This window comes from Lactuca virosa, chromosome 7 (genome assembly GCF_052849685.1).
Source record: "Lactuca virosa cultivar CGN04683 chromosome 7, Lactuca_virosa_CGN04683_v6, whole genome shotgun sequence".
Lineage (NCBI taxonomy): Eukaryota > Viridiplantae > Streptophyta > Magnoliopsida > Asterales > Asteraceae > Lactuca > Lactuca virosa.
The window spans coordinates 123469008-123541096 of NC_136432.1; positions in this window are offsets into that span (position 1 = coordinate 123469008).

Consider the following 72089-nt stretch of genomic DNA (forward strand, 5'->3'; position numbering starts at 1 on the left):
GATAGTCCCATTACCAAAGGGTCCATATGTTTATTTTTCCAAAGGAAGGGGCGTTGATTGCAAAGCTGCCAAATTTACCTAAGGATGTTAAAGTCAATAAGTTTGACTCTACATCAGGTAGAGCCCATTATCTAACTCTGTTAAGTTCTATTCTGAGATCCTCATTACATGATGTGACTGGGTCACATGTTGATGTTTTAAGAATAAAAGAATAGAGAGAAATCTTAAAGGAAGTATATGCTGATTCTGATCGCGAAGGTGGATTTCGATCGCATCAGAATTTTGAGCAGTTGCTTAAGAAGTTATGATATATTGCTAAGGAATAGATAACAACAATTTTCCATGTGGATTGTAAGGATAAGTTTTTCCGCAAAGTTTTAAAATAAAAGAAAATTGTTTAATTTTATTTATTTGAAGTATCCTTACAATGGTATTTGTGGAAAATTGTTGCTTTATGAATCCACTGACAGCAATATTGGAAAATGGATTTGATTCTTTCATTTGTGGTAGTGTCTAAATTTACCAAATCAGGAAAGTTCCTCATCACCCAAGTTTCAATTGGACCGAAACTTGGAATCATGCAAGTTGAATAGTATGACGAATGAGAACTTTCAAGCATTGGAAAATCAAGACTAATTACTTGTTCACATGGATGTGTGAGTCAAGTGAAGGACTAAAGGGATCGAGTACACATTCTTGTGCACTGGTCATGTCCACCACAAAGCTCGTTAAGACTATTTGATTTACTAAAGTTTAGTAAATATGGTTATACTTACAAGTTTAAGTATAATTCTGAAACATTGGAAAAGTCTCAATGTATGGCAGAACGAATGGGAAGAATCAAATTAGGCGGAAAGATAAAAGTTTCTCAAATCTGAAAAGATGGGAGAGTACTTTAGTATCAAGTTTGTGATCATCTTAATGATTTAGAAATCATATCACAATTAGTCCTCTAAAGGTCATCTTAGTGCATTATTATGACTAAGAAGAGGAGTCATGAATTGTTGAAATGGTTAGATCAGGAAGATGAGTCATACTTCGTTCCAAAACAATTCTTAGAGTCATACTCCAAGATTGTAACTTGAGTGACATATCTTAAAGAAAGGTTTAAAACACTTGTCAAATGTAAGAGTAAAAGTGTCCTACTCTTGTACATTTGAAATTGGTAAGTTGTGATGTTTTGGATAAAACAAAGACCAACTAAGGCCAATTGTGTGAAGTGTTTGTCTTGATAAAGAATCCTCACTATCTCTTGAATATTTGGCAAGATAGTCTTATATGTCAAGAGGATAGTGGGACTCTTAAAGATCCTAAAAAGAATTTCAAGAACTAATCAAGAATAAAACCTGAGGTTCTTCACTAGCACACGACTTGAGGTTTATAACCTATCGTGTTGACATATTCTATGCCCATTCCAGTTAAAGTTGGCTTTGCATAGGAGTTCTGAAAGTTCTCAATTGGTTGCATAACAACTTGGAAGCAATGGCAGGCCCTGTACTGCCAGGTGGCAAGAAGTTAAGATTGCATAAATTCAGTCCATATGAGTTTGGATTTGTCATTATCCTTGTCTTGTGACTATGGTTTTGACGATTCACATGGATAAGAACACATACACCATAAAATCTAAGGGTCATAAGGTTTCTCTCCGATTCATGAAAATGATGGTGAGGAAACACTTCCACCAAGTAGATTTGAAGCATATGGCAAAAGGTCTAAAAAATTGAGACTATGATTACGGCATCCCTTTTCATAGTTCTGAAATTGTTTAGACACACATGCATGCTATCTAAGGAAAGGTGTATGATTTTGATAAAGTTTTATCAAAGCATCTCATATCAGAAATCTGAACTTTGGTAAGAAAGTCAATAAAGGATTGATTTCTAGAAGTCCAGCTGATTTCTGAGTACATGTCAAAGCTAGTGGGAGCATAAGTGTTATGCTAATAATCATCATGTTAGTGGGAGCACGATAATTATTGTTGGTGTTGCAAGTTAGCAATGTTAATTATAGAAAACAAAAGTTTCAATTCGTGAGGCTGCAGGGATTGAAAAAGGTTTTGCTATAATTAAGGGAGAGGATATACTTCATTTCAGTTCTAAAGGCTTAGATTGAGACCTTAATCATCCTTAGTCAAGAATATATATATGAATTTCATGTTGGATTGGTTCAACTTAAGGAAATTCTATATATTGCGTTCTCAAAATTCGATTATGATTACGACATCCCTCTTCATAGTCAAATTTTGAAAACATGGCAAATAAAAATATTTTAGCAAAAGACTGGTCTAGAATCATGTCTTTATGTGAGACATCATGAATCGTGTACCATTTGCTTTGGGTACAGGATCGATTGCATGTGCTATAATATTTGTCATTTCTAAATTTTTCCAAATGCCCAGAGGCATTAAGAAGGGAAAAGGTCTAGAATTGGATATGACTAAAATGATTAAGCAATTGTCGAGGACAATCTGAGGTTTACCAAAGATTGGTTGCTCAGGGATAGTTGGAAGTATAGTGATAATTTTGGAAGGACCATATTGACATATTCTGAAAAGTGGCATCTCTTATTCAGAAGTGATAGTCAAAATGAGAATATGTAGTTGTCTCCATAGGTGGAAGTTATCTGTGTAAGATTAGAAAACTTAATGCAAGAAGCATGTCTAAAGCAATGTACTTTGAATGTGAGACTTAGTTTCCATGTAGTTGATCTCCATTGGAATACCTTATAATGACTGTTGACAAGTGTTTGTGACTTTGTACATATTCATTACAGGAGGGTCAGTGCATATAAGTTTAAAATCTAAACAGATTTCGATAAATGATAGGAATTTGAAATTCTCACATTTTTCGATAAGGATTGGGGTGTGTGAAATTAGAATCATTGAAATTATGTTCAATTGGTTTATTTCACAAAGTAAGGATCATAGACAAACATAGAGTGCATACTTGGTGTATGGCAAAGCTATTGTTTAAGAAAAACATAGTGTACATGCTTGGAGCATGGGACAACTAGTGTTTTTAATTCAAGTATAAAGTTGATAAAACCGAAACAATGAATAATGAGTAATCAGTATGGTGATAAATAAAAGTGTTTATTTATATTCATAGGGTTTGATACCATATTTGATTCATTTATTCTTGTGTTTCACTTTGCATGTTTTGACTTCCATAATAACTAAGTCACTCTTCCTGAATGATTAAGTTATTCAAACCATCCACAGTCGGTCATATGTTGGAAGTAGATATGAATCAAAACTGTCATGGGTTGGTTTGTAGAGGTCCAAGTTGGTGGACAAATTGGTGCTACAACACTCATGAGTGCTCATAAGTTCTGAGTATTGGATTCAACCCGCGCTCATTTGAATCACTTCATGGATTTTATCACGAGTGATCATGAGACGATAATATCTTATATTCTTCAAACCTAGAGATATGAGTTGTTACTATGAGTTGGTTATACATTGATTGCACGAAAACGCATTGGTAACTCGATGTTATAAAACGTGCCTTTGTGTATGGTTCAACAAGTAGTAGAACAAGCCATATGAGTCGAAGTTTATCCATTCCTTTTACCTACGGGATAAAAGCGATATCTGTGGGCCCCTCGATGATTTAGCGATGATACATGTGAGTGCTTGGCCAAGCCAGGACTGATTTGATTTGTTCAATCAGTCAGTCATCATAAATCGAAAGTCGGGAAACAACAAATGGATAGAGAGAATGATTATAATCCATGTCTCAGTCCATATGATATCTAGAATGGAGGAATATATGATCCCTTATCTAATGGACAAGTCATTGACAAAGGTCAGAGTTCATTGACAAGATCAGAGTTCGACAGCGGCTTTAAGAGATACGATTGCCAGTTGGTTTTTGAAGTCATACTCAATAATAGTTTTAGACTTATCCAAGTGGGAGACTGTTGGATTAATGTCTAAGTCCATAACTATATTTGGTATGTACTTGACCCGACCCGGCATGGTCCATTTGGGTTGCACTTCACCGACACAATTTATATGGATAGTCTTTTGAGAATAGTATATTTATGATTTATATTAATATATTATAAGTTGTAATATATTAATATATAATCATATTATTTAATTAGTATTGATCAAGAATTAGTTTATAATTAATTAAGTGACCAAAAGGAACTAATTAAATATGGACTCTTAGATATATATATATATGTGTAGTGGGCCAAGTTCATTTAGGTTGGGCTAAGTCTTCATGGATAGTCTATGGAGCTTTAACCCATGGATCCTAGGAAATGAAAGGTCATGGGTATTAGGGTTTAACCCTAATCCTCCACACTATATAAAGGGTCTTATGGTGCATGAAATTAGGTTAGTGGCTAGTGTGGATACACTAAAGAGGGCAATAACCGATTTCATAGTGTGAGCCAAGTATGCATATTCTCTAAAGGTTTTCCAAGGTGTTTTGGTGATTTGTGATTCCACTTGAGGCTTCCACACTATTGGGGCTAAGCTCTTAAAGCTTGAAGACATCAAGCTACATCAAAAGGTATGTCATCTAACTAGAACTTTGTAGTATAGGTGCTTCATAATATGCTAGTTAGGATGAAACCTTGGAATATTTAATATTTGCATGTATAATAGAGAAAACATAGATCCAAGGTTTATAGGGTTGCATGTACACCATAGGAGTGTTAGAATGCTTAAAACCCAACATAAGTTCCACGAGGAATTATTGCCTATCGAGTTAAATGGTTTCGACATAGTTTTAGGAATGGATTGGCTTAGCGCCAATGATGCCGAAATAATGTGTAGGAAAAAGATAGTAAAAGTAAACCCGCCAGGGAAAGAGTCATTTATGGTGTACGGAGACAAACGCAGAGTAAACTCTGGAATCATTTCCCTAATGAAAGCCAGAAAGTGTTTGGCCAAGGGGTGTACATCATATCTAGCGTTCGTGATCGATGCTCAGAAGGAAAAGAAGGAGGTGCAGAATATTCCAGTGGTGTGTGATTATCTGGAAGTCTTTCCCGAAGATCTTCCCAGATTGCCCCCTGATGGACAAGTAGAATTCCGTATCGACTTGTTACCAGGAATGACGCCGATAGCAAAAGCACCATATCGATTAGCACCAACCGAAATGAAAGAACTTATGACACAACTTCAGGAGTTATTGGACAAAGGTTTCATTCGACCTAGTTCATCACGCTGGGGAGCCCCTGTGTTATTTGTAAAGAAGAAAGACGGGAGCATGAGAATGTGCATCGATTACAGAGAGCTGAATAAAGCGACGATAAAGAACAAGTACCCGTTGCCGAGGATCGATGACTTGTTCGATCAGTTGCAAGGATCGAGCTATTTTTCGAAGATCGATCTTAGGTCGGGGTACCATCAACTAAAGGTGAGGGAGCAAGATATCGAGAAGACTGCGTTCAGAACAAGATATGGACACTATGAATTTTTGGTTATGTCGTTCGGATTAACCAATGCCCCAGCAGCTTTCATGGATTTGATGAATAAGGTTTGTAAACCATACCTTGATAAATCCGTGATAGTATTCATAGACGATATCTTGATCTATTCGAAAAGCAAGAAGGAGCATGAAAAGCATCTGCGTGAAGTGCTAGAAGTTCTGAAAGAGGAGAAGCTGTATGCAAAGTTCTCCAAATGTGAATTTTGGATTCAAGAAGTCCAATTTTTGGGTCATGTGGTTAACCAAGAAGGGATAATGGTTGACCCAGCAAAGATTGAAGCTGTGATGAAGTGGGAACAACCAAAAAGTCCCACGGAGATTCGAAGCTTTTTAGGATTAGCCGGATATTATCGCCGATTTATGCAAGGCTTTTCTTCGATCGCTACTCCATTAACAACTTTGACCCACAAAGGAGCTACTTATGCTTGGAATGAGAAGCATAAGGAAGCCTTTGAGAAGTTAAAGAAGAGATTGTGTGAAGCACCGATTCTTTCGTTACCTGAAGGAGTTGATGACTTCGCAGTCTATAGTGATGCCTCTGGAGTTGGGTTAGGATGTGTGTTGACCCAAAGGGATAAAGTGATAGCGTATGCATCGAGGCAGTTGAAAGAACATGAAAAGAACTACCCTACTCATGATCTGGAGTTGGCAGCGGTAGTATTCGCCTTAAAGATATGGAGGCATTATCTTTATGGTACTATGTGTAAACTTTTCACTGATCATAAGAGTCTTCAATATCTCTTTAATCAGAAGGAATTGAACATGAGGCAGCGGCGCTGGCTGGAACTACTCAAGGACTACGACTGTGAGATACTTTACCACCCTGGTAAAGCAAATGTTGTTGCTGATGCTCTCAGTCGGAAGGTAAATCTTGAAAAGAGAAGGCCAAGAGCGCTGAAGATTGAAGTTGTCTCTACAATTGTGGAAAGTATAAAGAAAGCTCAGGAGGAAGCTTTGGAGAAAAATGACCGGAAGGAGGAACGTTTGGGAAAAACGTTGGTGTTTGATACAATCGATCATGGATTGAAGGTATTCAAAGATAGGATTTGGGTACCTAAGACGGGAGGAGTAAGAGGTCTTCTGATGGAAGAAGCTCACAAAACCATGTACTCGATTCATCCCGACAGTACGAAAATGTATAGGGACCTAAAACCCTATTACTGGTGACCGACGATGAAGCTCGATGTTGCTAAGTATGTGGCTGAGTGTGTAACTTATGCTAGGGTTAAGGCACAACATCAGAAACCGTATGGGAGTTTAGAACCTTTACCACTACCCATGGGTAAATGGGAGGACATTACCATGGATTTTGTGACTAAACTGCCCAGAACAAGGAACGGTCACGACATGATTTGGGTGGTCGTTGATCGCTTCACTAAGAGTGCGCATTTCATAGCCGCTAACGAGAAATGGTCTATGGATAAACTTGCGAATTCTTATGTGAAGGAAATTGTGAGGCTACACGGTGTTCCGTTAACGATTGTATCCGATCGTGACAGCCGTTTTACCTCAAGGTTTTGGAGGAGTCTACAAGAGGAATTGGGTACCAAGTTGTGTTTGAGTACAGCTTACCATCCACAAACCGATGGTCAAAGCGAGCGAATGATTCAAACATTGGAGGATATGCTAAGAGCATGTACCCTAGAATTCCAAGGCAACTGGGATGAACACTTACCTCTAGTAGAATTTTCCTATAATAATAGTTTCCACTCAAGCATTAAGATGGCACCTTATCACGCTTTGTATGGGGAAAAGTGTCGAACGCCATCATGTTGGCTGGAAGCTGGGGAAAAGCAGTTTATGGGACCTGAAATAGTCCATCAGACTGCTGAAAAGTTGAAGGTGATAAGGGAGAGGATGTTAGCTGCTCAAGATTGACAAAAGAGCTATGCTGACAAGAAAAGACAACCGATATCCTTCGATGTTGGAGATTTGGTTTTACTTAAAGTCTCGCCGTGGAAGGGACTTGTAAGATTTGGTAAAAGAGGAAAGTTGAGTCTAAGGTTTATTGGACCATTTAAAGTTCTTCAGAAGATCGGGAATCAAGCTTACAAGCTAGAATTACCGGAAGAACTGGAGGGTATTCATAACACATTTCATGTGTGTTATTTGAGGAAGTTCACGGGAGATGTGCCCGACATAATTCCGATTTCTGAGTTAAAGGTGGATGAAAACAAAAGGTTGATTGAAGAACCTGAGGCAATAGTTGACCGTAAGACTATGAAGTTGCGACGCCAGATGGTTGATTTAGTGCTTCTGGAAACATACGAATGGACCAAATCTCACCTGGGAAACGGAGAGTGACATGATGAGTCGCTACCCGCAGTTCTTTGGTGATATGTGATTCCGGGGACGGAATCATCCTAAGGGGGAGAGAATTGTAACACTCGTGTTTCTAGCCTAGGCATTAATATTAATATGATAGTCTAGGTTAACCTTTGTAACTCATTTTGAAGAAATTAAAAAGGAATTATGTGAATTCTATGTGTTTTATGTGTTTTATGCTTAATTACTAGGAGTTAATTAATTAAGAATAAAAATGAGCGTCAAAATTAAATTTTAGATAAAGCCGATATCTATTAAGAAAGTTGTAGTGGTCGTGACAAGGATTACAGATATATAAAGAATGCCGAAATCCGAGTTATAACGAAGAAGTTATGATCTGTCGAAGTTTCACGACAAAACCGGCTCGGTGCTGAATGTCGTAAAAAGTGAGTTTTCGATAAACTACTTTTTAGCCTTAGTGATCTAAATGAAACTCGTAGTATTCAGTAAACCGAGAAGTTCGATAAAAAGAACGCCCAAATCTGACTTCGTATGAGGAAGTTATGATTTTTCGAAGTTTCAGCTTAGCAGTAGACAGCTAAAAACTCGAATTTTAGATCGAGTGATTTTTACCCGACACAACCTAAACGAGAATCGAAGGTCTCATAAATAGTAGCACAACGGAAAAAAGTCTGACGAAAACGGACGTGGGATGAAGAAGTTATAAATTTTTAATGGATTTCCTGTCCCGGTCTGTTAAAAATAATAATATAAAAATTAAAATCAAAATTAGCCGACGAAATCTAAACGGAAGTTGTAGAGCGTAATTTTACCTACGCGTGCATATAAAGAACGTCAAAAACGGAGCTCGTATGCGAAAGTTATGGATTTTAGAAGTTTTTGCACAAAAACCGAGAAAATTTGCATAGTCACGATTTGCCACGCCACCCTTGCTTAGAACGTGCCACGTGTCCGAAATGGTGAGTCAGGCGAGCCACGTGTCCGAGCTGCTGAGTCATCCGAGCACCTGACCTTATCCGAAGTGGTCCAGTAGCGATGCGACACGTACCTTCTTGCACGAGACCGAACCCTCGCATGAGTGCCACGATGCCTCTACTTCGGACCAGTAGACCTCGGTCCAATCAGGAGAGGACTGCAAGCCTTCGCACGCGCAGACCTCGTGCGAGCCATCCCCCTGCGAGCTTCGGATCTGCGACGCGTGGTTCCTTCTTAGCCGTCAGATCAGGACTTCGGACCCCTATAAATAGAAGGGTCCCGCGAGCCTTCTCGGGTACTTTTGGGATTTCACCATTTTTCACCCCTTTCTTCATATTTTCTTCATCTTAACATTCCCCGAAGCCCCGGTATCAATTATAAGCCCCGAAATACGCCACGAAGTGCCCGTGAAGCCCATAAAATTTATCTTTTCAGTTTCGAAGCCCGACTTTTGAAGAGCCCGGTTTCTCAATAAAACTCCCGGTTTTATTAGAAACGATCGTTTTAGGAAACGAATTGCTGCCCGATTTTCATTAAATCAAGTGAGTGTGTAGTTACTTTCAATTTACACATAGATATGAAGTATTTACCTTAAAATACGTGTTATGTGTAAATATGTTAATTGTTTATTTGAGGTGACTGTTGAATTGATGTTTTATACAAGTTTTAAACTGTATATGTATTTTATCTACAAATATGTTGGGTAGAACATGGGTAGACAAAATAGTCGGTGGGTGTTAAAATGATGAGAGGCCTCGGTGTCGGTGTTGTTGTTGGTGTTGTTATAGCCGTCTAGCGGAGTATAGATGACGATCACGGACCTTTCTAGACAGTCCAGTGGTACACTAGCAAGTTCGCAACTTGTAGGTGTTGATGAACTAAATGTTCATTGGTGTACTCCAATCCCCCTCATGGTTGCCTTTAGGACATGTATGGCTAAGGAGTCCCCTTAGCAGTAGTGTCCAACCTGATGATATTCCTTAGGCTAAGTCCCTTGTGTTAGGTGTTTAGGGACGTAAAGTGAGGACAATGGGAATGGGTAATCAGGGTTATTGTTGATCGGTGAACTTAATAAATTATTATTATTGTGGGTTGAAAACCCTATATGCTCACCAGGCTCCCAAGCCTGGCCCACTCAGCTTTTTATGATTACAGGTAGTGGACCCCGAGCATAGTCGGAGGACGATGAGAGATTTTTGATTATGGGCCAGTAGTTGTAAATAACCGTAGTAAGGCTTATAATGTCTTGTTTATGCTTTTGATCTGTATCGGAACATGACATCCCGAGGTTTTGATATATATATGGAAAATATATACCTTCTTAAAGAAGGGTTTTGATAAACTTTTATCATGTTTTATTTTGGGGACCTATTCTTCAACATCTTTTGAAAAGATTTTGTTGAATCATAAAAGTGACCCTCTTGAACTCAGCTACCGCAACCATCTCTGCTACCGCAACCATCTCAGCTACCGCAACCATCTTTCTACCGCAACCGCTTCAGCACCCGGAGTCAATCTTCTTCATCAGCAACCGCATCAGCAACCTGAGTCAGCTACCGCAGTCAACTTAGCTAGATTACGTTATTTGTCTTTTATGTAATACACTCTATTATCCAGTATGCCTTGCACGGCTGCTTATAGAGTTGTAATCTAGTGTAGTTTCTAAGTCTCTATAAATAGAGACTTACTCTCTTTGTGTTCATAGAGATAAGAAAAGGAACCGATAACTTATGAATTCTATCTGAATACACATTCTGAAGTTATCTCTCTTATCTTTCTTCACTCATATCTTCTTACTTAAATCTTATCATAATCAGGCTGATCATAATCCCTCTTCGGAGCAAGTCTTTAAGACTTAATCACTAAGCTTGATCTTCCTTATTAACTTGGAGTGAATGCATTCCTTGTTATGAATCAGCTTAAGTGTCTTCTTGATATAACAATTGCTGTCATTTCCATTCCTTTACATTTCCGCAACTAACTCTCTAACTATCTAACTATATTATTGTTGAGCTTTTGGATCCTTTGAGATTAACTATTCCGCATTATACTTGTTCTAACTTTTGTTCAAGTGTGTCTCCAAGTTTTTCTCTCAACAATTGGTATTAGAGCCAAAGTGGTTGCTTTTTGAAAACGGAAATCTGATTTTTCAAAGAGCCTTCTATACCACTAAAGCTCATTTCTTCAAAACAAAAAAAAACAATTTCAAATGGCACAATCATTATCTCTAAATGTTTCCAACAGTGTCGGTGGTTCTAACCGAGTCCCAATACTAGTCGCAAATGAATATCATCACTGGTCACAAAGAATGGAAAGGTACTTGAGAAGACTGGGTAGAGATGTATGGCGATCCGTAGAAGAAGGACCACATGTTCCAGTCCTTACACCAGTCCAAACTGACGGCGCTGCAACCAGGCTAGGAGGAGGTCAACCAGCCATGAGCCGTCCCACCAAGGATGATCTCGATAAAATGGAAAATGATGCTGTTGCTTTTTATGAAATCTCCTGCGGAGTTGCTCCTGACAACTTCGATATTATCATAAATTGCAAATCAGCGAAAGAGATCTGGGATGTTCTCAAAAACCTGTACGAAGGCTCAGAACAAGCACAAGATAAGAAGCTTACTACCGCACTCAACGAGTTCAACAACTTCAAAGCTCATACTGGAGAAAGTTTGGAAGACTCCTTCAAAAGGTTCAACCTGATAGTCACCAAGTTATCCAATGCGGGCACCATCCGCAGTAACCATGAAATCAATCTTCAGTTTCTTAATGGTTTGGGCAGACATTGGACTACGGCCAAGATGATAGTCCAAGGCGATAGAAAGATTCACTCCCTGTCACTTTACAAGCTCTATGGAGAGCTGCAAGCTCAAGAATCCACCGTACTCAAAGACTGTGCTGACTTCGGAGGACCACTTGCTCTCATAGCACAAGCTCCACTGCAGCCACCTTATCCTTCCTCGTATGACACTTTACCGCAGTCATACGAAGCGGATTCTGAATATGATGATGACGAAGATTTTCAGAAGGCTATTGCTCTGGATAGCCAACAGTTCAATCGTCTACCACCTCCTTCCTTCCGCAAGAATCAGCAGTTCAACAAACCTCCATTCAACCGTAACTTCGGTTCTCAGAATAACTACTCTCGATTTCCCAAAAGTTCTCATCCACCACCGCAATCTCAGAATATTCAACCAAAGGAGGTACCGCAGTCTCCTCAAATCACTGACTCTGGTACTCCTTCAGAAGACAAGACTGATGTTGTAATTTGTCACAAATGTAACAAAGAGAATCACTTTGCACGAGATTGTAAGGCCAATGTAGTAAAAGACAGAGCATTCTACCTTAGAATGGCTCAAGAGTTGGAAGACAAAGAAAAAGCTGAAAAGGCAAGGGCATACGTGGCCCATGTCAAAAGAGACCATCAAGTCTGGTCATCCGGAGACGAAGATGAGGCCATCAGCAGTGTCAAAGGAAACGGGAAAATCTGCATGCTGGCCACTGCGGATGATGATGAGTCTACAATGTTGAACAAGAACTACTGCTACATGGCAAAGGATGGAACACTAAGCATCGTCGAACAGGTAAAACTCATGATCCAAACTCTAAACTATAGCATGCATGACTGTCAGCCTTACATAGATGATCTTAATGACACTTGTGCTGCCGTCCTTACAGATTATAATAAAGCCTTAGATGAGAAGAACATTGCGTCCCAAGAGATGTTCCACGTGAGAGGACGACTGGATAACAAAAGACTTAAGATGGCTATGTTAGAGATGGACCAAGAGTTAGAAAAGGATGCAAGAATGTTAAGTGAAACCCAATTAGAGATAGCTTTGAACCAGAGAGATTTAGCTCAGAGAGAAATTGTACGCTTAAATCTCTTAATTGAAATGTTGTTTAATGAAAGTGAAGCTATTGAAAATTTGGTAAACAATGTAACCGTGGACAATACATACAATTGGGGTTGGTCAAATGGATATCCTACCTCAATGGAGTCCTCACCCCGGTTCAACAAAGACAGACTGTATGTCCCTCCAGACCGAGAATTTCATTTCCCTGTCAATGACAAGACTTTTCCCGAAGATATTAAAACTCACTTCGGTAGACTGCACTACTTAAGCAATAATTGTGTCATTGAGGAAATTGTGCCGGAGGTTTCGGGTCACACATGTGATCAAATTCCTATCTGCGGCACCATCTATCCAAATTCTCAAACTTCATCCGTAGTTGACGAAGAGATTGTTGTTGAGGGCCCCGAAGTATCAAAAGACTTTCCATCTCTGTCCTCAGACCGCAGTGTCTCTCACTGTAGTCAAATGTCCCACAAATGTCCCACCGAAGTCCCATCTAAGACTTACTCAGCGGTAGTCAAGTCATCCCTACCGCAATCATCAGTTCAAGGAACTGTAACTCTTCAGCCAATATTTCATGAACTACCTATAGAAAATTTTGAAGTAGGTCAATGTTCCCAAATTCCTGAATCCTCAAGCTCTGATGACTCAACTCCGCGTTTTCAAAATCATTTCAAGAATTCCAGGAAACCGCAGTTGAACAACAATGACTGCGGTTCACCAAAATCTTTGGCAAAAAAGGCTTTTAAAGAAGAAATCAGATCTCGCGGTATTAATAGACAAATTTTTTCAAAAAACAAGAAGCAAGTCAGATTTCCTAAATCCAAAAGTCCTAAAAAATTTGTTTTCTCTCACTACATTTCAAAAAACTCTTCTTTCAAGAAAACAAACAAAAAGGAAAGTTCAGTTTCAAAAGTCATTCCTACTCCTTCTGACACAACCCAAAAGGGTGTTCAATCTTTTCGAAACTATGTTTTTCAGGTCTATTCTTCAAATGATCCTAAATGGAAAGGTATTTTACCCACCCCAACACTTTTAAAGTCACGTCAAAATTTCAAATGGAAGGGTATCTTACCAAATCCATAAAAAAGAATTCAGAAATCTACACGTGCTAAAACCTTTCATAAACAGACTTTTTCAAAACCCAAAAACACTCGTGCCAGGAATAACCCATCTTGGACCGGTAACAGATCCAAAACATCCTTAAAACCGCTGACCAATCACAGTGTTAGATCAAAAGACAAAATCTCCTTTTGTAAATGTCAGTGTAGTTGTCAAAAGGTTTTATCTCATGTCAAATCGAGGCAGAGTCAGAAACCTCATATTTTTCCAAAAAATCACAACACTCCAAATCTACTCAAACACCCAGGACTAGGCTCAAAAGTTGACAAGAGACCTGTACCTGCAACCTCGGACCATGCATCACTCAGAAACACATCAATTGTCCTAGGCTCCAAACTTGCTTGGATGCCTAAACTAATCGTCTAATTCTCAGGCTTTGTGCAAGGAGGAACAAGAAGAAGAGTGGTTAATTGACAGTGCCTGCTCCTTGCACATGACCGGAAGGTTAGAGTACCTTCAGGATTTCAGGCCTATATGCAATGGTGGAAATGTCACGTTTGGTAACAATGCAAACGGTGTCATCCGAGGTTACGGTGTTCTCACTACGGGGAACTTTTCCATTCAGAAAGTTGCTTATGTAGAAAGCCTTAAACACAATCTCATCAGTGTTGGCCAACTATGTAAAGCAGGACATCGTGTTGAATTTGATGATCAGTTTTGCTACGTAATGACGAGTGATAGAAACAATTGCCTGATCAAATCTCGATCCGAAGGTACCATGTACCCTTTGGATGTTTCTCTAATCATTGGTAAACCGCAATTGTGTTTCTTGTCCAAAGTTGTATCCGAAGTCAGCTGGTTATGGCACTGTAAGCTAGCTCATCTCAACTTCCGGTACATCAACAACTTAGTCACTGAAGAACTAGTCCGCGGTCTCCCTATTCTCAAATTTAGCAACGATACTCTCTGTCCGGCTTGTGAATGTGGTAAGCAGTCTAAGGCAAGTCACCCTCTGATAATGGACTCTTCTATTTCTGAACCACTGGAGCTATTGCACATTGATCTCTACGGTCCATCAACCGTAGCCAGTCTCCACCACAAGAAGTATATACTGATTATTGTTGATGACTATACACGCTTCACATGGGCCTTCTTCCTCAGACTCAAATCAGAGACACCGCAGATCTTCATCAACTTCATCAAAGAAATCGAACTTCAGATCAAGCTTCTAGTTAGATGCATCCGCAGTGATAATGGAACCGAGTTCACTAATCATCTTCTTAACAGTTTCTTGGTGTCCAAAGGCATTTCTCACAACTTCTCAGCACCCTACACACCGCAACAAAATGGTGTAGTAGAAAGAAGGAACCGCACACTAGTAGAAGTAGCTAGATCCATGCTTAACTTCGCCCAACTTCCTCTCTACTTCTGGGCTGAAGCAGTAGCAACCGCATGCTTTGTCCAAAACCGAAGTATCGTGTGCAAACGCCTCAATAAAACACCATATGAGGGCCTTAACAACCGCAAGCCCAATGTTCGCTTCTTTCATATTTTTGGGTGTAGATGCTTCGTGATCAACAACAGAGATCAGCTCAACAAGTTTGCACCAAAGTCCGACGAAGGCATATTCCTTGGTTACTCCACTAACAAGGTTGCTTATCGAGTGCTCATCAGGCGTACAAGGCTGATCATTGAAAGCTTCGATGTGAAATTTGATGATTCTCACATCCGCGACGCCCCTCCATCTACTGAAACCACCGTAATCATGGAAAGTGACATTCCTGCCTCTTCAGGTCCCTTGAATCTAGTTGAAGTCAACTATGAGGATCTTTTCGATCCTATTGAAACGGCGAAACTATCCGAAGTTCTTGTGTCACCCGCAGCTCAACAACAACATGCTGATGTTTCTGGACCATCTCTATCTGAAGTAGCCTCTCTCAATACTTCCATCTCTCCGGTTGAGGGGGAAAGATCTACTCAGGATCTAGCCGCAACCGTCGAGGTTCCAGTACTTGATGTTGTTCAAATTCCTGTCCGCAGAGAAGCATTACCATCAAACGTATCTTCGGATTCGGATGATGAACTCATAGAAAATATCGACACTAGAACTGATCCAAGGATTGTCACTCTCCCATCCGCAGTCCAGGGGGAACCTTCTCAGGTTCCAAAGGAACTCCTATCTGCAACCCAGGGGGAACCTCTCCCAACTGCTCAAGAGAATTCCGTTCCAATAGATCAAGATGACTCAACAGGATGTTCTCAAGTCCAGGGGGAACTGTCATCTCCAACCGCAGATTCCTATGACATTCAAGATATTCCCTTTACCGCAACTGCTGATCATCTGCTGCCACGTCTTCATGTATGGATGAAAGACCACCCACCAGGTCAAATCATTGGGAACCCATCCGCAGGCATCCAGACTAGATCTTCCAAGGACCTATCTAATTACTGCCACTATGCAGCATTTATGTCCTCGGTAGAACCCAAAACGATCAAAGAAGCATTGCTTGAACCTGACTGGATAGCCGCAATGCAAGAAGAGCTTGAAGAATTTCAAAGAAATAAAGTTTGGCAGCTCGTTCCGAAGCCATGTGGTCACTCCATTGTTGGCACTAGATGGGTGTTCAAAAGTAAGTTGGATGAATCTGGTGCGGTAGTCAGAAACAACGCAAGGCTAGTTGCAAAGGGGTATAGTCAACTTGAAGGCGTTGACTACGATGAAACGTATGCTCCGGTAGCACGCATGGAAGCTATCCGGATCTTTCTAGCATACGCAGCCCACAAAAACGTCAAGGTACACCAAATGGACGTTAAAAGTGCCTTTCTCAATGGGGAACTAAAAGAAGAGGTTTATCTTCAGCAACCTCCAGGCTTTGAAAATGTTAAATTCCCAGACCACTGCTACAAGCTTGAAAAGGCAGTCTACGGTCAGAAGCAAGCCCCAAGAGCATGGTATGAGACTCTTTCTAAATTCCTTGTCTCATCCGGGTATAAGAGAGGAGTGATTGATCCCACACTATTCAGAAAAGCAAATGACGTGGTGGTCAGCTGTAGGTTGACTTTGACCGTTGACATTGGCCCAAGTTTGACTTAGGGGCGTTTTGGGTATTTTGATTAGTAGTTGAGCTTAAGTAATTGTATTTGTATATGTGGCTAGTAGAGTCAACATTTGGAGCAGTGATCTGTTTAGCTATTTCTTCAGACTGAGAGTTGAGTTTCCCTCGTACTCGTGGGCCGAAGGCACCAATGTTGGCCCACTAGGTTACGTATCCTTGTTATAGGATGGTGTTATGCTAGTATATGATTGATTAGTAGATCTGTATGATTATCTGTATTTTCTGGTTATGTGTTTATGTTTATCTGTTACATATGTCAACATATTGTGGTTGGGTTGAGGTGGTCCTGCTTTGAGTTGAAGGCCAACATACTTGGGGCGGTCCGTATAGGCCGTAGGCCCTACAAGGCGGTCCAGTCTTGCCGAAGGCCTGTAGTGTGGTCGAGATAGGCTGTAGGCCCTACGAGGCGATCCAGTCAGGCTGAAGGCTCATATTTCTATGCTATTGTTTGTTATGTTGTGTGATGGTACTTTAGGGGAACTTGCTAAGCTTTGGCTTATGGTTTTAGTTTATTTATTCAGGTACTTTAGAGGATCGTGGGAAAGGGAATGCTTGATCGTGCACATCTTCCTTTTTTATGACATTGGATCTTGGGATACTATGATTTTGATTAATACTTTTGAAATAATGGGTCTTCTTGTTGACACTTTATGGCTAATGGGTTGTTTTTGTAACGTTAAAATTTATTGTGATTTTTGGGGTGTTACAACTATGAGTATGATATAGGACTCTCTGTTACCGTGAGGGTAACACGTGCCAACAAATAGGCATGTGTTTTTTGGGTCCAGACTTGTCAATCAAGGTTCTTCTTAAACATTCCAAAGCAATTAGCTATGAAATTGTTTTATCCTCGCTCACACAACGTTTCAGTATATAATTCTTTTTATTTTTTATAGTTGACATCTTGGTTCACGGTGTTTTATGATCCCTAGTTACGAGAACTATTACTGAACTTACCACTATCGATCCAGTCGCTTCGGACTTTCATTTTCCATCTTTATAGACCTATCGAATGCAAAGAATGTCATTATCCCATGTAATCTTTTCTATATATTTTTTGATTTTCTTTTTGTATGCAGATTATAAACAAAAATTAAATATCTTTTTACGGTTTTTTTCATACATAATGCAGAAAAATAGAAAATAAAATGAAAATATTTTTGGACTTTTCTCAATTTTTTTATGCAAATGCTATGTAGAAAATAAAATGTAGAAAAGAAAAACAAAAAAATTAACTGAAATACTAAAATTCTTTTGAACTTTTTTAACAAAAAATTCAAAATTTTACACTAACCCCTCCACAAGCTAAAATGAAGCCTTGTCCTCAATCAGAGAAGGAATGAACAGCTCAATAAAACATATGAAAACAAAAGGTTGTAGCTAGGAAAGAATGTACCTGATATGTTGTAGAAAATTATGATTTTGACGAAGATGTTGGTGAAAAATCTGAATTTTAGCAACTTAGAAGATCCTATGGTTTCCCTAAGCTTGCTTCTTGTTGCGAATGACTCTTATTGAAAGCATAAAAATAAACTACACATCGGGTTGCCTCCTGGAAAGCCGCCATTTTTAAAGTCGTTGCCTCGATTATGCCCAACTAGATTTGTTAATTAGTATGGTTGGGAATCCTCTTTAGCTCAACTCCTTGTTTTTTTTACTTTAGATCCCTTCAGATATGGCAAAATTTGTGGATCTAGTAGGTACACACAACACTGGAAAATTTTTAGATATTTATCAGATATATTTTTCTTCAGTCTCTTGATTCTTTTTCTTTTTTTACCCCTCTTTCCAGAAATCTCTTCTTCCACCTTGCTTCTTTTTAGCTTCTTTTATGACTCTTCCTAAGTAGAAATCATCTTTTCCTCCTCCCCAAGCTTGTATTTTTCTATCAACTTCTTTTCAGCCCCTTCAGCAGAAACCATATCCTCCTTCACCTTCCCAAGCTTGCTTCTTTCTAGCTCCTTTGACGAATCATCACATAAGTTTCTATCTAAAAATAAATTTTGCAGCAGATGATTAGAAAACTCACAACAGTCCTTAGGTAAAGGACTGTTAGTACCCAAAAAGTTAACAGAAAGATTATCAGTTGGAGTTTCAATAGTATTTATTTTAAACTTGACCACACACCATCAAACTCCATAGAAATTGTACCAACAAAAACATCAATTTTTATTTTAGCTGTTTTCATAAAAGGTCTTCCTAAAATGATTGAGTTTTTGCTTGATATTGTAACGTCCCAAAAATTATGACCAAAAATTTCATTTTAATAATAGTAAAACCATCATCCAAAACATATTTGTATAACTATAAAAAAAATCAGAGTATGTCAATAATCATCCAAGTACATCGAATCACAAAATGCGGGACAACGTGGTGTGTACGATGCGATCACCCTGAGCCCTTCCCCTTCGATACGGAAGTACTTGAAACATAAATTGAAAACTATAAGAACGAAGCTTAGTGAGTTCCCCAAAATACCTCATGCCATACATATCAAACATACAATGATCCATGCCCGAAAACCATCGGGCCCCGCTCGACATGAATACCCGCTCGGAATAGATTTGTCAATAATATGAGATGGGCCCCACCTCATCACATTCATAAAGCCCTGCCCGATATACATATAGACATATAAAACACATGCAAGAATCACTAAGACAAATAACACACAATACATTCATCAGGCCCGACCCCGCCCGATATACATATCACATACTACACATGCAGGAGTCACACAGACAACTAACATCCTAATCATAATAAATCGTGGGCCGGCATTGGTGCCTTCGAACCACTAAACGCTTAAAGGAGACTCACCTCAACTGCTGAAAATCAGATAACTGCACAGACTGCTCATCCGAAAAGTGCCTGTACTTAATGATCAATAAAACCCCAATTAATAATTGGGCCATAAACCATAACTTATGAATCTCATTCATTTTTCCATCTCCCAAGGTAAAAGACCATTTTAACCTTTCCTCACTCGGCCTATTAACCAAGGCCAACCCAATGGCTCCAAAAGCCCAATATGGCCCAAATTCATAAATGAGGCCCAAAGCACATTATGGGACTAGATCCAAGAAGGCTCAATGCCTAATAATACCCCAAAATCAGAAAGACTATTGGCACAACAAGGCCAAAAACCATAATAGTCCAAATATGGCCCAAATTGCAAAGGTCAACGAAAGTCAAGGCTGTTGAGTACGCCTATCGTACACCACCTTTGGCTAGTACTCGCGGCGTACGAGCTAGGTGCGCCCACCGCACTTCGTAGTAAGACCAACTTGCCATTAAGCACTTACTTAGTTAAGCCACTATGTCCTATTCTCTGATCTGACCTTAAATGATGTCTTAACACGTAAAGTTGGCAACGTTACTCCTTTGCATGTCTTAATGGGACCCCAATAATCAATAAAATCCATAACAAGAACCCTAACTCAGGTATGGTCCACTATAACTCATCAAGATTGCATTTTTATGAACAAGGGACCTCAAAAATGCCAAGATCTATCATTATTATCTTGTAGAGTAGCTTATACTCTTGAGCATGGCTTAAAGGACCATAAAAAGCATAAAAACAAGCCCTAACTAGATCTAACCAAATGATTCATCAAGTTAAGAGTTGTATACCTCAAATAGCTTGCAAAGTTGATGAAGATTCTGGATCTTCAAGCTCTAAGTCCGCCAAAGCTTCACCACCAAGCTTCACCTCCTTCAAAGGATCCAAAAACACCACAAGATCACAACAATGGCTCAGAAACACTCAAATAAAGTCTAGGGTTTTATTCGTAGGGCTTTGAGAGATAGAGGCTGGTCATAAGAAACTTCCAAGGCAACTTAAGGTGTTTAAATAGGGAATAAACCCAGAAAATTAGGGTTTGCCCATGATGAGCATACGCCCAGCATACTACCATGTATGCACAACATACGTGGGTGCCTCAACATCCAAGCCATCGAGCTAGTATGCCCAACATACTCATAGAGTACGCCTAACGTACTCGGCTAGGGACCAAAATGTATGAATTTTACAATGAAGGGTTAAAAGGAACATACCTAAAATTGCAAAGGTTACAATTCTCCCCCACTTGAATAAGACTTCGTCCTCGAAGTTTACTTTTGCAAATAACTCTGGGTAATGCACCCTCATCTCATCCTCAACCTTCCACGTCCATTCAAACCCCATTCATTGTTGCTACTTCACCTTCACCAACTCCACAACCTTGTTCGTCAAGGTTTTCATCTTCTTGTCGAGGATGGAAATCGATCACTCAATATAATTCAGGCGATCATCCACCTAAATATCCTCAAATGGAAACATCGTGGAATCATCAAACAAACATTTTCGCAGTTGAGAGATGTGAAACGTGCTATGGATCTGACTAAGATCCTCAGGAAGATCCAAGCGATAAGTAACCCGGCCTACCCGGGCCGAAATCCTGAAATGATCGATGTATCTGGGGCCCAAATTACCCCTCTTCATGAATCGGATTACACCTTTCCAAGGTGACACATTTAGGAGAACCATATCCCTAACCTGGAACTCTAGATCTGATCAGCGCTTGTCGGCATAGCTCTTAATGTCGACTTTGTGCTGTCTGAAGCCTACCTCGAACCTGCTGAATCAACTCAGTAGTCTTGAGTAGCACTTAAGTACTCCCCATGACTCTCTAACCGTCCTCACCCCAACATATTGGGGTCCTGAACTTCCTCCCATAGAGCATCTCAAATGGAGGTCGATAAATGTTGGCGTGATAACTGTTGTTATACGAAAACTCCGCCAAAGGGAGATACGTATCCCAACACCCACCAAAATCCAATACATATGCCCGAAGCATATCCTTTAGGGTCTGGATAATCCGCTCACTCTGGCCATTAGTCTTCTGGTGGAAAATCGTGCTGAAAGGGAGTCGAGTACCCAACTCCTTGTGAAACCTCTTCCAAAACCTGAAAGTAAACTCGACATCCATGTCTGAACCACTAACACCGGAACCCCATTCCGTCCCACAACCTCCCTGATATAGATGTCGGCCAACCTCTCCACAGAGATACTCTCCTAGATCGGAATGAAATACGTGCCCTTGATCAATCGATCCACGATGACCCATATCGAATCCACTTCATGTGCTATCCAAGGAAACTTCGTGATGAAATCCATAATAATCTCTTCCCATTTCCAAATAGGAATGTCTAACAGCTGCATCTTGCCATGAGGTCGCTGATGTTTGGCCTTGACTTTCCTTCAAGTCAAGCACCTCTCCACATACCATGCCACATCACGCTTCATATATGAACACCGATAATCGGGATGAAGATCTCTATACATCTTTGTCGCTCTGGGATGAATAGAGAATCTCGACTTGTGCGCCTCTTCCATTAAAACCTTCTGCGCACCACCCAAGTATGGAACCCACTCTCTTCGATGAAGGGTCAGTAACCCCCGACTATTATAATCGAAGGAGGCCATCTGACCCACAACGCGCTCACTCTTTCGGTGTTCTTCCTTCATAGCCTCAATCTGTGCCTCTCGGATCTGCTACAAGAGTGGAGTAATTACTGTCATCCTCAAACACATATCTCTGATCGGATATGATGGGTTTTGAGCATTCTAACACTTCCTAAGTGTACATGCAACCCTAATAACCTTGGATCTATGTTTGTCTAATAATCATGCAAAGTTGAATTCCAAGGTTATATTCCTATCTAGCATACATGGGGAACATTTTTAACTTGAATGAAAGATAGAATAACTTACCTTGTTGTTGATTATGATCCTTGAAACCTTGTGAGCCTAGCACCCCAAGTGTGATGCCTCAAATGCTTCACACAACACCAAATGCAAAGGAGTAAACTTTGAGAGAATCTTACACTTGCAAAATCGGCTCTAGCCCTCTTGTTTCTTAGTGTCGCCGATTTTGGGGAGAACACCTTTGTTTATATAGTGTGTTGCATTAGGTAAACCCTAATGCAACATTACTCTTCATTTCATGATCCATGGGTTAACTCCATGGAGCATCCATGGAGCATCCTATGGGTGGAACCCAACTTGATAATCCATGGAGCCTCTTAGCCCACTATATAAGATATGGAAGATTTACATAATCTACCCATATATTTAATTAGTTATCTTTTGATCACCTAATTAATTCTTGATCAAACTAATTAAATAATATTATTAATATATTAGAACTTATAATATATTAATAAACCATAAGTGTTATTTCTCTCATTTTAGTTTATCCAATTGCATGGTGCCATGCAACCCAAATGGACCATGCCGGGTCAGGTCAAGTACATACCAGAAATAGTTATGGACTTAGACACCTTATCCAACAGTCTCCCACTTGGATAAGTCAAATAACTATAACTGCAAGTATGACTTCAGGAACCGATCAACAATCGTAGCTCTTTCAAGGTCTCTCGGAACTGAGAAGATGATGATACGCCATTTAAGATAAGTGATCATATAATCCTCTGTTCTAGATATCAGCCGGACAAATACATGGAACAATGTCTTACTTATTGTCCAGCAGTTTGTTTCCCGATTTCCGATTTGTTTGACAAAGAACTTAATTGAACACATCAACTTAGTTCTGACCGGGCCCGATACATAGGTCAAAACAAAATCATCGAGGGGCCCAGATATCAGCTTCTAATCCAAGAAGGAACAGATAAACTTCGACTCATATGTTTGTTCTACTACTCATTGAATTATACACAAGAGCACGTTTTATAACATCGAGTTACCAATGCGTTTTCTTACAATCAATGCATAACCAACTCATAAGTAACAAATCATATATCTAGGTTTGAAGACTTATATGCTATTACCGTCTCATGATCACTCGAGATAAATTCCATGAAGTGATTCCAGTGAGCATGGGCTGAGTCCAATCCTCAGAACTTATGAGCACCCATAAGTGTTGTAGCCATGTCCAACAACTTAGACCTCTGCAACCAATCATGACAGTCTTGATTCATACCTACTTCCGACATATGACCGACTGTGGAGGTTCGAATAATATGATATACCAAACATAATTATTCTGGAAGTCAAAACATGCAAAAGAAATATAGTAAACGATCGACAAGAGATAGAAACACTTTACTCATAAATAAAACACCTTTTATTCATCATCTAATGTCAATTACACTTTACAAATTTCAAGGTTATCGAACTACAAAATCTAATATCATCCTTCAGCCCTATGCTCCGAGCATGCTGGAGATGCTTAACTCGAGTCAGTCCCTTCGTGAGGGGATCTGCTGGATTCTCATCCGATGATATCCTCTTTGCCACAAGGAGTCCTTCTTCTATTCGATGTCTGATGAAATGGTATTTTCTGTCCATGTGTCTTGATCTCCCGTGATCCCTTGGTTCCTTGGCTAAGGCAACTGCACTTTCACTATCACATAAAATTTCCATTGGCTCTTTAATAGCTGGTACAACTCCAAGGTCTCCAATGAAGTTCTTCAGCCATATCGCCTCCTTTGCTGCCTCGCTAGCTGCTATATACTTTGATTCGCAAGTTGAATCAGCCACTGTCTCTTGCTTGGAACTCTTCCAAGAAATTGCTCCTCCATTTAAGGTAAAGACCCAGCCTAACTAAGAGCGGAAATTATCCCTATCAGTCTGAAAGCTAGCATCACTATACCCTACAACTCTCAAGTCTTCACTCCCACCGAGGGTAAGGACCCAGTCCTTAGTCCTCCGTAGGTACTTGAGGATATTCTTTTCCGCAATCCAGTGTGCCTTGCCAGGGTTCCCCTGATACCTGCTAACCATGCTCAAAGCAAAGGCTACATCAGGTCGAGTACACGTCATAGCATACATGATCGATCCTACAGCCGAAGCATAAGGTATTCGACTCATTTCTGCTATCTCAGCCTCAGTACTAGGGCTTTGTGTCTTACTCAATCTAGCGTTACTCTGGATGGGTAACTCTCCTTTCTTGGAGTCCTGCATGCCGAATCTCTTCAGCACCTTATCCAAGTAGGTACTCAGACTAAGTCCAATTAGTCTTTTACTCCGGTCTCTCAAGATCTTTATCCCTAGAATATAGGCAGCTTCTCCTAGGTCCTTCATAGAGAAACACTTCCCAAGCCAGGACTTAACTTCCTGCAGAGTTGGGATGTCATTTCCTATGAGTAGTATGTCATCCACATACAATACCAAAAAACTAACTATACTCCCACTAGCCTTGACATATACACAAGATTCATCTTCACTCCTAGAAAAGCCAAATTCTTTGACTTTCTCATCAAAGCAAAGATTCCATCTGCGAGGTGCTTGCTTTAACCCATAAATGGATTTCTCAAGCTTACACACTCTATTAGGGTACTCTGTATTGACAAAACCCTCTGGCTGACTCATGTTAACATCCTCAGCCAACTTTCCATTAAGGAAAGCGGTTTTGACATCCATTTGCCATATTTCATAGTCATGAAATGCAGCTATGGCTAACAGAACCCTAATAGACTTAATCTTGGCCACTGGAGAAAAGGTCTCATCATAATCAACTCCCGGAGTTTGTAAGAAACCCTTTGCAACCAGCCGTGCCTTATAAGTGTGTACATTACCATCCATGTCGGTCTTCTTCTTGAAGATCCATTTGCACCCTACAGTCTTACGACCTGGTATATTCTCAACCAAGTTCCAAACTTGATTGTCATACATGGACTGTATCTCGCTGTCCATTGCCTCTTTCCACTTGGCTGACTCAGGGCCTGCCATGGCTTCCGCGTAACTGTTAGGTTCATCCAGACCTATCAGTGTCTCATCACTGATAAGTGTATCACCTTCCGCAGTAATATGGAATCCATAGTAATGCTCAGGTGCATTCCTAACCCTTGTGGAACGCCTCAGAGGTACAGACTTGTCAATTGGCTCAACAGGAGTTTCCTCCTTAAGTTGAGTGCTAGGGTTTGAAGTTCCTTCACCACTTGACTCTTGAATTTCTTCAAGGTCAACTTGCCTCCCACTGTCTCCTTGGCTTATGAACTCTCTCTCTCGAAAGAAAGCCCTCCTAGCTACAAAGACCACATTCTCACTAGGTCTGTAGAAGAGGTAACCAAAGGATTTCTGTGGGTAGCCGATGAAAATACACCTCTCACTTCGAGGTTCGAGCTTATCATGAGTCTCGCATCTCACGAAAGCATCGCAACCCCAAATCTTAATGTGGTCTAGTTTGGGTACTTTACCAGTCCACATCTCATTAGGAGTTTTGCAACTTTCTTTGTGGGGACTAGATTAAGGATATGGGCGGCAGTCTCTAAGGCATACCCCCAAAATGAGATTGGTAGCGAAGCTCGACTCATCATGGAACGAACCATATCCAACAAGGTTCAATTACGCCTCTCAGCTACACCATTCAACTGCGGTGTCCTGGGAGGTGTCAATTGTGAGACAATCCCACATTCCCTAAGATAGTCGAGGAACTCTGAACTAAGATACTCACCACCTCGATCGGATCGAAGCATCTTAATGTTCCTGCCCAATTGATTGTCGACTTCCTGTTTAAACTCTTTAAACCTCTCAAAATTCTCTGACTTATGCTTGATTAAGTAGACATATCCATATCTACTGTAATCATCAGTAAAAGTCAAATAATAACGATTAGCATCCCTTGTGGTATGTTTGAAGGGCCCACACACATCTGTGTGTATAAGATCCAACAAACCTTCACCCCTATCACAAGAACCTGTGAGGGGTGACTTTATCATTTTTCCAAGTAAGCATGATTCGCAACTATCATCTGACTTTAGGTCAAATGACTCCAAGACTCCATCCTTTTGGAGTTGGCCTATGCGTTTCTTGCTTATATGTCCAAGACGACAATGCCATAATGATGCTTTATCCAAGTTATTATCATTAACAGAATCAATACACAATACATTATTTCCTAAGTTATCAACCACAGATACAGTTTCATACACACCATCACAAGGTAATGCTTTAAAATAAAGAACATTATTAAAGAAAGCATTAATCGAACCAACTTCATTATCAAATGAAAAGGTGAAACCTTGTTTATACAATGCATGAAAGGAAATAATATTTCTTGCTATTTCTGGCGAATAACAAAATTTATCAAATCTAAACTAAACCCAGTACTTAGCGATAAAGTATAAACTCCAATCTTGGTGACAGGTAAAGCTTTCCTATTCCCCATGATTAAGTTTATTCTTCCATGCTCCACATTCTCACTTCTTCTTAGTCCCTGCAAATCAGAACAGATATGAATACCACAATCGGTATCAAGGACCCAAGAGTTAGAATGGGGTGCGTTATTAGATAAGATAGAGTAAATACCTGCATGGTTGGGTTTAACTTTCCCATCCTTCACATCTTGCTGGTACTTTGGGCAGTTCCGCTTCCAATGTGACTTTTCATGGCAATAGAAGCATTCAGCCTCTTTTGGGTCAGAAGAAGGAGTGATGAAACCTTTCTTGGTTCCACTTGAAGAAGAGCCATCAAGGGTCCTAGCCTTGGTACCCTTCGAAGAGGTCTTCCTCTTCTTCCCTCGACCTTTCCCGATTGCCAAAACCGGGGCGGAGTTTGGAGTAGGAGTGTTAACAACCGACTTACCCTTAAGACCTGTTTCTGCGGTCTTGAGGAGTCCCTGAAGTTTGCTGAGTGTGACCTCTTCCTTATTCATGTGATATGTCATGCGAAATTGATCATAGCACGATGGTAAGGAGTGCAAAATGATATCTATTGCAAGCTCCTCAGGGAAGTTCACATTAAGCTTCAGCAACCGATCCACATACCTTTGCATTTTCTGCATGTGGCTCGTGACGGATTCCCCGTCCTTCATCATGGTTGTTATGATAGAGCATGTGATTTGATACCTCTCTTGTCGTGCACTTTGATGGTATCTTTCCATCAGATCTTGGTGCATTTCAAAAGGGTAGAAGTCCTCATAGGACTTTTGGAGTTCCGCTGTCATGGTGGCCAACATGATGCATGCCACTTTTGTAGCATCCCTTTCATGTGCCCGGAAGTCAGCAATCTCCTGGGGAGTTGCAGTGGTCTCATCAATCTCCTTAAGCTCCTTGTCAAGGACATATTCTTTGTCCTCGTAGCGGGTAATCATCCTGATGTTTCTGATCCATTCATTGAAGTTGGATCCATCAAAAGTGACTTTCCCACACAAGCTCATAAGGGTAAAGGAGCCATTAGGATTAGAGCCAGAAGCAGCATTGTTTGAAGACATCTGAAAGAAGAGAACAAGATTAGTTTAGATATTAAGAGGGTCCTTAATAAAACACCCAAATGTAATATTAAGGCTAGGATCCAATCACAATATATTATAACTTAGAAGAGGTATGCCGTAATCCAAGCTATAACATATTTGAAAGGTAGGTGAATGACGATTCACCAACTTCCACCATGAAAAACGAAATATAGATATTAGGTTTTTAATTGGTTCTTAGAAATTCCTAGATTCTTTTGAGATTCAATGAACTTTTCAAAGGCATGTTTCAATCTCGAGTGTGCCCTCCAAGTTTTGTCACTGGGATACCGAGGATCACAAAACGAGGTGTGAAGTAACCATGTAAATTACTTGGTACCCTTAATGTTTATTACTCAATCGATGTGCCGGTTAACCACACGAGCTGCACCGACCTATAATAAACTTTAAGTCACCCTTTACCTACCTTGTTAAGTCCAAGTTAGTGTGCCGGTTAACCACACGAGCTCCACTAACGACTTAAACAAAGTGTAAAGTGTAATTTCATGGATTAGCACCTTATTCACATTTTCCTAAAGTAACTAAGATTGGGAATTTAATAAAAGCATTTAGTTACTTTATGATATTCATCATACTTTTAATGAGAATTTATAAGTCCTTGTCCTACCCGTTCGGCTAACGACCCTCCACCGATCAAGGAAGCGGTGGGTGAGAGTGGACACCCATTAAGTTGCCATTTTATAGGCAACAACCTTATACCCCCCTTATAGACCGACTTCGTGAATGAGGCGTACGAGCGGTAAGACGACTTGGTCTTATACATACATATATATATATATATATATATATATATATATATATATATTAGTAACTTATAATATTATAAAGTATAAGGGTTGAATTTTAACTTTTAAAATTCTAAGGGTTGGAACTAAAGTTTTAATCAAGACTTTACTTGTTCCAAAACTTGAGGGCAAGTTTTGTAAACTTCCAAAACTTTTCATTTCTTATAACTTATGAATTAATTGAGTAATAAAAATGAAGACTCTTCATTTTTATAACTCTTGTGTTCTTTTAATGGCTTTAATAAAAGTGAGACTTTTGGTTTTCCATAACTTGAGAACAAGTTATGGACTCCATTAAAACACATTATGATCATGAATTAAACTACCATGAAGGTTACAAACAATTCCTATGATCATCTAATCTTCATAAGTTCAAGAACATGAATATGAACACTTTCAAGAATCAAAAATTACACTTAAAAAAAACTTGTAATTTTGATAATTGCCATTGTAAATGGATTAGTATAAATATTACACCATCTAAAACAAGTTTTAAAACATCAAAACAGTTTAGAGTAATGTTTCTAGTCCATTTCCAGCAACAAATGTGCAAACTTTCATACGTGCAGAAAACAGAAAAACGATTTTTTTAAAGCAGTTTGCACAAAAAAAAAACAACAAACAAACCTAGGCTCTGATACCACTGATGGGTTTTGAGCATTCTAACACTTCCTAAGTGTACATGCAACCCTAATAACCTTGGATCTATGTTTGTCTAATAATCATGCAAAGTTGAATTCCAAGGTTATATTCCTATCTAGCATACATGGGGAACATTTTTAACTTGAATGAAAGATAGAATAACTTACCTTGTTGTTGATTATGATCCTTGAAACCTTGTGAGCCTAGCACCCCAAGTGTGATGCCTCAAATGCTTCACACAACACCAAATGCAAAGGAGTAAACTTTGAGAGAATCTTACACTTGCAAAATCGGCTCTAGCCCTCTTGTTTCTTAGTGTCACCGATTTTGGGGAGAACACCTTTGTTTATATAGTGTGTTGCATTAGGTAAACCCTAATGTAACATGACTCTTCATTTCATGATCCATGGGTTAACTCCATGGAGCATCCATGGAGCATCCTATGGGTGGAACCCAACTTGATAATCCATGGAGCCTCTTAGCCCACTATATAAGATATGGAAGATTTACATAATCCACCCATATATTTAATTAGTTATCTTTTGATCACTTAATTAATTCTTGATCAAACTAATTAAATAATATTATTAATATATTAGAACTTATAATATATTAATAAACCATAAGTGTTATTTCTCTCATTTTAGTTTATCCAATTGCATGGTGCCATGCAACCCAAATGGACCATGCCGGGTCGGGTCAAGTACATACCATAAATAGTTATGGACTTATACACCTTATCCAACAGGATACTCAACCGCCTTGCGGCTGAGAGCATCGGCCACCATGTTGCCCTTCCCTGGATGGTAAAAGATCTCAAAATCATAATCCTTCACTGCATCCAACCACCTACGCCGCCGCATGTTCATATTTGGCTGATCCATCAAATACCCCAGACTCTTGTGATCCGTGTAGATCGTATAACGGACCCTATAGAGGTAATGCCGCCAAATCTTGAGGGCGAACACCACAGCCCCCAACTCCAAATAATGCGTAGGATAGTTTGCCTCATGAGGCTTTAGCTGCCTCGTAGCGTAAACGATAACGCAACCCCTCTACATCACAACTGCCCCCAAGCCTGTGATCAACACATCATAATAAACCACAAAATCATCAACGCCCTCTGGCAAGGTCAGAATCGGCATCTCACACAATTTCTGCCTCAACATCTCAAAATCTTCCTGTTGCACAGACCCCTAATAAAACGTGATGATCTTCTTCATCAACCGAGTCAAAGGATCTGCTATCTTGGAGAAATCCCGAATAAATATCCGATAGTAACCTGCCAAACCAAGAAAACTCCGAATCTCAGATGGACACTTTAGAATCTCGTATCTCATCACTGCCTCGACCTTGGCCGGATCGACCAGAATACCGTTCTGGTTGACAAGGTTCCCTAGAAAATGCACCTCGCACAATCAGAACTCACACTTGGAGAACTTCTCATACAGTCTCTCCCACCTCAAGGTCTCCAATACCTCCCTCAGATACTCCTCATGTAGCTCCTGGGTCTTATAATAGACCAGGATGTCATCGTTAAACACAATGACATACCGATCCAACATGGGTCTGCATACGCGACTCATGAGGTCCATGAATGCTGCTGGAGCACTGGTGAGCCCGAAGGGCATCACCACGAACTTGTAATGACCATAACGAGTCCGGAAGGCTGTCTTTTGCGTATCCTCTTCTCTGACCCTCATCTGATGATAATCCGAACGCAGATTAATCTTGGAAAACCAAGATGCACCCTGAAGCTGGTCAAAAAAATCGTCAATCGTCGGGAGTGGATAATGGTTCTTCACTGTTAGCTTATTCTGCTCCCGGTAGTCAATACACATCCGATATGACCCATCATTCTTCTTCACAAACAGGATCGGCGCTCCCCATGGCGAACTACTCGGCCGAATGAACCCTTTGTCTAACAGCTTCTACAGCTGTGTAGAATACTCCTACATCTCTATAGGTGCTCACTGAGAAGGTGCTTTGTCTATCGGAGCCGCACCAGGAAGCAAGTCAATCCGAAACTCCACTAGCCTCTACAGAGGCACTCCGGGCAAGTCATCAGGGAACACATCCGAATATTCCCTAACAACCAGAACATCATCCATAGTCGCCTTACCCTTCTCCCGGGTATCCATAACATAGGCGATAAATTCGAAACAACCTTGCTGAAGATAGCGTCTGGCCCTAGCTGTTGAAAATAAAAGTGGCCCGCACTGAACACCCTCTCCCTAACTACCAAATCTACCCCACTTGGGGTTCGGATACGCACCAACTGCTGCTCGCAATCAATCACTGCCCCATTCGGGCTCAACCAATCCATCCCACATCATAACTTTTCTCTCACGCAGGGGAATATGAACCAATCAATTACATACCGCTCTCTGAACAACTCAATAAGACAAACCCGATGAACCCTAGATACTCGGACAATTGCTTATAAATAATCTCAACCTCTAACGGAAAATTCAACTCCCCTGGACGATCAGGAAGCCTCTAAGCGCAAGAGATACAAAAGATCGGGAAGCCCCCGAATCAAATAATACCAAGCTAGAGATACCGTTCACAAGGCACGATCCTAAAACAAAGCACACACATATAAGCATACAAATCAACATAAATAAATAGACAAGGATAAGATACATACCCGTCACCATATCAGGTGTTGCATGAGCCTCCTTAGCTGTCAGCTGAAAAGCCCTGTTCCTCACAACAGGCGCATCCGCCTTGCCCTGACGACCATTAGTAATCCGTAAAGTCACTGGAGCAGGTGCTACCACTGGTCCTACTACTACTAAACTCGGGTAATTAGCCTTCTTATGGCCCCTCGGATTGCAATGAAAGCAAATCAGACAAGATAGCTGGGTGGTGGTGGTAGTAGTATAATCCCTGTTGATATGACCTGTCCTGCCGTACATTAAGTTGCCAGAACCACCCACCCTGCACGCCCCAACGTGTGCCTTTCTGCACTTGCCACAATGACCCAGAACTTACTGGCCTCTCGATCTCGAGTCAAAAACCTTGGGCCTCTTGCTCGAACCCTCTGAACCCTAAACTTGATCCGGTTTCCTCTTCCTCTCTATCTCCAAGTCAATCTCTCTCTCTCTCTCTCTCTCTCTCTCTCTCTCTCTCTTTGGCCCTTGCTATCATATCATCCAGTGTCCTGCAACTGGATCGGCTCGCAAACTGCCTGATATCACTCTTCACCATCTTATGGTACCTCGCATTCTTCATCTCCTCATCCGCCACATACTGCAAAACCAATAACGCCCTCTCACGAAACATAGCAGTGATCTCCACTATCGTCTCAGTAGTCTGGCGAAGGTCCTGGAACTCCCTCGCCAACTGCTGGACCTTAATCACAGGTGCAAACTCAGCCCAAAATCTTGTCAGAAAATTCTCCTAAGTCATGGACTAAATCGCCTCGCTTCCCAAGGCATGTCCAACCTCCTCCCACCAATCTCAAGCTCTGTCTTTCAAAAGACATGATGCAAGTGTGACCTTTGCCTCATCAGGATAAAGCTAGATCGGAAAGCGTTCCCGAAATCTGCTAACCAACGCTTGCTCACAATTAGGTCCATCTTCCCGAAGAACTCTGGGGCTCCACATACCTAGAACTCACAAAAAGTTAAAGTGCGAGCTCCCATCATCACAACCATATCATAACGAAAAGCGCCTAATTGCTCATCCAAAATCTTTAGGTTACCCTCCTTGACTGCGTTGAAGATCAGAGGAGTCTGCTTAAGAATAATACAGGTAATCTTAGTCGAAATGAACTCCCGCATCTGATCATCCAAATGTTCGACTCCAAAGCTCGAACCTGAATTCTCACCCACACTAGAACCACAACCAGATCCTCCTGGAGTGACCACCATACTAAAAATGGACCATTCAAACCCTTAGAACACATACACACACACACACACACACACACACATATATATATATATATATATATATATATATATATATATATATATATATATATATATATATAATCATCGAGGAATCCCATACTCTACAAGCTTCCCAGTATCATCGCGGCTTTCCTTGACTCGAGTACGGATCCTCTGCTTTCAGTAGTATGGGCCCGTACTACCTTCTACATTTATCCATACTTTCCTCAAGTAGTGTGCTGTTGCCCTAGTTTTTCCTAGGGCAACCCCCACACTACTCTCCGCCATCAACTGCAGAAGGAACTCGCCTAACACCCTCTTGACTAGCTCACAAATATAATCACATATCACCGACACTAGATAATTCTTCGAATGAAAGGTCTCACACTACAACGGTTGGAATCAGACAAGAGCTATGTAACAAAGTTAAAACGAAACCTTTTAAAATTATATAGTCTCAATGATGTGTAACTTAGCATATTTTCTTAGGGGGTGTTTGGATTAGCTTATTAGCTTACTTGTGGTGGGAATAAACAATAAGCAAGGGGGAGATGCTTATAAGAATTAGCTTATTTAGCTTATTCCTAACATAATAAGCTGATTTTTAAGGATTTTATTCAACCACTTAAACTTAGCTTATTGTGGTGGGAATAAGCAATAAGCAAGAAGCACCCTCTTTTATTCCTATTCAAACACCCCTTACTAGCTAGATGAAGTTAATGAGAGCTCTTAAAATCACAAAGCAAGCAAAATTTGAGCGTTGAGTAATCGGAATCGAGCATAACCTAAACAGGTAATCATATCACTGACTGATCAGTACTAGCATGCAAGTCTACAAGCTCATACAACAGGCATACAAAGGCATCTCTTCTAGATCCTTAGCCCAAGCTAGCATGCGATTCACAGATTCATAATTCAATGCATAATCATAAAACAAATATGGATATTTTGGGAAAACTTACTTGAGCTCGGTCGATTACATGCTCCATACCCCTTTCTTTTATTAGAAAAACGCTTTAATAAAACTTTTTAGTTTATAAAAATCTACCAAACCCTCTGTTTGAGTTTTGATACACCTAATGGTATGCACAAATCCCTCAAACCAAGGCTCTGATACCAACTTGTAATGTCCCAAAAAATTAAGACCAAAAATTTCATTTTAATAATAGTAAAATCATCATCCAAAACGTGTTCGTAAAACCATAAAAGAAAATCAGAGTATGTCAATAATCATCCAAGTACATCAAATCACAAAATGTGGAACAACGTGGTGTGGGTGATGCAATCATCCCGAGCCTTTTCCCTTCGATCCGGAAGTACCTGAAACATAAAATGCAAACCGTAAGCACGAAGCTTAGTGAGTTCCCCAAAATACCTCATGCCATACATATCAAACATACAATGGGCCACGCCCAACAACCATCAGGCCCCTTCGGGCATTGAGTCCCGTTCGGAACAGATCTATTAATAATATGAGATGGGCTCCATCTCATTACATTCATCAGGCCCCGCCAGGTATATATATATAGACACGTAAAACACATGCAAGGATTTAATCAAAGTTAGTGCCCAAAGATCATGTTTTGAGTCTAGTATCTCCATAATTTTTTCCTTGGACTGTTGGTGACCGGAACTATGGTGAAAATTATCATTTTCACTGTCTGGTCCAAAATTTGCTGCGTTGATATATTGTTTTGTAAATCACAGAAAACTAATTACGCTTAGTGTAATATATCCATGGAAAGGCATTGAGTTGAAATTTATGGATATGAAATAATATTGTATATTGAAGGGGTCCAAGGGGAGAAAACTAGATCTTGAATAGGCTGTTGTTTTGAAGTTAAAAGTTGGAATTGGAACTAGGGGTTAATTAGTTTGGATTATAGGCTAAGGTTTCTTATGATGGAAGGTGTGTCCAAGCTCATTAACTATTAGTAATATTTCTAATAACAACATGGTCCTCTTGGGTTTCGCTCAAGACTCAAATTAAGTAAAATTGGTAAAGGAGATGGTTTAATAATTAATTAAAAACTAATTACAAAACAATTTGGGAATTAATTAACAGTTTAATTAATAGAAAATTTTAATATCAATTAATCTATAGTTGATTAATCAGGAATATTCTAGAACCCTAGGAAGAAGGGTGGTGGATGAAAATTCCCTTTGGATAAGGGGAACTACGTTCTTAGGGTTATCCATCCCAGACGGGCTTGAGGATAAAACCAAGGAAGGTATCCAAGGCTATAAATAGGGCCTTAGCGATTCATTCTTCCATGCTCATTCTTGGCTTGAAGTTTCATATCTTCTTTCTTTCTCCTTCTGGAAGAATCTCCTATAGTTCATCCCCTCCTAGTTATTTTGATTCTTCTCTTTGAGTTCATTGGGTGTGAACAAAGAGATAGATTCTGATTTGGGTCCTGATCATCCAAACAAGGTGGCACACACAAGTGCTCAAACGCGAAGGTCTTTGGCTACAAAAGAAGTATGCAATTCTTCCTTTGTATTTTTGTTTTCTATGGTAGATGTAATTAGTATGAAACCATATATCCAAAGGTTGCATGTACACTTAGGTATGTTGTAGTTTCGATTTTTTCTTTCCCTAGTTTAGAGTGTATTTGATGCGTAAAAACCTAACAGTGGTATCAGAGCCATTGGTTGATAACTACATTCACCCAAGATCCATAGTTTCTGTACATGCTTGATTTAAATTGAATGAAAGAAGAAAGATTAAAAAATCATAATTGAAAAAACCTTTAATCGCAACTCACGATATGAGAACTTGCCGGATTAGGGTTTCCCTATTTTTAAAATTTTTAAAATTTGATGATTTACTAAATATGGATAAATACCATATTTAGAATATTTTAAATCTAGAAAATTGATAAATATTATTTAAATATGATTATTTAAATTTGAATATTTATTTATTATTTAAATAGTGAATTTAGATGTTTAATATTGTTTATAATAGTGATCTATGAATTTGAATATTAACCCCTCGTGATTTATTAATTATTACATTGCGTCCTCGCAATTAGTTAGAAGTAATATTAGACAACCAAATTTAAAGAGTTTTAAATTAGCCCATTATATACATTAGAATTATATCTACTATATGTATCAGAAAGTTACAACATATGTCACATGTTTTAAATATTGACATTGTCAGTCTTATCATTACTAGACTCACCCATTCTAATGTAGGGGTTTAAGGAGTTCTCTATGATTCCTTATATGGTCGGTTTTTAATATGCGTCGTTCTTACCACCCTCACCGCCCTATTGCATTTTGAGAATTGAGTTTATGAAAGGGATTGATAGTGATAATGGTCAATCTAAAAGTATTCTAAATACAAGAATAAAACAAAAAACCATTTTAATTTAAAGTGAATCTGATGTTATCCATAAAAATTTCACATTCTCTTTATAACTTGTTGATGAAGCTCGTGTCGTTAATCGACACGTCAATTTGAGAGTATAAGTAGGGAATGATGTGAGACTTTTGAATCTCAAGGGTAACTTGAGTCGGGGAGCACATAATTTTATGTGGTTGGTTCACCATCTGTTCAATGATCCGCGACATCCCCATCATTGAATTTGAAATAAACATAATCCCAGATTAACATGCCATTGATAGTCAACGAATCTCAAAGATCTAGGAATTTCATAGTGATCAAAATTGACAAAGAGTTTTGTCTACGTAAATGACTTTGTGGAGTGTTTACGATATCCCTTTAAATATCATGAAGCCAAATATGGATCCTAGCCTTAATCTAATAATTTGATTTAGGGTGATTATTTATTAAGGATTTTACATATCGAACTAATTGGAATCTTATAATTTGTAGATGTCGATCCTAGTCAAGAACAACAACAATCCTCCTCTTCCTCCTCCTCCTCTATCAACTCAAAACTCATGATGCTCTCTATTGTCAGCTCTTAACAGGGAAAGACTGAATGATGATGGATTTAATTATCTTGAATGGATTAGAACCTTAAGGTTCATGTTCAGATATGAGAACAAAGAGTATGTTCTCAACGATGATGTTCCTAAACTTGGAGAGAATGCTACCCTAGAAGAAGTTACTACCTACAACAAATATTATGATGAATCGAGCAAAGTGGCTTGCCTTATCTTAGCGACCATGACTTCTGGTCTCCAGAAGAACTTTGAAAATTGGGGCGCCTTTGACATAAATCATCAGCTCGAAGAAATGTTCAAAAAGCAAGAAAGAAAGAACGATTCGAGAGCGTTAAGTCACTCATGGCATGTAAACAACAAAAGGGAGCCTCTGTATGTGCGCACATCCAAAAGATGAAGTCGTACATAGACAAACTTGGGAATCTAGGTCTCGATCTGCCTAAGGAGCTGACCATGGACATGGTCTTGAACTCGCTTAGTACTTCATATTCCTAGTTCATCTTGAACATCAATATAAACAACCTCGATAAGACCTTGATGAAGTTGCGGTGCGTGCTCAAGACAGCTGAGGCAAGCATGAAGAAACCCAAGAACTCTAACACTACTACTCTGATCTTGGCTACTAACTATGGTTCTACTAAATAAAAAAGGGTTTCTCATCCCAAAGGAAAAGGGAAAGGGTAAGGTTGGACAGTCTGACCAAGGCCCTAAGAGAAAGGTCCAAGCTTAGATAACTCCTTTTGCTGATCCAAGTGAGGCTATTTGTTTTTTACTGCTAGTCCAAGGGTCACAAAAAGCGTAGTTGCTCTAAATACCTGGAGGACCTTAAGAAGGGAAAAGTCAAGGTGGCTAGCACCTCATATGTGTTTATGATAGAACTCCAAAGCACTTCTACTTTGAACTCTTGGATTCTTGATACAGGATGCGGTACTCACATTTTCTCTGATATGCAGGGACTAAGACAAAGTAGGAAGTTGAGGCATGGTGAGCTCAACATGATCATGGGAAACAGGCACAAGCTAGCTATTACACGGATTGGGAACTATGAGTTCATGCTTGGTGGTGGTGTTTATCTTAGTTTATTAAATTGTTGTTTTCGCCTGATATGACACGAAAAATTATTTATTTTTATGCATTTTATAAGTGTTGGGTGAAAACAAAACAAATCAAGAACTTCAAACAAATATCAAAAACAAACTTCGGTGAACTCACAAAAAATTCTGAAAAACATAAATCAAAAGAACATGATATTTAACGTGGTTCGGTCAAGATGTCCTACGTCCATAGGCGAACGTGAGAAAGAGAAATAGAGAGAGAGAGAGAGAGAGAGAGAGAAAGAGAGGATTTTATTAACTTTCTGGAACTATTACAAGCACTCAAAATTGTATCTTACTTTGAGCTCTCACATAAATCTAGCAATTTACAATAATGGGGGTATGGGCCTATTTATACTTGAGGGATTAGACTTAAAACCCTAATAAGCCAAGCCCATTGGCCCATAGGCCCAAGAATGGTGACAACCAATCATATTACGCCATGCAACATCTCCTGGAACATTCTTCCATATGATACAACCCATGAGCATCAGCAACACACATGGTAGATCATCTTCACCATATTAGAGCAATATGATCACCTTGGCGCAACAAGAACATGCTTGGTGCAACAATATACTCCATAGCGCAAGAGGAAACCCCATGGCGCAAGAAGGATACCTCATGGCATAAGAGGGAGCAGGATGGTGCAAGAAGGAATGCTTATGGCACAACAACATCCTTCTTGGCCCATCCCTTTATCAAATGGTGCAACAAGGTTCCCTTGTTGCTCCATGTCACTCGCAAGTGCTTCAAACCTCTTCCAGGTGTTCCAGACCCCCCTTTACATGACATTTTCCCTTGGCCCTTGATCAGTTTCTTTGTCATATGATCCATTCCTTTGTCACGTGCTCCATGAACCCCATATGCTCAGTTGTGATCTAAGTTCTCCATGATGGACAAGACTTCATACCCCAATAATCTACCGCTTGAAGGCTTGAACAACTTCATCTGCCATTTAAATTTCACTATTCCTTAAAGTACCCTCTCTTTCTCTCTCTTTGCCAAAACCCTTTTCTTCAATGTTTTGAAAGGCTAGTTGAAGCAATGAAAAGCTTCAACTTCTTATTGGTAACAAGCTTAATGAAAATATCGGCTGGATTCTTCATACCAAGGATTTTCTCTAAGTTTAGAGTTCCTTAATTGATTAACTCTCGAATGAAATGGTACCTCATCTGAATGTGTTTGGTTCTACTGTGAAACACTGGATTCTTTGCTAAGTGAATTGCACTTTGGTTGTCACAATACAACACACAATCCTCCTGCTGCATTCCAAGTTCTGAAAAGAAACTCTTCAACCATATGATCTCTTTGGAAGCTTCTGCAAGTGCCATGTATTCTGCTTCTGTGTTTGAAAGAGAAACACTCTTTTGTAGCCTTGACATCCAGGTGATTATTTTACCTCCAAATGTGAACACATAACCCGTTGTGCTCTTGTCGGACTTTACACATCCACCTAAGTCTGCATTAGCGAAGCCTTGTAAAACTACTAATTTTCTTCTAAAACATAAGGAACACTGAACTATTTCTTTTAAGTAGCATAACAACGATTTCACTCCTTCCCAATGTTGTCTTCCTGGATTTGACATAAATCTGCTCTCAACTCCCACTGCATGAGCAATGTCTGGTCTGGTGCAAAATCATTGCATACATTAAACTACCAACTGCAGATGCGTAAGGGAACTTTAGCCACGTATTCTCTATCTTCTTCCGTTTTGGGGATTTCTTCTTAGTAAATCTCAAATAATTCCCAGTGGTGTACTTCTGGCTTTCACATCTGCATGCTGATCTTTTATAAAACTTTCTTGATGTACTTGGCTTGTGAATGTTCTAGTGTAACGGTAACTCTGTCCCTGGCTATGCTTAAGCCTAATATTTGTTTAGCAGCCCCTAAGTCCGTCATCTAGAACTCATTGGCTAATTGCTTCTTCAGCTTGTTGATCTCCTGCATGTCGGATCTTGCAATCAACTTGTCATCAACATATAACAAAAGGATGATATAAGAGGACTTGAATTTCTTCAAATTACTCATTCCTCTACATGAAGTTGTCAAACTTCAAGTACAACCACCTTGGAGCCTGCTTCAAACCATATAATTTTTTTTAGTTTGCACACCAAATTTTCCTTGCCAACTATGGGAAAACTTTCTGGTTTAACCATGTAGATATATTCTTCCAGGTTGCCATGGAGAAAAGGTTTCTTCACATCTAGTTACTCTAAATGGAGATCTTCAGAGGCCACAATTCCCAAAACCATTATGATTGTAGTCATCTTCACAACTGGAGAAAAGATCTCATTATAATCAACCGACCGCTTCTGTTGGAAACCCTTGACTACCAACCATGCCATATATCTCTTTGGATCCATCAATGTTATCCTTAACCAGAAACACCCACGTATTTGGCAATGCTTTCTTTCCTGCTGGGAGCTTGACCAAGGACCAAGTATGATTCTTGTCAAGTGAGCTCAATTCTTCGTCCATAGCCTTTTTCCACTGTATAGATTCTTTCATCCTCAAGGCTTCTGGATAAGAATCAGGTTCACCAATCTCTATCAGCAACAAGAAGTTTGCTAAATGAGTATACCTGATTGGAGGCCTTCGTACTCTAGTGAATCTACGGATGGTAGGAGTTTCAGTTTCTACACCTTCATTCTATGAACTAATATCATCCATGCTCCCATTATCTCCAGTTTCATCAGAGCTCCTACTACTTCCTGAACTTTCACCCATCTCTGGAGTACTGACAGGTTTTATAATGTCATCTTCTGAAGTTTCTTCTAAATCAAATTATTCTTCCTTTTCTGGTTGTCTGTTACTACCCGAGCCCTTAGCAAGTTCATCCTTGTATAGCGCATTCTCATTGAACACCACATCCCGACTTTTGATAAACTTTTTGTGCCCGTTATCTCATAAGTGGTATTCCATGTCGTCCAACGCATAGCATATAAAGGTGCACTTCCTTGACTTTGCCTCTAGCTTGTCTCTCTCACAGTCTTTGAATTTTACGTACGAGACACAACCGAAGACCTTCGTGTGTTTAAATGAAACCTCACGACCTTGCCATTCTTCTTCTGGAATATTAATCCTTATAGGAACTGAGGGTCCTCTATTGATTAGGTATGTAGCTGTGTTGAGTGTATCTGCCCAAAACATCTTGGGTAAACCTACATGTAGTCTCATGCGCTTTTCCCTTTTATTCAATAGCTAATCGATTCTACTGAGGTGTTTATGGAATGGTCTTTTGCATCCTGATTCCATGTTCATCACAAAAATCAAGAAATTCTTAAATGTATTGTATTCGCCCCCATTATCAGATCCGAAACACTTGATTTTCAATTTAGTTTCATTTTACGCTGCTTTCCATTTCTTGATAGCACTGAAAACTTTAGACTTTTGTTTCAAGAAATAAAGCCAAACTTTCCTAGTGTAGTCATTGATGAAAGTAACATAATACCGGGATCCTCCCACTGATGCAACTGAAGTGGGACCATAAACATTTGAATGAACAAGCTCCAATTTCCCTATCTTGGGTGAATGTGGTACCTTTGTGAAAGTAACTTTCTTCTATTTGCCAAGAACACATGGCTCACAGAAATCTACTGACACGTTCTTCAGATCTGGAATTCTTCCTTTGGAGGCAAGCATCTTCATTCCTGTTTCACTCATATATCCAAGCCTTTGGTGCCATAGATTGGATGCCACAACTTCTTCAACAACATATGCCTCATCATCAGAAACTTACACCATGTAAAGTATACCCGACTTCTGACCTCTAGCAACCACCAAGTTTCCCTTTGTCACCTTCAACTGATGATCACCAAAAGTGACATGATGACCTTCATCATCAAGTTGCCCCACTAATATCAACATTCTTTTCCAGTCTAGATTGAACTTGACATTATTCAAAGTCTATTTCATACCCAAAGTAGTCTTGAGGACCATATCCCCAACACCTGTAATATAAAGGCTATTGTTGTCTGTCAGTCTGACTTTCCCTTGGTAATTCCTGAAATTATGCATTACGTCTTTGGAATGACTAGCATGGAATAACGCACCGAAATCCATGATCCAAGATTCAACTGAGTTTCCAACTACATAGATAAGAGCATCTCCTTCAAAGTTTGATGCAATGTTCATCTCATTCTTTCCTTTGTCTTTAAGAGGCTTCAAAAATTGATTCCTTAAATGGCCCTTTTCTTTGCAGTTCCAACAGGTGATGCCCTTCCTAGTTTTTGATATACCTCTCTTCCTCGACTTTTATCTTCCTTTACCCCCACTCCCTATGTTTGACTTCCTTCCTCTTTGCTCAGTACTAAGAAGACTGTTAGAGGATTCTTTAGCACTTCGTCTGCATACATCCTTGCCATGGATTAAGTCGTGTGTGCCTTCAAATTTCATCTTGGCACATTCAACTGAGTTGCTGACTACGGTCACTGTTCCTTACCAAATTTTGGGTAATGATGATAATAGTAGCAGTGCTTGGACTTCAATTTCAAATTTAATCTCAACCGATGTCAACCGTGACAGTATTGAATGAAATTCATGGACATGATCAGTCACTGAGCCACCTTCCTTCATTTTCAGATTCATCAATTGTCGAATCAAGTGAACCTTATTCGATGTTGAAGGTTTCTCGTACATGTTAGATAGCGCCTTTATCAATAAGTTTTCTTCTCATTGAAAATGTTTTAAGCAATGTTCTTTGCCAATGATAAACGCACCACACCAAGTGCCTGTCGATATAACAACTCCTAATCCTCTTGTTTCACAAGGAACGTCTTATCCTCTGACAACGGTTCATGTAAATTCTTTTGGTAGACGTAGTCTTTAATATGCGTCTTCCAAAAACCGAAATATTTTCCATTCAACTTGTCGATCTTAACGCTCCCATCTTCAGCCATATCTCTGATACCAGTTTGTTGGGGGACAAAAAAACAAGTCAAGTACTTCATAGAAATATCAAAAACAAACTTCATTAAACTCACAAAAACTTCTGAAAATATAAATCAAAAGAACACGATATTTAACGTGGTTCGATCAAGATGACCCATGTCTACTGGTGAACGAAAGAGAGAGAGAGAGAGAGAGAGAGAGAGAGAGAGAGAGAGAGAGAGAAAGAGAGAATTTTATTAACTTTTTGGAACTATTACAGGCAATCAAAATTGTATCTCACTTTGAGCACTCATAGAAATGTCGTAATTTTCAGTGATTGGGTATGAGCTTATTTATACTTAAGGGGTCAGGTTTAAACCCTAATAGGACAAGCCCATTGGACTATAGGCCCATGAATGGTGACAAACAATGATATTCGGCCATACAACATTTTTAGGAACATTCTTCCATGTCACAAAACTCATGAGCATCAACAACACACATGATGGACCACCTTGACTATAGTGGAGCAGCATGATGCACATGTGACGCATCATGAACACTAATGGTCCAACATCCATCTTGGTGGCACAACATGGTGTAATCCTGAGCAATACCAACTTCTGAGCATCCTTGAACGATCTTAAGCATCATAGAGGAATTCATAGCATACTTGGCTCATCAGGGATACCATGGCTCATCAAGGAACCAAAATGACCCATCTTGCACCATGATGGCACAACATGTGCAAGGATGGTGCAACAAGCTTCATGTGTGGCGCAAACAATTCAAGGCTGGAGCAACATCACCACCTTGGTGCAACAAGAACATGCCTGGCGAAATAATATACTCCATGACGCAACAGGAAACCCCACGGTGCAAGAGGGAGACCTTATGGCCTAAGAGGGATACTTCATGGCACAAGAGGGACGAGGATGGTGGTAGAAGGAATGCTTATGGCGCAACAGCATCCTTCGTGGCACATCCCTTTATCAGATGGTGCGACAAGGTCTCCTTGTTGCTCAATATCACTCTCAAGTGCTCCAAACCTCTTCCAGGTGCTCCAAACCCCCCTTTATCTGATATGTTCCTTTGGCACTTGATCCATTCCTTTGTTAGATGATCTATTCCTTTCTGAGATGATCCATTCGTTTGTCACATGCTCCATGAGCCCCAAGTGCTCCATTGTGATCTAAGTGCTCAATGTTAGACAAGAGTTCATACCCCAACTATAAGGATGTTGTTGTTTTCTTTTGTAATGATAATGGTGGCATTTGGTTTATAAGAGTAGTAGTTTTATATTCAAAGCTAGTCCTTGTAAAGGTGTGTATGAAAGTGTTGTTTGAGTGGGTGATGTTGATAAACTATTACTTAATTTTGGTTCTTCTAATAGTGAATTAGATAATTCATGTTTGTGGAATTGTCGACTTGGCCATATAAACAAGAAGCGCATCGCCAAGCTTCAATGTATGGCATCTTGGAATCATTTGACCTCAAGTCAAATGATGTATGCGAATATAGCTTACTTGGAAAGATGAAAAAGGCGCGATTCAAAGGTCAATGTGAAAGAGGCAAGGAGTTATTGAATCTCACCCTCACAGATGTTTATGGACCATTCAAATCTGCTACTATACATGGAGAAAGATACTTCGTGACTTTTATTGATTATTTTAGCAAATATGAGTATATCCATCTAATCAAGCATAAGTCAGAAACCTTTGAGGTGTTCAAAGAGTTTCAAAACAAAGTAGAGAACCTACTGGGCAGAAAGATCAAGATGATCTGATCCGATAGGGGTGGAGACTATTTAAGTCTTGAATTCTACGATCATCTAAAGAATTGAGGAATAGTTTCATAATTGTCTCCTCCCATAACACCAGAGTTGAATGGTGTAGCTAAGAGAAGAAATCAGACGCTATTAGATATGGTTCGATCAGTGATGATTCCAACTACATTTCCATATATTTTTAGGGGTATTCCTTAGAGATAGTCGCCCACATCCTAAACCTCGTACCTACTAAGAAGAATGTTAAAACACCCTCTGAAATGTGGAGTGAGACACATCCTTCTCTAGCATATATAAATGTTTGGGGTTGTGACGCTTTTGTTTTTTGCGAGGCGAATGATAAGATCGAGTCCAGATCAGAGAATGTTACTTCATGGGTTATCCACAAAAGTCTTTTGGATACTTTTTGCACAAACCATCTGAGAACAAGGTGCTTGTTGCTCGAACGAGATTCTTCCCTGAGAGGGATCTCATTTCCAAAAAGGACACGGAGAGAAATGTTTACCTAGAAGAGCTTCAAGAGTCAAGTGAGGAAGAACCTTTAGTAGACACTAGCACTCAACATGAGGCGAAACAACCTGTTGACGAACCACAACCTGAGGTAGTTAGATTGTTGAACAAAATGATATATCTCCACCTCCCCTTCGCAGATCCAATAGAGTTTTTCTTCCTCCTAAGTTCTATGGTTTCCATATAACCACAGAAAGAGACGTATGGAGCAATGATCGTACATTGGTTAATATGGATGAGCCATCCAACTATAAGGAACCGATGGTAGGCCCAGAGGTTGCCAAGTAAAAGGAAAGCAGGGAGATTGAGATTCAGTCCATGTATAACAAATAAGTTTGGAATTTGGTTGATCCCACCCATGGCATCAAAACTGTTTGTGAAAATGGATCTTCAAGAAGAAGTCCGACATGGATGTGAATTTGCACACATTCAAGGCTAGGTTAGTTGCAAAGGGTTATACTCAAACTCAAGGGATTGATTATGAGGAAACTTTCTCACAAGTATCCAAGATCAAGTCTATTAGGCTATTGATTGACATATGAGCTTTTCATGATCATGAAGTATGGCAAATGAATGTGAAAGCCGATTTCCTTAACGAAAAACTCGTAGAGGAAGTGTATATGGCACAACCTGAGGGTTTCATAGATCCAAAATATCCAAATAGTGTATGTAGGCTTGAAAGGTCCATCTATAGACTAAAAAAGCGTCTCGCAACTGGAACCTTTGATTTCACAATAAGGTCAAAGAGTTGGATTTTCTAGAAGTGAAGTTGAGTCCTACGTATATATCAAAGCTAGTATTGTATGTAGATGGCATACTCTTTATAGAAAATGATATCCCGACGTTGCAAGGTGTTAAGACGTGGCTTGGGAGTGGTTTTGCTATGAAGGATCTAGGAGAGCTTGCATACATACTTAATATAAGAATCTATAGAGATAGATCAAAACGTCTAATAGGACTGAGCCAGAGTACATACATGGATAAGATCTTGAAAAGGTTCAAGATTCAAAACCCGAAGAAATGTTTTCTACCTATGCAACATGACACCAAATTAAGTAGAACTCAATGTACTAGTTCTAGTAATGAACATGATAGAATGTTCTGAGTCATGTATGCTTCTACTATAGGATCGATCATGTATGTCGTGGCATGTACTTGACCTGAAGTCTTATTTTCATTGAGAATTGTGAGTCTTTTTCAGGACAACCCAGACGATAGTAATTAGACAATAGTAAAGAGCATTTTGAAATACCTAAGAAGTATGAATGATATGTTCTTGGTATATAGGGGTAAATATGAGTTAAGAATTAAAGGTTATACAGATGCAAGTTTCCAGACTGATAGGGACAAATCATGTTCGCAGTCAGGATGGATATTATTGCTTAATGAGGGATAAGTCACTTGGAAAAGTTCAAAACAGATGACAATGGTAGACTGTATGTGCAAGCGAGAGTATATATCGGCTAGTGCTGTGAAAGAAGCTACATGGTTGAAGAATTTCATTGATGATCTTGGTGTCATTCCGAGCATCAAGGATATTTGGAAATCTACTATGGCAATGAGTGTGCAGTCGCACTTATTAAAGAACCCAGGGAACCTTGTAACTCAAGGCATTTACTTAGGAAATTCCACTATGTAAGACATCGGTTCAAGGATAGAGACATTATCGTGAATAGGGTGTCATCTAGGAGAATCCATCTGATCCATTTACGAAGCCATTATCGAGGATCAAGCATGATAGTCATACTAGATCTATAAGCATTAGATTTGCTGATGATATGGTGTAATTGTTTGGTTGTTTACTTTGATAGTTTTTGAAATATTTAACAGTATAAATTGTAACTGAATTCATGTTTATTTTGTGGAGACTTAATAAAATCCTAGTGATGCTATCATTTCTATTAATTTATTATTGTGTTTTGTTTTTTCATGTTTGGAAGACACTTCCAGAGTATTAATTTACTCAAACCTCCACAGTCGGTCACACTCTTGGAAGTAAGTATCATTTCAAGACTGTCATGTGTAATAATGGTTTAAATATAGTGATTGGAAATAGCATTGTGACTGCGCCAGCACACTTATGAGTACTTATTGGAGATTTAAGTATTGGAACAACCCGCACTTAGAGATTACTTCATGGATACATTCACGGGTAATTCTAAGATGATAATATCTTTTGTTCTTCAAACCGAGATACATGTGGGGTTTAGCTCTATGATTTTGTTATGTACTGGTATACTCTAACACTATCCGTAACTGGTAGCAATAACATGTATATCCATGTATGACCTGATGAAATAGACAAAAACTATGTAGTCAAAGTTTATTCATCCCTTGTGCCTTAACAAGAGAAGTGATATCTATGGGCCCCTCGATGATTTGGTGTTGACATCATAAATTTATGGTCGGGTCTTGACTGAAATTGATGTGTTCAATTTAGTAGTCATATGTAGTCATCACAAGTCTATAATTGGGAAACATAATCTTGAATTATGATATTGACCATTATCTATGTCTCGAATTCATACAGACATCATGAGGATGAAGGAACATGTGATCACTTATATGTGGGCGGAAATTGATTAGATCAGAGTTCGGTAGATGCATTGAATAACATACTTTCTGTTTAATATTAGTCATTAGAGAAGTATTGGACCATATATATAGTTGATGACATGTCCAAGTAGGAAACTATTAGAAAGTGTGTCCAAGGTCATTAACTATTGGTAATATTTCTAATTATAACAGGGTCCTCTTGGGTTGCCCTCGAGACTTAAATTAAGTAGAATTAATAAAGGAGGAATTAGTATATTAATTATTATGGTTTAACAATTAGTTAGAAACTAATTAGAAAACAATTTGGAATTAGTTAACAATTTAATTAATAGAAGGGTTGAATGTCAATTAAACAACAGTTGATTAATTAGGAATATTCCAGAACACTAGGAAGAAGGGTGGTGGACGAAAATTCGATTTAGATTAGGGAAATTTCATTCTTAGGGTTATCCATCCCACATGGGCTTGAGGATAAAACCTTGGAAGGTATCCATGGCTATAAATTGGGACTTAGGGATTCATTCATTCTTGCTTTTTCTTGGCTTGAAGTTTCGTTACTTCTTTCTCACTCCTTCTGGAAGAAATCTCCTATAGTTCATCCCCACCAAGTTATTTTGATTCTACATTTTGAGTTAATTGGATGTGAACCAACAGAGGGATTATGGTTTGGTTCCTGATCATCCAAACAAGGTGGCACACACGAGAGCTCAAGCGTGAAGGTCTTTGCTTGGAAAAGAGGTATGTGATTCTTCTTTTGTATTTTTGTTTTCTAGGGTAGATGTAATTAGTATGAAACCATAGATCCGTAGGTTGCATGTACACTTAGGTATATCGTAGTTTTGATTTTTTCGCTACCTAGTTTAGATTGTACTTAATGAGTAAAAACCTAACAACTTATTGATTCTATAAACACACCTATAGGGAAATGAGAAGTGTTTTGATTCTTTGGAGCTTTATTGCTTAGTCGTTGTGATTCGCGTTCGATTTTAGGTGAGTACCTGACTACATGATGCTGATGATTTATATTCTTGGTTTAGCTTGTGTGTGTGTGTGTGTGTCTATATATATATATATATATATATATATATATATATATATATATATATATATATATATATATATATATATATATATATATATATATATATGTGTGTGTGTGTGTGTGTGTATGTGTGGTTAGTACTAGGTTCCGTGGCATGTATTAATAATATGGTGTATATTAGGCTGAAGGCAACAATGTTGAGCCAGTTGACTGAAAGTAGAAATGTTGAGTCAATAGACTGAAGGTATAATGCCGAGTTAACAGACTAAAGGCAGTAATGCCTGTAAGTCCCTAAATTGCTTTGATGTATCAATCCGATCCACTTGATGGTGCAGAATCCCAATCAAGTGGATGATGCAAGATAGAATGGAGAAGAATAATAAGAAGAAGAAGAACAAGATGAATCTTCAATGTATGAAATGATATTCAATATGATCCAATACACAAGATTCACACACACACTTGAACCTTCTCTCTACTTTCTCTCTTTAGAACACCCTCCCTCTACAATGGAAACCCCAAAACATTTTCCCCTTGCTATCTCCCCTTTGCCTCTAGTGTATCACCCCCTAAACATGCCCCTAATAACCATGTATATATATGGACCGAAACCCCAAGCCCAAAACCCAAAGGCTAGATCGAAATCACATGTGATTTTGGTCCGAACTACAACTAAAACCAAGATTGTTTTCGGCCCTAGACCGAAAAATATAAAAGCCTAGAAAAGCAAAGTATAAACCATAAATTCAGACGTAACAATCTCCCCCTTGGTTTATAGCTTTCTTTTCTTATGACCTAACAAGCTCCCCTAGGTTTGTAGCTTGCTTTTCTTGTCAATCTTCGATTTGAGCTTGACTTCAGCTTTTATCTTCGATTTCTTCACAACTTCAAGATGAACATATGAATCTTCTATATGAATGACTTCATCTTGAACAGTTGGGCTTTTCTTCAAAAATTTGACTTTGAACGCACAATGGGTGTGGAGGCTTCTTGTAAAGATTCTTGAAAATCAGCACTTTCAGCTTGAGAATCTTCGGAGAGAATAACAGAGAGACCGATTCTTCTGGATCATTTCAGCAGGTTCATAGATAGCAACAAAGTAATTGAGGAGGCTCCAATGCAATCTGTCATTTAATCTTCAAATACAGCTTCACCTTGCTTCTAGGGTTGATAGATTGAATGTTGAAAAATAATCTTCACCTCTTGTTCCTTCGAATGAACGTTCTTCAATGATCACCGTTGCCCCTTGAAAATTAACAAATGACTAAAAAGTCCCTGTGGATCACAGAGTTATGAAAAACCCTTCTCACCACAGTTGTTCAAGGATGTAACCTTGGCTCAGAAAGTTCTGATATAATCTCCTTGAGTCTCTTCTTCCTTTGAGTTCTCTAATTTTGAATTCGCTTTTCAAAACAAAGAAAATTTTGAGATAAAAACAAAATTTAAATACACTCAAAAGTAAAACAAAAATATTTTTGGATTTTTGATTCTTCTGAAAAAAGAAAATAAAATAAAAACAAAAATAAACATATTTTTAATTCTCCCCCTAAATTTGTGCATAGAGGAAAACTATGAACAAATTTAACAAAAACAAACACTTTTGGGATCAAAGTTGTCAAGCAATTCAATATCATTTATTTGCACACACCTGCATGTTTAGATCTGGTCAATCACCGGTATTGTGTTCCACTTAAACACAAAGGATATTAACAAATTGGACAGATTATAAGTGACAAGACATTGCTACTATTATTCCTAAAATAACCATTTAGCTGACGATGACCAAGGATATTGTTGTCCACTTAAATTCAGCAATGAGATCTACAGACAACCTTTCAAATGGTTCAATTTTAGATGCACTAGAACGTGTTCCCCACTTTCCGACATACCCAGGTAATCAAGAACTTCCAAAGAATTCCTTACTTTAGGTGAGTATTCAATCATTAAGAGAGAAGATAGATATAGAAATGCATATGTTGTATCCCAGGTCGGATGTATTACAATCACGCAAAGGCAACAACATATGACTAACATAGATAGAGGGTCAGAGAGATAGAAGGGTGCATATGCTGTGTCCCAGGTCCGATCTTCCGATCACACAGAGGGGACAACATATGACTATACGATAGAAAGAATTGCATAGATAAGAAGATGCATAGAGATAGAGTTGCATATGTTGCATTCCATGTCAGATATGTTCCAATCCCGTAGAGGAAGCAACATATGACTAACAGAAAGAAAGAAAGAAAATAATTTTCTACAAACCTACTTTATCAGAACCCCCAGTTGCCCTATTAGTACCGGAATTAAGGACATGAGTCCATACATCGAGGAAATGTTAACCTACAATTCTAGATACATATAACTTTAATGTATCTCGTAGGCTCCCTTATTTATCTCACTGCTCAATCTATCCAAGCTTCGTATTTTCAGTCCAAATGAAATTATCTAAGTCCACACTGTCAAGTCCTTTCATTGTTAATCTACGTCTAGTCCATTTGAATCCTTTGTGCCTACCAGCGCATTAAGCATAGAGTCTAAACAATTTGGCTTCAGTGCATTACACGAATTTCAAATTGCCCTTTAGCACTAAGCTTCATATCACTTCCCAAATAATCACCTACAAACAAAAAACTATAAGGACATATTTTTGTATTTCTGATTTTATAATATATATATATATATATATATATATATATATATATATATATATATATATATATATATATATATATATATATATATATTGTATTTTGAATCCCCCCCCCTAAATTGTGCATGGGGAAGAAAGAAAACAAAATAAATGTGCAAATTTAAGAAATTGTCGTCAAAACGAATGATTTTAAGAGAAACTCAAGAGTATTGGGAAGAAATCTCAAACCGTAATTCACCAATGGAAGTTGCAACCAGATGATCTGAGAATAGCACGCATATTTCAATCTTGGAACAGATCCAAAAATTCTTCACATCGTTAAGTACAATCCCCATTTGTGATCCTTTCGTTTCTTCCTTTCCCGCAAAGAACACATCCCCTCACTTAAAGTTTTGAGTGTTGTACTGTTGAGAGATGTCTCCTATCATGTGCTAGGAACATCCACTATCAACAAACCGAAGTGTGATGATATTCCTCCGTAGCTGCTCCAGCACAGAGTGTGGGATTAATTGGTCATTGGAGCCCAATCCATTTTGAAACTAGGTTGACCTTTGTCATCTATGCAAGGTACTCTCTCCAAAGACATATCTTTTTTACCACACACAAAAGATGAATAAATGTTAGAATCATTAGGTGATTTGGGAGTATGAACCTTTGGTACCCATCTGTAGTCGGGTTTAACCCATTTCTTGTTCGATCGGATGGATACCTTATCACTTGCTTTTGAACTTGAAGACGATTGCCGAGATGACTTTGAATTAACTGATCTTCGTTTAACTGAACCATCTCTTGAATCGGACTTCATGGCTGGCATTCGTTTCTTGACCTTGGGAGTTTGATTCTTGCCCTTCTTGGCATTCCAGTCGCCATTGTTCGAATGTGACCTCGAAGGATTTCTTTTGAAAGATCTCCATCTTGGTGCTTTCTTCCAACCTTGTGAATAGTAGGGAACATATGCGCAATTTGGACAACTTCTGGCAATGTGTCCAGGTGTTCCACAGTGAAAACATGTATGTTTCTTCACGTAGGAGTTGTTTCTGCCTGCCCCTAGTGGCGTATCCATGCCCTGTTTCTAATTGTTCCCACATACACATTTACAGCAAGCAGCGTGTTTCGCTTGTTTTGGGTGCTTGTATTTACCAACAACATGTTTATTAGAAGTAACTGAATTAGAAGCAACATATTCAGAGTTCAAGGAGACATTGGTTTGACAGTCAACATAATCAATAGAACTAGAATTAATTTTGTTCTCCTTGTTATCATCTTCCACTACTTTACCTGCATATGAAGTAGAATCATTAGTATCCTTCACCTCAATATTCTCAGTTGGCCCAGATTGTTCATTCTTGACTGAAGTTGGTTCAGGGGTTTGGCCAAACTGAGTAGGTGTCTCTTCCTTATTGATTTCAAGGGGTGGGGTATAGTTGTCATTGAAGGGAGGTGGAACACTGTGATACCCTAAACCCTTAGTTTGATTATCTTTAAATTTTAATTGTTTTTCTATCATGGATGCAACTACCTCACTTGACACGTCAAATTTCATAAAGTTGAATTCGGCATCTTTATATTTATCTTTCAATGCATCAAGTTCGACAATTAATTTGGCAATTTCCTTTTTTAGCATAGTTATAATTTTCACATTTATTGCTATATTCTTCTTGAAGTTTTCGGAAGTTCTTGGTTTTGGCCTCTAGTTGTTCTTTTAAGGGTTTTTGGGCCTTCCTAAGTGTATATCCTTGATATTTAAGGTCCTCAATTTCCCTTTTTAGCAAATCATGTTGATCACGATAAAGTTTAATCTTAGCTTCACAAGACTGAGAACATGAAGCTTCCTTGACCTTGGAGATTGAGGAACTCAGTGTTTACCAAAAATAGAACTTGGAAGTCAAACTTGAAAAGTCAAACTTGAAAGTCAAACCGAAAAGTCAAACTTAAAAAGTCGAACTTGAAAGTTAAAGTGAAAAATCAAACTTGAAAGTCAAACCGAAAAGTAAAACTTAAAAAATCAAACTTAATAAGTCAAAGATTAAACTTGAGAGTCAAAAGTCAACTTTGAAAGTCAAAGGTCAAAAATAAAATTCAAAATTTAAACTTGGAAGTCAAAAGTCGAAAGTTAAAACTTTAGGCCGAAAAGGAAAATTTTAATACCAAAACCGAGAGTATTTGACCAAAAACGAGAGTATTTGATGGCATACGTGGCCTTTTGACTAAATACGAAGGTTTAATATTGAAAACGTGGCTATTGGATCGAATATGTTAAAAAATCTTGAAAAAAATGAGTTTTAGGCCGAAATCGCGAAGCCTCTTGATCCAGATCGAGAAGACTCGCAATTTACCTTCTGACCGAAAACTAGACCGCAAACGAGATCGAAAATGCAAGGACCGAACACATGTGACACTGAAAAGCTTCGGAAGCCGCTCCACCCAAACCTCGTGCCGAGAACCTCTGAGACGCTCCACCGAGATCTCTCGCCTTCGGCTGTAAATCGCTTTTGACCGCAATCACGTTTCCGACCGAAAACTCCTCGGAAACCCTATGTCCTGACCGAGAACCGCCACCGAAGCCTCGCTGGGAACGACCAAAAACACGTTTTTTTCACCCATTTTTGAAGCAAAACTCGATCTAAAACTCAAAATTATGAAGAACACAAAGAACAAACATCCAATATTTTGTCCAAAACTAATAAAAAACGCCAAAACCTTCAAGAAAAATCCTAAAACGTTGAATATCTTACATTATTAATTGATACGATCCAAACTCTGATACCACTTGTAAGTCCCTAAATCGCTTTGATGTATCAATCCGATCTACTTGATGGTGCGGAATCCCAATCAAGTGGATGACGCAAGATAGAATGGAGAAGAAGAAGAACAACAACAATATGAATCTTCAATGTATGCAATGATATTCAATATGATCGAATACACAATATTCACACACACACTTGCACCTTCTCTCTGCTTTCTCTCTGTGAGCACACTCCCTCTACAATGGCAGCCCTAAAATGTTTTCCCCCTGCTAGCTCCCCTTTGCCTCTAGTGTCTCACCCCTAAACATGCCCCTAATGACTATGTATATATATGGACCGAAAACCCAAGCCCAAAACCCAAATGCTAGACCGAAATCACATGTGATTTTGGTCCAAACTACAATTAAACCCAAGTTGTTTTCGGCCCTAGACCGAAAACTATAAAAGCCTAGAAAAGCAAAGTATAAACCATAAATTTAGACCTAACAATGTCGAGTCAATATACTGAAGGCAGAAATGTTGCGTCTTTAGTGGATCCTTGTTTATGGATGTGTTATTAAACTTGCAATGGTAGTATTGTACTATTTGTTTATCTGACACGCATGCATAGATTAATGAATAATGGCATGTTAGATACACATGTATGCTAGGTGTAAGGATATATTACCTCTGTGTGATGTTGTGTTGGGATTTGTAAGATACATATTTACCTTTTCCCTATAATCAACTATTCCAGGCTCTTCAGGAACAAGTAAAGGGAAAGACATAGATTGGTTGTACATGTGGTGCAACTTGATGATTTAGTTTTATAAATTTGGAACTTATAGTTTCTTTTATTTCTGCTGTTTTCCAATTAGTTTGTAAACATAACAGATTTTATTAGTATGGTTATTTATAGTCAAACGTAACAAATTTTGGTTAAGTAACAAAGGATTGGGATTTATATTAAATAAATAAGTTTATTAAAAGTTTGAAATTATTGTAATCTTTGGGACTTTACACATAAAACCTAATTTATGGTGCATCCTTATAAAATACATTTTTACCCTTAAAATAACCCTTTTCCGAAGAACCTTACGCTAAAAAAGGAAATGATTAATATATAGTTCTCATATGTAATCAAATCCTTTTTGGTCTGTTATATATATATATATATATATATATATATATATATATATATATATATATAAACTAATACAAATAAAATGAATTATCAACTTATAGTTTAATTATTTATCAGACCATAAAAACTCATCCGAACACTTTTTAAAAAACGGTTTTTGTCACCACATCACCTAATAATAATCACTTTTATAAAAAAAATGTTTATTGAGTTAAATTACCAATCCTACAAACCACCACTAAATTAAGTACTTAAATAACAAATCCTAATGACCCTTTAATTTACTAACATATAATTTATTATTCATGAAACGAGTTTTTGTTATTGTTGAACGTGCAAGGAAAAAAGTTTTGTCCCATCTTACTAGACTTCAACACTCTTTCAGAAAACACATTAATGATATTTGCATACATCCCTACTCGAGTAGACCAAAGAAACTAAAAAAAACCATATCAGTTTCATTTGATTATCCCACAACACGATTAGGATGCTTTCGTTAAAAGTGTAGAATCAGAAGAATTCAAGGTTATAAAATTTGTCATAATATTAATTATATTCATTATAAGAAATTTTGAAATATTTTTATGTGATTTACAAATCATTTGACATTCTTTGATTTACTCTGTGTTGAAGGCTAAGTCTTATAAGGGAAAAGCCGCTCGAGCAAAGTCTCTTTACCCACATAAATTTGGATGTGAGGTTATGCTAAATTACAACAAAAATTAGTAAGTCCATTGATCGATATTTCAATTGTTTAACATGTATTTAATAACTCGATTAACTAATATGTACATATGTAATCGATTTTGCAACTTGTTTATTTTTCACTTCATCGGTTGATCATGCTTTTAATAGGTGAAAGACAAAATAATTGATGCAGATGAAATTTGTTAGATTAGGTGTCTAAGCTCATAACTAAAATTGGTATATACTTGAATTGATAGTAGCACAGTACTTTTGGGTTGCCCTCATACCTAGCAATTGGGGTGGCTGTTTTTTTGGAGAGAGAGATTAATTTATTATGTGAATAATAAGTTAAATAAATGATTAATTAATGTGTTATGAAATAATATATTAATTAGAAGTAATATTATTTAATTAATAACTTATCAGAAATTAATTGGAATTAATTTTGGGATCTATTAGATTAATTAAAAGTACATAGACTGTTTTGTTATTTATTATAGTTGAGAAAGGAAGGCATGAGAACCTGTTGGAAGTGGTGGACGAAAAACTCTAGGGAAACCCTAGGAGATTTCGTCTAAGGCCCCTTAGACAAGAGGATTGGGCTGCTTGGTCACCAAGCAAAAGATCTAGGGAATATCCCTTAGACCCTAGCTTTGGCACCAAGTTTCCTCAACTATATAAGGAGCCTCCTAGCCCCTTGATTTCATGACTGCTTCTCTTCCCAATTCTTGGACGAAATCTTTCCTCCCATCTCCTCTCTTTTATATTATCCTCTTGCTAGTTTGGGTATGATTCAATTTAAGGCACGACACTTGTGGTGCTTGCTTCCTAGAGATCAACAAAGATGAATTCTAGTTGTTTACTATAACAACTAAAATGTATGTATTCCTAAAACCCTCTAATGTTAATTTTGAAAATTGCCTAGGGTTCGCAGGTTTCTGTTTGATGTTCTTAGTTATAGGTTTAATAGAGAAATCATAGATCCTATTTAGGTTCCATGCAAACTTAAGGGTTTTAATTTGGTTTGTTTAGCTAAAAAGACGATCAGTGCTATTAGAGTGTTTGGTTTGTTTCCTATTGAATAGCTATATAAGAAAAATAAATCAAATTAGGGTTTATTGATATTAAACCGTAAGAGGCCAAAATTTCGACTAGGGCTAGGGTTTTGGAAACCATAGCCTCCACCCCTTGGATTAAACTTTTTGATTAATTTAATTAATTAATCCTTATTTGATTTAATATAATTAGTTAATTTCAAATTAATGGATAAATATTAAAGCATTTGGTTTATTTTATATTTAAATTAATTGTTTATTAATTTTTGAAATTTAAATTATAAACGTAGTACTTTGAAAAGTTTAAAAATACACCTTATGCTATATGTAAAATTAAAAGTTTAATTATTACTATATGTATAAGACAAAGTCAGTCAAATCGCTAGTACCCCTTATTCACGAAGCCATACAATAAGAGGGGTTTAAATAAACGGCCTATAAAATGACCGCCATTGGGTATCCATTTTTACCCACCGCTCTCTTATATGGTGGAGGGTTGTTAGACGAATGAATTTGATTGGACACTAATTCACATTAAAAGTATAACACTATTAAAAGTACTAGAACCTTTTAAATCCCAAATCTTGTTACTGTAGGAAAAATGTGAAAAGTATGCTAATCCATGAAAACATACAACATGCTTTATATGTTCTTAGTGGAGCGTGTGTGGTTAACTGGGTCACTAATAGGGACTAAAGAGAGATATGATGAGCATCTCAAGAATTATCGTTGTTGATGGAGCATGTGTGGTTAACTGACACATCAATGTCAGATGATAAATGACATCGTGGTTGTCAAGCAGGTCTGCATGGTTATTCACATCTCGTTTGTGATCCTTGGCATCTTAGTCATAAAAGTGAGTATAATCTGAGATTCCGCATGCCATTGATAAGAATCAATGAATCACTAAAGATCTAGGAGTTTCATAAGATTGGAATTGATAATAGTCTTACCTACCTAAAATACATTTAAATTTGATTTCGGCATCCCTCTTACAATTTCGAATCGAAAATATGGATCATAACCTTAATTTAAATTTATAGGTTAATAATTAAGGATTAAAATCAACTAACTGGAATTATCTTTTTTCTCTTATTTTTAAAAATATGTTGTGAAGATTAAAATCTTCCTCATTCTTAAGGAAATACTTTTCCTCAATTTTCCAGAAATGGTCTTCCAATTTCAAGTCAAGGTGAAATTGTTTTTCCCTTCATTAGGAAATGATGGAACTAGACATCATTTTCTTCCACCTCCTCCCCCTGTGACTCTCCCAATGTCACGTTTTCCTCAAGTTGAAAGATATGAGACTATTCAATCCATATTGGCAAATAAATATCAAGATGGAAACTTTGTGTGTACGCATGTCTTGAAAAGAAATCGTACATTGACAATTTCATAGAATGGGTGTCTTTTCCCCAAGAAAACAAGCCATTGATTTGGTTCCTCACTCGCTTCCAAAGTCACATGATCAGTTCATTGAGAACTTTAGTATGAGGAATATCGACGTGATCCTAAATTGATCTGACCCAAATGTTGATTGTTGATGAACCAGAAATACTTAAAAGCACATTTGAAGTAGAGATGCTTATTGAATCTAATTCTAAGGTTTCCATGGATAATGACAATGGTAGTCCAGAAAATATTTCTCTTCCCAATGGAAATGGGTCATCCAAGATCAAACTGTTTGATCATATGGTAAAGTGAAATGACTAGTAATGGGATCGTTCCGTGTGTTGACCCCAAAGAGTCCATTGGTTTTACTACCAATTGAAGGGACATTGGAAAAAAAGCTGCCTAAAATACCTGAAAGATATTAAAGATAGTAAATTCAAATCGTGTAGCTCTACTTGAGGTACATCCATTGTCTGACTCTATTGTTTTATAGGTTCTTATTCGTAGACTCTTAATGCGTGATGTGATGATCACATTTTGATAGTATTATAGGATCTAAGAGAAAGAATGAAGCTTGAACAAGGTAAGCTAAATCTGATCATCAGAAATAGACTTTGGTCACATGGTTCGAAGATCAGAATCTGGGGCTACTAATAAGGAGCTGGGATAATTTAATAGATTACTATTACTCTTAGGATATGTCTACAAACATAGTTTTTCATTTTATGCTTTGTAAGGACAAGTTCTAACTTTTCGTTTTTTTCAATAAAGTGAAATTTTGGTTTATCTGGTTGCCCTATTTATATTTCCTTGCAATGGCATTTATGAAAGTGTTGGTTACATTTCTAATATTGGATATATTAATTGTGGATTTGATTATTATGATATCGCATGTGGTATTGTCATAATTGACCAAGTGAAAAGAAATCTCATCACCAACTAGACAAATACATGGTGTTATACAAGTCACATTCATCGGAAAATTATGACGAATTCATTGATTACATGTTTATGTGAGTCAAGTGAAAGACTAATGGATCTAGTACATCTTGATATGGACTATTCACATCCACCACAAAGGACGATAACTCTATTCGTCATGATTTATTTATCTTTCAATAAATATGGTTGTCCTTATAAGATTAATGTCACACCCCAAAACCGGAACGGCGGAAACGTTCGGGGGTGGAGGACGTCATGTTTAGTATCACAAGACATGCATCATAGTAATCAAAGTAATGAACAATCATTTCATTAGAAAGAAAGTGCTTACAAAGTATGTGGTCACATAACATAGACTACAAAGTAAATAACAAAATAAGACATGAAGCTATACTGCTCCATCTTCTGAATCCCAGTGCGCGTACCTGTCTACTGGTCTCCTGAGAATACAAGTTATTTTAAAAGCGTAGATCAGCATTTAAGCTGGTGAATTCATAAGATTTTAGTGATGTAAGAAGTTGTAGTAAATTGTAAGTTCTTTTTAGAAAAGTTCGCATGTTCCTCCAGAAAATCCTATATTTCCTGCTTTGATGAAAGATAAGTAAAAATGACTCTACAATCCTTTCTATGAGTACTAAATGGATACAAGTTATATAAAACCCAGAGTAAACATACAATCGATTGTGTGTATCTGCCCTAAGCCCACAACCAAACAAGGAATAGGAAATGAGGCGGAAGGCACACATCCCATTGTTTGTTAGATCATCGTTGTATATAACCCTGGCGTATTCACTTGGTACTCATGGAGTTAACTGTAATAGTCCCTTTATATTTGATGAAAAGATTCTTTAAGAAAACCCTTATTTCTTTTAGTAAAAATGGTAACCACAGTGGTTCCTTCTATAATCACTTAGTTTATACTAGCTATATATAATCTAATATCAAATAGATAGTTAATTGTGTGAATCTACCCTAAGCCCACAACCAAACAAGGAACAGGAAATGAGGCGGAAAGCACACATCCAACTACTTATCGGGTCTTAATTATATATAACCCTTATGTATAAAATAAGGCATTATAGAGTTAACCACCTAAGGTCCTTTAAGTTTATACTAGTTTAATAAAATGGATTAAACCCTTTACTGGTAAGTTTCTAGTTTTGTCTACCAAATGTTCTATTTGAAAAGTATGTTTTGTACTAGAAAACAGTGCATTGAATTAGTGTTCTATGACCTGGCCCATACCTGGTACCCCTTATGATTACTTGAGGTATAAAGAATATATATATAACTAAGATCGGATAGATAGTAGACTGGGTGCATCTACTCTAAGCCCACAACCAAACAAGGAACAGGAAATGAAGTGGAAAGCATACATCCTACTACCTGTCGAATCCGATTAATATATGTCCCTAATGTATACACTAAGGAATCATAAAGTTGGCATTATAGAACCCCTTTCTACTGAATGTACTAGACTCGACTGTTCTGTTTGTCGTTTGTAAAATGTAAGTTTTCCCTAGTTTATAACTATCTTAACTCGAAAATAGTTTGCATTAACTTTTAAGTGGAACTGTCACAATATGAAAGTAATGGGAAAATGTAAGTACACATTTGTCTTTTGAATGACTTCCTGACGTACTGATTACCTTAAAACATGTTTGTTTTATTTATTAATATCCGGTACTTTGTAGATGTACCCCTTTATTAATCCGATACTTTGTAGAGTACACATATATATAAATCATGGCATATTGTAGATGCACCATATATATATGATCATGTATACCCAATTTACTATCACCTTTTGTTTAGAACAATGAGTTAGTGATTATTGGTATAGTTAGATCATGTAGTGTTCTCCTGCTATAGCATTTAGTATGTTCGTTCTGTTATAGTATCTTAGTATGTTCTTTCTGTTATCCTGTATAGTGTATAATATGTCTCTCTGATGTATTGTATCTACCTCCCTATTTCTCTTAATAGTATGCTCTAGTATCTAGTATGAACTGAACCTCTAAACTATACCCCTTATAGTTTACTAGTGTTTTACTTGAACTGCTATTGAAAAGACTCATTTTCACTACTAAGTTATGCTTGTACTTTAAAAAACAGAGTTTTGTTAAACTATAAAGTAACATAACTTTAAAAGTGTTTTTGAAATGTTTTGATTACTTATAAAAGACATAAGCAATCTTTTGAAAGATGTTTATAACATACATTTACACAATTATCATTGTGTTCAACTTGTATTCCCCCCCTTAAAAGAATTTAAAACAGTTAAAAGATTCATTATAGGGGTATGAACTCACCTTATGTGGGTGATTCAAACGAATATGCGCGTAAGGATGAGAAGTTCCACGAATGAAGTCTCGAGACATAAACGAGTCCTAAATGACATATATGGCATGTATTGGCATGAATATAGTGTTTATAAGCAACTATATGAAAGGAAACACCCTTAGGGACTAGGAAACACTTGAACCAAGTGTTAGAGTCACATGTGATTCATCTAAGGGATGTTTAAGGCCAAGAAATGGTGTTTACGGCCATGAGTTTACGGCCATGGTGTAAACTCATGGTAAAATGTGCATAAGAGGGTGTTTGCATGCTAGGGAAACTTGAGGGACAATTGCTCTACACAATGATGAGAAAACCAACTTTATGGAAGGTGTTGAGGTGTTTACGGCCACACATTAAAGTGTATGGCCGTAAACTCACCAAATGATCTTATTTTGGGTCTTGAAGGTAAGGAGTTTCAAAGGTTCAAGTGTTCCAAGGGTTAGCAAGGGTCTAGAAGTGTTTAAGGCTCAAAACATGACAAATACAAGGGTTTACGGTCATGGTGTAAACTCCTGGCCGTAAACTCTCTTTGATGTTGAGTTTGATGATGTTTTAAGGCTATGATCTAGTGTTTAACATGTACTACTAGATGATAGATGGAATACTAACACTTTTGAGAGCCTTTGATGAGTTTTCGGCCACCAAGAACAAGTGTGTGTTCTTGGTGTTCTTGGTCAAAGATGAAGATCTAGCCAAAAGATGTTTTCATGGATGGAATCAAAGGGTGATTCATGAATAAGAAGGATAATCACAACTAGAGGGTAGAATCATTTACATTTTGGAAGATCGGGAATGAAATGCTTGATGATACTTGAGAGAGAATGGAAGTGTTCTTGAAGTGGAAATGAAATAATGAAAGAAAATTGAAGGAAGTGAGTCTTAAGGAGGGAGTTTACGACCCACCTTGAGTTTACGGCCGTAAACTCAAGTGTTGTGGCTGTGAACTCTTGTTGGTGGTCCTCAGGCTTGAATTGTTGCACAGTGTCTCTAGCAGGTACATTCTAAAACTCATTCCTGAAGTGTACCAGGCTAAAAACCCAATAGAATGACCCTTAACATGGCTAGAAGGCAATAAATTTTTGGGTTGTCACAATTAAGCATAATCCTGATACTTTGAAAAGATTCAGAAAGTAGCAGAACAAATAACAAGAATCTATTAGGCGGAAGGATAAAAGATTCACTAATCTGAGAAGAAAGGATAATGCTTTAGTATTATGCTTTATGATCATCTTAGTGATTGTGGTTTTATATCGCAATTGATCCTCAACGAACATTTTACTACAATTGTATGACTAAGAAGAGGGATCGAACATTGTTTGAAATGAGTCGATCATAGATGAATCATATTGTGACAACCCGTTATTTTCAATCTTGTAAAAGTCAAACAAAGTCAACAAAAGTCAAACATGTCAAATAAAATTCAAATTTGTCGTTTTGATTTATCTTATTAAGGTTAGATTAATAATCTTTATGAGTATAAACCTTGTATTAAAGGTGTTGTGAGGATTAGAAGTAAAAATCACTCAAGACGAAAAACCCTCCCAAACCTTCAAGTCTTCGGACCGAATACCATTCTCAGTGAAGATCCTTCGGACCGTAAACCCACCTTGGACCGCAAACGCCCGAAGGCAGCAATCGGTTCTTGGTCGGAAACCCTATTACTCAATGCAAGTTCTCGGCCAAAACCGGCCAGATTCTTATCCATTGTCACGGGTTTTGAGATATTTTGTGCATCCCAACGAACTTGTCCCATCAACTCTTCCTTCCTATTTATACATAAAACCGAAAACATATCCTCACTTCTTCACCTTACAACTGAAAACACTTCTTCTCTCCTAAGAACATCAAGCCGAGCACCTAGTATTCTCTCATATATCATACAAAAACTCACCTTATTCTCTTTAGGATCTTGCTAATTTCACTTAGTGTTCTTCATCCTTTCAAGAAATCATCATCCATCATATTAAACTCCAACCGAAAACAGTCACATCTTCTTGGTTTCACCAAGAACACCAAGGACACCACTTGAATCATCAAGTGGCTAAAAACTCAAGGCTGACCGAAAACTCCCATCAGCCTCATGAATTACTTCTAACACTCCTATTTTGTTAGTGAATCTTACATATTAGGTTATTTCCTTAACATTCTTGCCTTTATATTCACTAATTATATACATATATTGCATGAAATGCTATTAGGATCGGTTTTGTTACAGGATCTTACTCGTGGAATTAAAACTACCTTTTTGGATCTTCACTAGATTCCTCACATAAGGTGAGTTCATACCCCTATGTTTTACCATTTTAAATGATTTCAGGGGGAGAATACAAGTAGAAAACAAAATATTTGTGTCAACACTTACATGTGATTACAAACCATTTTTAAGATACTAATTCTTTTATAAACTTATTAAACTATTTTTAAACTGTTTTCAAACTATTAACTTGTTCTTTTTATCAAATCATATTGATATATATATATATATATATATATATATATATATATATATATATATATATATATATATATATATATATATATATATATCGTTATGTATAATTAGGATTTAACAGACTTAGGACTATTGCTTTTACCTTGACTCTTGTTCCTTGTTTGGTTGTGGGCTTAGGGTAGGATCACCTACCGACTGTCAGTTAAACCTTAATTCTACATGCCAAGTATATATATGAGTATTAAACTTATTTCAATAACATTGGCAATTAGTTCAGTTCAAACATAACATTAGGAAACTATAATAGGTATAGTTTTGAGATTTTTTCACACTATTACTAGTTCAATAATACATTACATGAATAAATACAGAAGTATAAACTAATTTTCATTGCAAGTTCATTATTCATTTACAAGAACAAGAAAACATATACATACTATACTTAAACGGGTTAATACTAGAATGTGAGATACTACTTCATGGTGCTTAGTAATATGCTTGCTAAGTCATGTTTATAACCAGAGCCTTTGAAAAAGGTAAAAGTTTTCCCCAGTGAAACTATCAGTAAGAAAATATAGTTTTGGACTTTATTCATGTAAAGTAATTGGGAAAATAAGGTTTTACCCCAGCAGTGGCACTGCCGGCTAAATGAAATAAAATGCAGACTCTAGGTAGTATTAAATGTACAATACACCTCGGGGAGCCTGTTTGGCCTTTAATTCTTAATGTGTAATGAAAGGTTTGAATGTGAACTCGTATGTAACCATGCTGATTGACGATCGAATAACTAATGACCCTCTGAGTCATATGTAGTGATGTGACATTTTGTCACCCCTTGGCCTTTCGGTTGGGACTGTAGCTAGCAGTCGGGATGTGGGGGTGTCTGTCCCGTATAGATCTATACACATAATGCCCGCTTTCCCTCCAGGAGACTCTGGTAACACGGTGATAGCACTGTGAAGTGTCGTATCGAGAAGTAGTATGTCACATTCTAATTATAGTATATTCTCTTGTGTATTGTATAATGTATTTTCTGGTATAATGTATAGAGTGTTCCCTTGTATAGTATATAGTATTCTCTTTGTATAGTATTTAGCATGTATTGACTCATAACTGTACTGACTCTGGTAGGTGTCATTGTAATAGTAGTAATGAGTAATAATCCTTAACTATACCTATTATAGTTAAATAGTAATGTTGATTGCATGCCTTTGATACAGAAAGGTACTGAACTGAAGTGAAGACTTTTATATCCCACACAAATATATATGATATATAACTAAGAATTCAACGACAATCAGACAAATAACAGAATACCCTAAGTCCACAACCAAATAAGGAACAGGAAATAAGGTGAGCTATCAGTCCTAAGTCCTTCAAGTCTTACTTATATAAATATATTAGTATAGAGATGGGTTTGAAAATAAAGCAAGTTTAAAAGAGTTTGAAAACAGTTTTGGCATTTAAAGAGTTTGATAAAAGGTTTGAAACACTTGAAAATCCAAAGTTTGATGTAATTTGAAAGCAGTAGCAAATCTTGTAGTCTGTTCTAGTTATTAGTCACATGTGATTGATACAATAACTATAACAGTTCAACTTGTATTCCCCCCCCCCCATAAAAGCATTTAAAATCATTTAAAAGGTCGATTTAGGGGTATGAACTCACCTGCAGTGAGTGGAGTGGATGGAAGTGCCGGGTAGGATGCTAGGTGTCAAGTGAGGACTTGAACACACACACTGATCCTATGTAACATGTAGTGATACATAAATGTATCTAATTAGTTATTTAATAACTAAATAATCAAGTAAAGACACTCTAATACATGGCAACACTTAGTTTCAAGTGCTAGGAGTGCTAAAGGGTTGTATCTAAGGAGAGTATGGCCTCACATTGGAGTTTACTCCTCAAATGGTAACCCTATATGTTCTTACGGTTTCTGGACCATTTCCCCCATGCGTTTACGGCCGTAAACTCATGGTAATGGTGCATTTGTGTGTTTTAAGGCCTTATACCTCACAAAGAAGTGCTCTAGGTTTGCTTCAAAGGCTTGGGAAGTGATTAGGGCTCGAAATGGCTCACTTTTGGAGTTTACGGTCCTTGGACCACCCTTGAGAGTTTACGGCCGTAAACTCATGGTTACTCCAACCTTTTCGTGTTTTGGTGTTTCTAGTTCATGCATGCAAGGTTCTAGTCTTTTATCCAAGCTATAAAAGGTGTTAGGGGCATCTAAACACCACTTGGTGGTGTTCACAGTTCAAGGATATCCCTTGACCGTAAATACATATGATCTTCGGGATTTTGATGTTCTTTCCATGGATTAGCAAGTATACTAACCAAATAACTAGTTAGGGGGAGTATACTTACTTATATGAAGCTTGTAAGAGTGTTTAGGGCCCAAGAACACTAGTGTGTGTTCTTGGTGTTTTGAAGAACACTTGAAGATATAAGTAAAAATGAAGAATCCATGGATGAAATGATGTATAAACACTAGATTAAGTGTTGTATGAACGAATCTAGGAAGGAAACACTTACATTTTGGCGGATTTGAAGAAATGAACTTATGATACTTGAGAGAAAAAGTTGGTGTTCTTGAGGTGGGAAGTGTAAAATGAGGGAATAGTGGGTAAACTCACGCTATATGCATGAGTTCTTGGGAAAATGGTGTTTACGGCCCAAACTCCTCTTGTTTGGTCGTAAACACCTAGCTAAGGTGTTGTTGTTTTTGTTTGTTACACATCACTCATAACGACACTTCCTTTTATTTATTCGTTTGATGAATTTAAAAATAAAACACCCAAACGGACTTAAAACCGGCCAAAATGTACTGGAATGTATTTGACTAATTATTTGAAGTGTTTAACTGTAGAGATTATACAAATGAAAATTTTGGGTTGTCACATCATCCCCCCGTTAGAGGGAATTTCGTCCCGAAATTAGAGTTCAGGCAACTAAGTTATTACAAAATAACTAAGTAAAAAGATGAGGATATTTAAGTTTCATCTGATCCTCGCGCTCCCAAGTGAATTCAGGTCCTCGCTTGGCGTTCCAACGAACCTTCACGATTGGGATGCGGCTTTGTTTTGTTCGTTTGACTTCTCGGTCCATGATCTCTACTGGTTCTTCCACGACGTTGAGGCTCTCGTTGATCTCGATCTCGTCGAGTGGGATTACAAGAGTCTCGTCGGATAGGCAATTTTTCAAGTTAGAGACGTGGAAGGTAGGATATACGTTACTTAGCTCGTGGGGAAGGTTGAGTTTGTAAGCTATGGGGCCGATTCTAGCGAGAATTTCGAAAGGCCCTATGTATATTGGATTCAGCTTTCCACGCTTTCCGAAGCGTATCAAGCCTTTCCAGGGTGAGACTTTCAAAAGGACTCGGTCTCCCACCTGGAACTCCAAAGGTTTCCTCCGTTTGTCTGCGTAGCTTTTCAGTCGGTCTCTGGAGGCTTTCAATCGTTCACGAATCTGAATGATCTTTTCTGTCGTTTCGCGAATGATCTCCGGACCCGTGAGAGTGCTGTCAGGAACTCGTCCTTTAGCTAATTGGGTGTCACCCACCTCAGCCCAGCACAGAGGGGATCTGCACTTTCGGCCATAGAGGGCTTCAAATGGAGCAGCCTTGATGCTCGTATGATAACTGTTGTTGTATGAGAATTCGACAAGGGGTAAGTGGGTATCCCATGCCTTACCAAAGTCGATCACACAGGCTTGCAGCATATCTTCCAAAGTTTGGATAGTCCACTTACTTTGTCCGTCGGTCTGTGGATGGTAGGCTGTATTCATGTCCAGCCTCGTTCCTAAGGAGCTTTGTAATGACTTCCAGAACCTCGAAGTGAATCTACTATCTCTATATGAGATAATAAATATAGGAATACCATGCAGCCGTACGATCTCCCTAATGTATGTTCTTGTGAGCTTCTCCATCTTGTCGGTTTCTTTGATGGGTAGGAAGTGTGCGGACTTGGTCAATCTGTCGATGATGACCCATATGGTATCAAGCCCACCCGCTGTTTTGGGTAACTTGGTTATGAAGTCCATAGTGATATGCTCCCACTTCCACTCAGGTATCTCCGGTTGTTGGAGTAGACCTGACAGTTTCTGGTATTCGACCTTGACCTTTGCACAATTAAGGCATTTACTAACGAAGGTAGCAATCTCTGCTTTCATGTTAGGCCACCAGTATGACTTCTTAAGATCCAGATACATCTTATCTGAACCTGGGTGGACGGAATATCGAGTATTGTGCGCTTCCTTCATGACCACGTCTCTAAAGCCACCGTGCTTCGGTGTCCAGATCCGGTCCATGAGATAGAAGGCTCCGTCACCCTTGGCTTCCAGGTTCTTATCCATTCCTCGCAGGGATTCTCCCGCTACATTTTCAGGTTTCAAAGCATCGAACTGAGTCTCCTTAATTTGTGCGGATATATGCAAATGGATAGTCATTGTTAGTGACTTGACTCTTCGGCCAGAATATTCTTTCCGACTTAGGGCTTCTGCTACTACGTTGGCTTTACCCGGATGATAACGAATTTCGCATTCGTAGTCATTGAGTAGCTCGACCCACCATCGTTGTCTCTTGTTGAGCTCTTTCTGGTTGAAGATGTGTTGGAGGCTTTTGTGGTCCGTATAGATGGTGCTCTTCGTACCATATAGATAGTGTCTCCAGATTTTTAGGGCGAATACAACCGCTCCTAATTCGAGGTCGTGTGTGGTGTAGTTGACGTCGTGTGTCTTCAGCTGTCTTGAGGCGTAGGCGATGACGTTACCTCGTTTCATCAGAACACAGCCGAGCCCTTGGTTGGGTGCATCGCAGTATACCACAAAGTATTCTATCCCTTCGGGGAGGGACAGTATCGGTGCGGTGCATAAGGCTCGCTTCAGGGTTTGGAATGCCTTCTCTTGTTTCTCTTCCCAGTCAAAGGCCACGCCTTTCTGGGTCAATGTAGTCAGGGGTTTCGCGATTCGAGAGAAGTTTTGAATGAACCTGCGGTAGTAGCCAGCGAGGCCTAGAAATTGACGAATTTCCGTAGGCGTCTTCGCTGCTGACCAGTTCTCAATGGCTTTAATCTTGGATGGGTCCACGTGGATTCCTTCTTCGCTCACCACATGTCCTAAGAATTCGACTCTTCGGATCCAAAATTCGCACTTAGAGAACTTCGCGTATAGCTTCTCCGATCGTAAGGTTTCCAGGACTTGTCGTAGATGATTGCTATGCTCTTCCTTACTTCGAGAGTAGATAAGTATGTCATCAATGAAGACGATGATGAACTGATCCAAGTAAGGACGACATACCCTATTCATTAAGTCCATGAATACTGCGGGCGCATTGGTCAGTCCGAACGGCATCACCACGAACTCGTAGTGTCCGTAACGAGTTCGGAAGGCTTTTCGGAACATTTTCCTCAAGCACTCGTAACTGGTGATACCCGGACCTCAGGTCAATCTTGGAAAAGTAACTCGCCCCTTGCAGTTGGTCAAATAAATCGTCTATGCAAGGAAGAGGATAACGATTTTGACCGTCAGTTTGTTGAGTTCCCTGTAATCGATGCACATACGGAACGATCCGTATTTCTTCTTTACGAACAAGATCGGTGCTCCCCAGGGTGAGAAGCTTGGTATTATAAAGCCCTTGCTGAGCAGTTCGTTAAGTTGACCGGACAGTTCTTGCATCTCAGCAGGTGCTAGACGATAGGGCGATTTGGCTATGGGGGTAGCTCCTGGGATTAAGTCGATTCGGAACTCGACTTGTCGTTGCGGAGGTAAACCTGGTAGCTCTTCCGAAAAGATGTCGGGGAAATCGCATACTACGGGGAAGTCTTTTAGGTCTTTTGTTTTCTGGCTCGTATCGACGACGTGTGCAAGGAATGCACGATGTTCCTTACGCAAGTACTTCTGGGCTTGAATACTTGAGGTGATACGGAGGCTCGTACTAGGTTTGTCTCCGTAGATCAACAAGGTTTCATTATTCGGTAGGTTCAGACGGATTGCTTTGTCGAAACACAGAATATCGGTACGATGGAGACTCAACCAGTCCATGCCCACAATGACATCGAAGCTCTTGATTGCTACTGGTATGAGGTCGATTGGAAACGAATGGTTATCTAGTGTGAGGGTACAACCTATGTAGATCTCGTTAGAACTTTCTGTTTTTCCGTTAGCCATTTCTACGACGAAGGTTTCTTTTAGTGGTTGCGGTGATTGTTTAAGTAAGTGTTTAAAGTTTTGGTTTACGAAACTCCTCTCTGCCCCTTTATCAAATAGGATACAAGCATAAGACTTATCGAGAAGGAACGTACCCGTGACTACTGTGGGGTCTGCTACTGCTTCATTGTGGCCAATGGCAAGTAGTCTCCCTGTTCCTCCCGTATTCCCAGCCTTCGGACAGTTTCTTTTGAAATTCACTATCTCGCCACAGCCGTAGTAGGCCTGGCTTACTCCCGAACTGGGACCTGGGAAATGGGTTTGGGTGGTGTTCGGAAAAACCGGGCGGTATGGCCCTTCCGGTCATAGTTAATGTAGTGAATTTCCCGATAGGGGCCGTTGTGATGGAAAGAGCACTTGGTGCACTTGGGTAGACTCCCTGCATATGTTTTGGCTGGTACTGGGGCAGCAGGAGTAGTGGCAGCATGGACAGCCACCGTTTGTTGGTTCTTTGAAGAGGATTGGGCTGATTTACCCTTCTTTCAGTCCCACCGCTTCCTTTTGTTGTCGGATGTCTTGGTGGGTGTAGTGGCAACCGTTGTGGTTGCTGATGGAGTGTAAGGAACTTCATGATCAATCAACCTTTGGGCCAATTCCTTGGCACTGTCAAAGGTCGTAGGGTATGATGCTAGGACGTTCCCTCGATACGGGGGCACTAAACCCCAGATGTATCTTTCAATTTTCTTGCCTTCGGTGGGGACCATGTTAGGACACAAAGTCACCAGGTCGCAAAACCTGGCTGTATAAGCCACTATGTCGGTCCCCTCATCTTGAGGTTCTAGAGTTCCTCCTCGAGTTTCTGGATTTCGCGCCTAGGGCAGTACTCACTTGTCAGAAGGTCTTTCAGTGTGTCCCAGCCCATGGCGTTGGCTGTTACCAAAGAGAGTGATTTGACATGGCCATTCCACCATGTCAGGGCCCCTTCAGTGAAGGTGCAAACAGCGAACTTTATCTTGCTATCTTCAGGGCACGAGCACATCTCGAAGATGGCTTCAGTTCTTTCGATCCATTGGGACAGTGCAATGATCCCTCCGGTCCCATTGAAGAATGTTGGTTTGCAGTTCATGAAATCCTTATAGGTACACCCCTGTGTACGTGGGTGGATTTCACCATGTATAGAGTTGGTGCCCGTTCCAGCTCCACTTGCGTCACCAGAATTTATTTGGGCCATAGCTGCGGTCACAGCTGCAGTCACAGCTGCTTGAAACATCACTGCATCGAACTGTGGAGGGGGTGGTGGTGGTGGAGTTTGACTTGCAGGCGTGCTTCTGGTCGTACGGTTGCGAGGCGGCATCTTTTACTGAAAGTTTATAGAAACGATGATAACCGTAAGAATCAATTGTAAGTATAATGAGAGTGTTTCATGGACTAAATCGCCATAG